The sequence below is a fragment of the Papaver somniferum genome, chromosome 2, assembly GCF_003573695.1.
Source record: "Papaver somniferum cultivar HN1 chromosome 2, ASM357369v1, whole genome shotgun sequence".
NCBI lineage: Eukaryota > Viridiplantae > Streptophyta > Magnoliopsida > Ranunculales > Papaveraceae > Papaver > Papaver somniferum.
In genome coordinates, this window is record NC_039359.1 from 176603352 (window position 1) to 176675440 (window position 72089).

The following is a 72089-nucleotide window of genomic DNA, read 5'->3' on the forward strand; positions in this document are numbered from 1 at the left end:
AGCCAGACCGATACTACTTTCTCGTAGTTCTGTGATTTGATCTTGCCATTTTATATCGTACAAGTTCAATTGAAATAATTTGCTTGAGATTATATCTCCGATAGGGAAAGATAAAAAGTAATCACAAAGATTTTCGTCTCATCGTTTGTGATTCCAAAATATCTTATTTCGCCGCGTCGATTAATATTATTGTGAGGTGATTGATAATACTAGGTTGTTCTTCGGGATTATCCAGGTTATCAATTGGTTCCCGTTCACCTTGATTTATCAAAAGACGGAACAAAACTCATAGGTATATTCGTGGGAAACAGATTTATCTATTACCGTAGACTTTTCTGTGTGATACATATTTGTTTATTAAAGTCTTCGACTTTGGGTCATAGCAACTCTTAGTTGTGGGTGAGATCAGCTAAGGGAATCAAGTGCGTAGTATCCTGCTGGGATCAGAGACGTAGGAGCATAACTATACCTTGGATCAGTGTGAGATTGATTGGGGTTAAACTATAGTCCAGACCGAAGTTAGTTTGGAGTAGGCTAGTGTTTGTAGAGGCTTAATACAGTGTGTGTTCAATGTGGACTAGGTTCCGGGGTTTTTCTGCATTTGCGGTTTCCTCGTTAATAAAATTTTGGTGTGTGTGTGTTATTTCTATTCTGCATTATATTTTGTTATATAATTGAAATATCACAGGTTGTGCGTTGTTCAATCAATTAGAATATCCGACCTTTTGGTTGTTGATTTAAATTGATTGACACTTGGATATTGGTCTTTGGTACCATCCAAGTTATCTCTCTAGTGTTTGATAAATACTCGCATATTTCTATTTGCTTGAGTATATATCAAATCGAGAGATTGAGATATAAACTCTTTGATATACTTTTTATCTAGATTGAGTCTGACTGTCTAGTTGATTCTCTAGAAAGTATATTGGAGTTTTTCCATACAAATTGATAAGCGAAATATTGGGTGTGGTTGTTGTATCCCCGCTTTTTCACATAGATATGTAATACCAAACAGGGACATATCAATATGTATTGTTTCTTACTAAAGCATAAAATATGATGATGTAAATAACTATATAACTACATATCAATATGCATGATGCTTGTTGAAGCATAAAATAGTATAATGTAACTAGCTATTTAACACTACATATCAATATGTAGTTGTGCTTACTCAAGCATAAAACAACATACTCTAGGTATACATATTGATATGTAGTGGTGATTATTCAAGCATAAATCAAGTTTTTTCACATAGTGTATGTTAATATGTTTTAGAATACAATTTCTTAGAAGGGTACCTTTTTTTAGGGGTACGATGGCTTTCTTCCCCTTTGCTGCTGGCGAAGCAGTAATAAATTTCTCATCTTTCTTGTTGTTGGTGAATTAGCTGCTACTGCTTTTTGTTTGTTTTTTGCCGTTGGTGAATTAGAAGTGTAAGTATTTGATAGTGGTGCTTATCCAAACATAAAACAACATAATGATATGTAGTTTATATTATACAACAAAACTATATAAGCACCACTATGTAATGATATGTAGTACATATTGATAGTTGATATGTAAATATTTTAACACTACATACTGGTATGTAGTGGTTCTTATCCAATCATAAAGCATGTTTTCACATAGTGCATGTCAATATGTAGTGTTAGATTATAGACATAATAGTAATAAAAGTATCATGTACTGATGTTTTTTTGGCATAAAAAGCGAGTACAGTTTCATATTCAGTTTACTTTTTTCAGGGGTACATTTGTTTTCTTCCACTTTGTTGGTGAAGGAGTAACAATTTTACTCATGCTTCTTGTTGTTGGTGAACTAGCAACAAGTTTTTCTTTGGTTTTTGTTGTTGGTGAATCATCAAATATTTTTCTTCTGGTTTTTGTTGGTGAAGGACTTTGTTCTACAATTACTTATGTAATTCATCGTTTAGTTCTTCTATTCGTAACCATTTTTTCTCTTCAATTGAATGTAATGAAAAATAGATTTGAAACTGAAATAAATAAGATTTTGATTTTGATTTTGATGATTCTTTATTTGATTTTTCAATTGACACAGACCTAAATTTCCAGACCTAGATTCTGATGATTCTTCGTTTGATGATTTTACAGTTGAAACATACCTAGATTTCCAGAATTTGGAAAACTGTAAATGAAAACAATGAAAACTGATAAAAGAAAAAGAAGAAAACTGAAACCTGCTTCTGTACCTATGACTCTGACACATCTGTCTTGATTATGGGTAGCTTGGAAATTTTATTTTTTTCAAACCTTTTTGGACCAACGGTTGAAACATTTTCCCCACTAGACTAAAGGATAACTGGTATACAGATTTGTGGACCAACTAACAAATTTCTCGATTAGAAACGCGGGTAATATTTACGGTCATCATACCGTTTAATTTAGGGGTACATTAGTTATATACCCATAGTTTTCATACCCTACAAATATTTTCCTACTACATAATAATTATACCCTTCACCTTATCCACTTAAAAATAGATTACATTAATATCCTCTATTATATAATTTTTTTCTTATTTTATCACACAAGCATATTTCTTCATCTAAAAAACAAAATTCCTCGTTTCACCACAAGCACTCTTACCACCTCAACTCCACCACCACCTCCACCGCCACCAGTCCACCACCCCCGCCACTCCAACTCCACCACTACCACCACCATTCTACCACTTCCAGTCCACCACTGCAACCTCAACCTCCACCGCCGCCACCACCAATCTACCACCACTGCCACCAATCCACCACAACCATCGCCACCGCCACCGCCGCCACCGCCACCGCAGCCACCGCCACCACCACCGCCGCCGCCACCAATCCACCACAACCATCTCTACCATTTTAACACCGCCATATCTAACTTCACCGCCACCACAAGCAGCACCGTCGCCGCCACCTCCGCCGCTAGTCCACCACTACCGATGATGTCAACAACCGAAGTTGATCCCAAATCAAAAGTCAGAAAAAAAAAGAAGGGTGTCAACAACCGAAGTTGATCCTCGAAATTAAAAATTCAGAAAATGTTCAGATTATGTATGGTGTCAACAACCAAAGTTGATCAAAAAAAAAGGGGGTCCCAAAAAATGGGGTCAACAACCAAAGTTGATCCCCAAAAAATGGGATGAACAACTAAGGTTGATACAAAAATTAAAAACTCAGGAGATGTTCAAATTATGTATGTGTCAATGAAAAGACGAGGGTACCCAAATACACCACAATATTTTATTTATCCACCAATAAGTCCTCTTACCGAGAGTGATTGTCTATGGAAAAAGTCGAGACAATGCAACAAATCGTTATTCACACTTTGTGTGATTGTCTATGGATACGATATCGAGATAATACAACTACCAAAGTGTGATTACTTGATAATAGGTTCAGAATTAACCAAACTCTATAGGATCACAATCAAGTAACACAGAGTTAACGTTTGTGTAATTTACTTTAAATTGTAATAACAACAATTATAATTGCGAAAAGAAAAGTAAATGACACAACAAGATTTTGTTAACGAGGAACCGCAAATGCAGAAAAACCCCGGGACTAGTCCAGAATTGAATACTCTCATAATTAAGCCGCTATACAAAATCTAAACCAACTTCGTATAGTTGAGACCAAGCAACTAACCCTAGTTCGCTCAGTTTCCCCAGTATCCTTGCGCTTCCGACTTCGATGAGTGCACGCACCGGAACAATTCCTTTGGATCATATTCCAAACAGTAAAGGAACAACAAATATTTTTGGTAACAACTCTAATGATTCTTTGTTCAAAAAAATCTTAAGTCATTGATAAGTGCATAATTCATATGATTTAAGTGTTCATTCCATACCTGCTTTAACTATTATTCTTGCATGTTTTCGTATTATTACTCTTGTTTTCTCTTATTTGTCTTTATTAGGTGATTCATCCAAAAAGGAGATACAAAGTGCTTAAAATATCTATGAAGATAAGTATTCCAAGTATCCAAGTTCCCAAGTCCAAGAGAAGTGGAAGAACTGCGACGAAAAGGAGAAAAACACACATAATCAAGAGAAGGGCCAAATATCGATCTTAACTCATTCAAATTTAAAATTTATCATCATCATCTTGAATATAATTTAAAGATAAAAATAATGCAAAAAGAATGAGGTCATTCCGAGTTCGTATGAAGAAGTTGTGGCCAAAACAAGCTATTATTGAATACCGAAGACAGTAAAGTTCGCGGACGGGTTTCATACTTTAATTCCGAAAATATCTGCTGGAATTTGAAGTTTGCGGACTGGGTTCACAAACTTAGGTAGTAGGAAACGTGTATAAACTCCTTGGAAAGCCTAAGGGCACGTTTGGATTCGTTATTTCGTTATTTCGTTATTTCGAGTCGGGTTCTTGAACCGAACTAAATACTTGGAGACCAAGCAATGTAAACCTATAAAAAGGTATTAGGTTATGTAAAATAATATGAATCGAATCTCATATCACAAGTTCTACATCAAAAACCTAGGGTTTACCCCTTTAGGAGGAAACCACCATTATCATCTTCTTTATAATATGAGTAGCTAAATCCTTTATTGATTAAGGATGAATTCAATGTTCTAAGCGTGCTTTACTAATAATACAAGTCTATTTGAGGTTTTAATCATCATTGTTTGTTTTCGTTATATCTAGGGTTTATGATTGATTCTTAGATTGATTTGGGTGTGCAACCAGATTAGTTTATTTGTCATTCTATTGCTAGTAGTGAGTTGAGCGATACGTAATTGTCGTGCATCTCCTACACAAGTAGAAAACATGAGACCTTGCAGAGGGATTCTGTCAAGCAATCATGTGTGGAAACAACACCAGTAAGTGAACCGAGCGTACTGAGTTTAATTGCTGGAAGCAAACCTAAATTCACAAAACTTAAAGCGTTCGATCGAGTTACACCTTGTAAGCGTACCTCAAGGCGGCTCAGTTGAATAGAATCCGGTGACTAAGTGTACCTGTTATCCGGTGATACAAGAAGTTCTGGGGATATCTAAGCGTACCTGCTATTCTATGGTTGGTGATGAATGGTTCTAACGGAAGATAGATAAGTATTCTAATCCTGTTAACGCTTGGTAACATCGAATGATTCCTTGATCATCTTTCTTTTATTTTTATCTTTCGATCTATCTTACAACAAACCCCCCTTTGTTATTTACTTTATTTTGCTTATCAAATAACCTATCAATTACACAGCTCTCTGTAGGAACGATCTCTTACTACCGCTATATTACCAGTTAATTAGTGGGAAATATATTTATTAATATGTTGAGCTTACGACATCCCATACAAATTTTGGCGTTGTTGCCTGGGAGCATTCGCTAATTGATTTGTTATTTGTTTAGCTTGTTTTTTATTTTTAGATTTTTTTTGTTTTGATTTTCTTGTTCTTGTGAGTCGTCATGTTTCCTTACGGAAATAACATGTACGGAGCACAAGGTCAATCATATAATAGTGGTAATCAATACGGTTTTCAATCTCATTCATATGACAACTGCCAACCATCATATGGGTATAATCAAAACAAATTTTTTGGCTATGATCAATATCCCACAGAACCTTATGGATATTCACATACATGTCAATACTTTTATGACAGGCATGTAAGTGAACAACCACGAGGATGGAAGGATAGTTATGCTTCTGATCAATTGTTTTCTAGTAATGTGCAGATGATAGAGAATTTGGAACTAAAAAGTTATGATACTGAATCAAAACCTATTCCTATTCATCGTGATTTTCCTTCACTCTTTCCAAAAGAGGAGATTGTGCATAATGGTGGGAAGCATGTTAACGTCAGAAAACTATATGCGCGATACAACCAATTGGAATAAGCAGGTGCATCACAAGAGACTCTTGAAGAAATTAAAAAGGCCGTAGACATGAAATTCGAACGTCGTTGGGCTGTTAATGAGTTTGAGGTTGACAGTGATTCTGACGAAGATGAACAACCTCCTGAAAGTCCTTGCAACAATGATACGATTATTTCAACTCCGGATCACAATAAAGATCCTTCACCTATTCAAAAGGAGGATATTGGGTATGACATATCTATTGTTATAAATGGTGTAACATACTCAAACGAAGAAATTATGAGTTGCATCCATGAGCTAGACGCTTTAGGAGAGGATTCTGATTCCTATGACGAGGTTGTTAAAGAGATTGAGAAGAAACCAAATTGATTAAAATCGTGGAAAACCCAATTGAGTTAGATAATAATAGTTCAATAGAGGACCACGATATACTTGAGGTAAATAATTCACTGGATGTAATTAATGAGGATCCGGTACAAGGTTTGTCTAATCCTTTGCTTAATTCTATATCTATTGATCCTTTCCATCCAATTGAAGTAGTTTCTCAAAGAGTTGTTAGCCCAGCTTTTAAGAAAATACCTCACTTAGGGTTGGAGTTGTGTGCTTCTAAAGTTTTAATGGATTATTTTGCTTCTAAGTATACACCACTTGATGTGTTTTAATCGAGTATTGTGCAGGTTCACCAAGCTGAGGAACCTTTTGAAGTTCCCGAATTCTATGTTCTCTATCCACTTCCGAGTGTAGAAAGGACTAAGTGTGGGGGAAGCTTCAATAAAGTGATAGCTTCAATACTTATATTTTGTGCTAATTTTTTTGTGAAGCTGTTATTTGAATTGCAGATTGTTATTTGGAAGGATTACCAAATTTTCAGATTGCTAGTGTGCGGACGATAACAATAACATCGGGCTGACGACGTTAAACCAAGCGCTTAATGGGAGGCAACCCATTGGTTTTGTATCTCTATCCCATTTGTTTTTAATTTCTTAGTTTTTCATATCATATTTTGCATTCCCATCTTAGGTTTTACAAAATCCTATATTTATAATGGAAGTTTTGACGAATTCTCGTCAGAAATTTCTGACTGCGCAGTTGTCACGAAAACAACTCTAGAGACTTCATATGGAGTCCAATTTGAGTGGTTGACCCCAACTTTTAAAGTGGACAGACATATGTTTATTTTAAAAAAAGAAAATCTTAATTTGGAGTCTGTTAAGTTAGAGCGATAGGCCTGGACATTTTAGTTTCGGTATTTTTACAGAACTTTTTCAGATTGCATGTCAGTCAGTACGGAGGCCATCAAAGTCAGACCGTTTATCGAAACACTGTGCATTTTTGACACCTTACATAAAAGATGTAGGCGAACAAATTTATTTTAGATGTTATTCCTAGTTCCCTACCCATTTGTACAGTTTTTGAGTTTTTAAGGGTTGTTATGTCAGAAATCAGAATATTCGGTTTTGAATATTGAGGACAATGTTGAGTTTAAGTGCGGGGGAGTACTTATGCATGTTTGGGTTGCATAAAAACAATAAAAATAACAAACATAATAATACTCTTTGATTTCTTCATTCTTGAGACTTCATATATTGGAGTTAATTATGAGCTATTTTAGGATGACAATCTACACTTCTTAAGGTTGAAACAGTTCTTCAAGCTATAGATTAAATTCCATTTATTTCAATCCTTAAATATATACGTTCATAATTGAATGCGAAACTAAGCTATGGTAGTCGTTTGAAAGAGTCATCCTCGCAATTAATCATTACCGAATCACTTTCTTTTTATTTTTGCAGTTTTATGTTTCTCTAAAGTGATTTGGTGGGATCCTAATTCTGTCGTGGATGTTGTAGCAAGGTAATCATTGGTTGAGTATATAAAAGCCCCATAAGACAATTTTCTTACACTCATAAAGAACGAGCCAAAAAGAAAAATATATATATATATATATATATATATATATATATATATATATAAGGCTCCTCTTCTTTTATCGACATTAATAAATGATAGGTCCGGAATTTCGGACTAATCATAGTCGATGAAAATAAAAACCATATCATCATTATATAGCAAGTCAAAATGACTATTGATGAGGTTCTTGACACTTTGATAGCAGTATGTGTGAAACGTTGTCCCTGTCTCCGTCGCCTAAGCAAGCGTGGAACGCAGGATCCAAGGAAACTATCATGTACTTGACGAAAAGGAACATGCGCTTAGAGTATCTAATCATGTGGTCGAGTTAAATGGGTGCTTCTCTCAACTATTGTGCTATAAATAAAGATCCTTTGACGAAATTCATACAAGTATTGTGGGGAACATCTTTCACTTAAGTCAACATTTGCACACTTCACTATTTTATTGCCATTATTTTATCTATCCATGTGATTTCAGTATGCGAGTGCTGTGGAAAACGTTGCAACAAGTACGATGACTATCTTAGTAAAATTTTGCAATCAGGTTGAATGACATACGTAAGTAATTGATTATGTGAGCGGATTGGAATGTATGTGGGATGTTTGCAGCTAAAGAACATAAGCAAGCTAATTATTTGCTTTTTTTGCTTTGTGTTTATCCTTGGTGGTTCTTCCAAGGAGAGAAATTTGAGTAGGCTTTGTGGGTATACCTCTTGCAAGCCCTCACGAGACTATAACTCGTCCACTAGGGACACCTAGGGGTTTAAAGTCTTGTTATTCATGCTAAGAGTAACTGTATCCTCACGACATGGAGTTATTGTACTTAGGATTAGTTTTATTTAGTTTTCTCGAGGACTAGCAAAATCTAAGTGTGGGGGGATTTAATAAGTGCATAATTCATATGATTTTAGTGTTCATTCTGTACCTGCTTTAGCTATTATTCTTGCATGTTTTCGTATTATTACTCTTGTTTTCTCTTATTTGTCTCTAATAGGTGAATCATCCAAAAAAAGAGTTACAAAGTGCTTAAAAGATCTATATGAACAGAAGTATTCCAAGTATCCAAGTGCCTAAGTCCAAGAGAAGTGGAAGAACTGCGACGAAAAGGAGCAAAACACACGTAATCAAGAAAAGGGCCAAAGACCGATCTTAACTCATTCAAATTTAGGATTTCTCATCATCATCTTGAATATAATTGAAAGATAAAAATAATGCAAAAAGAATGAGGTCATTTCGAGTTCGGATGAAGAAGTTGTGGCCAAAACAAGCTATTATTGAATACCGAAGACAGTAAAGTTCGCGGACGGGTTTCATACTTTAATTCCGAAAATATCTGCTGGAATTTGAAGTTTGCGGACTGGGTTCGCAAACTTAGGTAGTAGGAAACGTGTATAAACTCCTTGGAAAGCCTAAGGGCACGTTTGGATTCGTTATTTCGGGTCGGGTTCTTGAACCGAACTAAATACTTGGAGACCAAGCAATGTAAACCTATAAAAAGGTATTAGGTTATGTAAAATAATATGAATCGAATCTCATATCACAAGTTCTATATCAAAAACCTAAAGTTTACCCCTTTAGGAGGAAACCATCATTATCATCTTCTTTGTAATATGAGTAGCTAAATCCTTTATTGATTAAGGATGAATTCAATGTTCTAAGTGTGAAACTTTGTTAATAATACAAGTCTATTTGAGGTTTTAATCATCATCGTTTGTTTTCATTATATCTAGGGTTTATGATTGATTTGGGTGCACAACCAGATTAGTCTATTTGTCATTCTATTGCTAGTAGTGAGTTGAGCGATCCGTAATTGTCATGCATCTCCTACACAAGTAGAAAAAATGAGACCTTGCAGAGGGATTCTTTGAAGCAATCATGTGTGGAAACAACGCCAGTAAGTGAACCGAGCGTACTGAGTTTAACTGCTGGAATCAAACCTAAATTCACAAACCTTAAAGCGTTCGATCGAGTTACACCTTGTAAGCGTACCTCAAGGCGGCTCAGTTGAATAGAATCTGGTGACTAAAGGTACCTGTTAGCCGGTGATACAAGGATTTTTGGGGATAACTAAGCGTACCTGCTATTCTACGGTTGGTGATGAATGGTTCTAACAGAAGATAGATAAGTATTCTAATCCTGTTAACGATTGGTAACGGTGAATGATTCCTTGATCATCTTTCTTTTATTTTTATCTTTCGATCTATCTTACAACAAACCCCCCTTTGTTATTTACTTTATTATTCTTATCAAATAACCTATCAATTACACAGCTTTTTGTGGGAACGATCTTTTACTACCGCTATATTACCAGTTAATTAGTGGGAAATATATTTATTAATTTGTGGATCTTACGACAGTCCATACATTCATATGCAAAGGCTCTTCTGTTTAATCCAATAAACTCTTTTTCCTGTTTAGATCAATCCAATCTATATCACCAAAGTAATAAGATTCGGATTCGTAACAATCTAAAATAGATCTCAATAGAAATATTATGTGTTACCTATCTCACACAACTAATCAATCGAATAAATCCAATTCTAGTTGGATCCTAGTCGATCAAGGTTCGTGCTTCACAAAGATATGAGAAACCAAATAATAAATCTTCTTCATCTTCAAATCTTCTATGATCTTCAATAATAACCTGCACAACACCACTTGAATCTCTTGTGATCAATCACACACAAAACGGAGTCTGTTTATAGTGGATTATCACAAGATGTCTTTAGAACTACAAATAGTCTAAAGATCCCGTCGACACTTCGATCTAGTTTAAGTAAATCTTATATCAGAAGAGAAGATTCTCAAGAATAAACAAACCAGGTGCAATCAAAGTTCAACAACCATTAGTCAATCAAATCAATCGAAAACTAATAACACTGTAATTATCTAGCTTCCCACCAATGGTACTCGTAGAGCTTCTTGATCCCACAAAAGTCTTTAAACGAGCGGTCGTAAGATATTTCGCCTAATTAGGGTACTTTCCTCTCCGAATAAACGGCTTCACCAGAAACAAGAAGAAGATGAAGTTTTCCTGGCTCTTAGGATGGTTTGCTAGAAATGCAAACTTAGGTATTTTGTAGACCAAGGAAGTTTGGACATCAAGGAATTTTCAAAACCTAAAGTATACTCAAGATGTGCAATAAATTTCCATTCGGTTTTCCTAATTTCAATAACTGTTGTTTCCAATATTTTCGAAATCTCTCAATAGAAAATCTCCAATTAGTAAATGCACGTTACTAATTCTTATTCTCTAGAGATATGCATTTAATTACTGGTAATTAAAGCATATAAAAACTAACAACCTTAATTAAAAGATTCTTAATTTATTTCGAACGGGATCTCCTTGAGTTATTAGGAATATCTTTGAAAAATAAAAGATAAGACTTACTGTACGTGTTCAAAGAATGTTGACATCTTCTCCATGTAAATCCTCTTTCATATTTACACTCTTGGAATCGAGTATACCACACTTCCAAACAAGTTTAGAATTGGTTCATCTGTATTCCAAGACTAGTATGTGATTGATCAAACTTATCAAAACACATTCATGGGTTCAATCGCTTCTACCAAACACAAGGATCAGTTATACCTTACTTATAGAAATACTTGTGATTACTCACACAAGTTACCAAGACCGGTTACGTTAGTTACCAGGATCAGTTACATCAATTACCAGGATCGGGTACCATATTCTATGGTATTGCTTGTGATTGGTCACACTAGTTACCAGTATCGGTTATACCAATTACCAGGACCGGTTACCACCAATTACAAGGATCGATTACAAAGCTCTATGGGATTAGTCATACCAATTACCAGGATCGGTTACATTAATTACAAATATCGATCATACCATCTCATGGTGATTATTTAGGATCGGTTACACTAATTGATGAAAACTAGTCATACCAAATCATAAGTCAGGCATTTTGATTAGTTGTACCAAGATACATAACAAATTTACGACCGGTGCTACCATCTCACACATATTGGTAATCCAAAGATATGCAATGAATAACAGAACCAATAAGCCTAGCATTTTCCCTTTCGATTTATAAAACAAGTTCATGAATGTACTTCCTTTAAACGAATGTAAAAAATTGTTTCATAGGATGAAATCTTCACCATAACTCATACACATAATTATAACAGCACTATAAGATTATGTCGATGTCATATATACGAAGTTCAAAATATAAGCATTATACTTCGTAATCTATCTTCTTAATACTATGATCACACGATCATGTCTCACTACTAGAGTAAATGTTTCATACACAACTTCGCAGTTATGTTTTCAATATAGCACGACTTGAAAGATACGTTAGGAATGAAACAGTTCAAGTCAATATTACTAATCTCAAGAGGAAGGATGATGTTGTCATTGTATTGTGTTACTCCTCACGTTCTTCAGGTCTTCGAGTAATACTTGTATGTCTAAACATTCCTAGACTTTCTAGTCTAACCTAAATGAAGTTGTTCTCTAGTACATAATCAAGCGACTCTTATATGAGTTTTGAATCACTAAAATATGACAACCAAACTTGACATACCAACGCCTGGAGGGTTCAACCGAGCTATGCTCTAACAGTCAACAACCAAAGTTGACCCCCAAAATCTAGTGTCAACAACAAAGTTATCCCCTAAATTAAAAATTCAGAAAATATTCATGTTATATATGGTGTGAACAACCAAAATTGATCTCAAAATATGGTGTCAACAACCAAAGGTGATCCCAAAATCTAGTGTCAACAACCAAAGTTGATCCCAAAATTGAAATATACTATAATGAGTGAACCAGACGTGAATCGAAAACGCATCTTCTGACGTTGAGTCAGTGTGCTACCATTGCACCACAAATTTGTTTTAACAAAATCGACCACAACAACTAATTTATGTAACAAAAAAGACAACACCAAAATAATAGTACCCATGCACTAGTCAACCAAAAAAATGTTCTATTAACATGACATTACCCATTAAGAGTCCATTTACTTCACTTTTATATGTATTTCATAATAAAAAGAATAACCAACATGCATGAAGATACACAAATGCAGACAATAAATGCTCCACGAAAGAGTATACCTGAAGGAATGTAGAAAATAAGCATCCCAAGAAAGTAGCAGCATCCTAGAGAAATAGACTAGTGTTCAAATTACAGCATGCATCAAATACTGCAAAATAAAAATACAAAAGTAGCACTAAGAATTTTAGGTCCATAACACCTGCCCCAATGAATGAGAGAATGTCCATGGATGATCCCAATTTGGTCAAAGATCAGAACTCATTGATGTTAACCAGCGTGCTATTAATTAGTTGAGTCAATTTTTGCACCACAAGTTCAAGTTTGCCTAACCTATATAGTCCAACAATAGAAAGCATGCATTAAGGCTTTAAATTAAAAGGAAGGTACATGGTAATCCATTTGAAATCCTTTAGCAACAAAATAAGAACAATAAAAAAAAATTCCAGAAAAAAGTCAATTAATATATATAGCGACAATACAAGTTGAGTTATATTCTATCCAATATAATAACAAATTTTGTTAATTTATCTTATAAAGATGAGCGAGTTTGTACAGTGAATCTGTGCATTGTTTTGAACACAAAGAAACAAGACTAGGTACCAGTATAAGAAATGTGTAAATAACAAAATAAAACAAAACAAAACAAAAAAAGTGATGCACATCTCACCAGCAACTAGGTTGATATGAGCAATCCATCCTAAATGCTTCTCATTTCAATGTATGGATGTCGATAAATGATAGACGCATTTATGTGTCTATTTTGTTCTCAATATTCTGTATAGTTAGACTCGATTAAGTATTTATTGTGTTATTTTGTGATTTTGTAGATGTTTTTAGAGAAATAAGCCCTTGCGGCGAAATGGGCTCAAAAAGTGGTGTTTTACACCCCGGAGAAAAGTATGCCGGAAGCGCCCCAGAAATACCCCGGAGGAACCCCGAAAAAAAATGCGGAAAAAGTCCTGGAAAATTACTAAAGGCACCCAAGTTTTGGATGTTTCCACCCCAATAATTTTATTTCAGTCCCAATTGCTATTGGCACCCCATCAGAGGATAGGGGGAAACCATCTTCAAAATTCAAATCATGCAAATTGGCGGGAAAAATTGCACACAGCGAACAGATTTTTGACTTGAATTCTTGGGTTGTTTTAACGAGATTAAATAGCTGGAAACCATTGGGTTAGTCTTGAATGGAGTTAACAGGCCTGGTACGTCTGTTTTGATCGATGAACTTGGGCTAGAATAGCCGGACTGAGCTAAACAGAGAGACGGGAATATGGGTTCTGTTTTGGAAGTTACGTATGATAAAAGGAAAGATATGGGAGAAGATAACACTAGGTTTTGGTAGATATTCTCTCAGGATACTATACGACCATGTTGGGATAGTGTCGACATCTACAGACGCGTGCAAGGGAAGAAAATCGAAATAAAATACTCGAGAATATTTTCTTTCACTGCCGAGTGATGACAGGATTTTTGGAGTTATTGCGCATGATTTATTCGCCCTGTTGAGTATAAATAGGTTTCCCTGGTTGCTAAGAAGAGGTGTCGATAGTTGGGAGGAGAAGAGAGGAAGCTGCAGAGGAAGAATCACGAATTCTCTCTGCTGCTGCTGCTGTTCGTGATGAAGATGAAGAACATGAAGAACGGACCAGCAGAAGCAGTCGTTTATAAACAGTGAAACGACTCGCGAACGTGGGTCGTAGGTGTGGGTCTTAGAGATACCGCAACAATAGCACTTCTTCTGTGTCGTTCATTTTGGACGCTTTCTGTGGGTCGCACATCCACTGTTTTATTATTTCATCTCCATTTTCATCCTTGTAAAAACCCTTTGAGCAATAAATAAATACTTTGAGCGTGTTTTTATCATGATGAGCTAAACCCAACACTGGGACGACGGAGGAGGTCGAGTTTCATCCATGTGGTAATTTCATTAATTCTTTTATTTACTTTTTGTACTAATTTTAATTGAATTAAGATTTTAAATTAATTACTTGTGATTTCATTTGATGGAGTATGCTTAGTCCTAGGGATTTTTGATATGCCATGCTTAAGAAATACAAGTAATATTTTATAAAATCTATCTTGGCAATAAACTAGAGTTAATATTTGTTTTGTTTTGAACTATAATCGCATAGAATTAAATTCTGAACCACTTGAAAATGAAAAATGACCGAATCTTTAGTCCCAGTACTCTTGCCCATATTGTTAATATTTTTTGTATATATTTTTATTTTTAAATCTTTACAAGTCCGAGCAACGAACCTTTACTACCACTTTCAAAATTACAACAAAATGAAATACCCCCAAACTTATTATTTGCTAGTCCTCGAGCAAAACTAAAAAATAAAACCGAGTTAATCTCGGGTGGGTTTAACAGAGGTGTACCCACAAAAACCATGACTTCTAATTGGTCACAAGTATCCAAAGAGCTATGAGGACATACATATTCTCAACCTATCTCCAAGTAACTAGAATGCCAGAGAAATTAAAGGTGTCACCTCTAAAGCTGACTGAAAAAAAGGGGAGACACATCCGCACGACTGCTAGATAAAGAGATATCCGCTACACAGCTAGATAAACATTGTAAGATGCGTCCGCTGCTTTACAGCTGGATAAGATTAGGAGAGAGATAAAGATGAGAGGGACATCTGCTACACAGCTGGACTAATTACGTGTGATGAGTTAAACCAGTGCTAGAAAGATCTTGTGCCAGATTGAAAGCAGACTAACAAAGCAACCAAAATGCATCTTTCTTCGACTCTCTCACAGTGCTCAGTAGAAATAACGTCTTCTTCGGTCTTCAACTGTTGATGATAAACTCTCGAACCTCATAGAACCTTGACAATTAACTATTCTCTTCGATTTCTTGCTTGACTTATAAATTTCTTCTTCCCTATGGCCTTATTGAACAAAAAGAACGTAATGATGTTTTTTTTTTTTCTTTTTTTTTTTTACAAGACAAATTTTTACATGGCCATGAGAGAAGGACTTTAGAACTTGGATCTTCACAACTTGTGATGTCTTGGTATCATGAACTTCAACAACTTATATCATTTTCTCTTGTAACTAAGTCTTCAACTTTGATTTTTGAATTATTCTTTTCTATTGTTGCTTCTAAACCTTAAACTTCTTCAACTTTTTCATAAATTTTAATGTCACTCCGCTTGTTGATGATAAGTTTCTACTGAGAGAGAGTCGTAATCCAGTAACTAAGACTACATTGTGAGGTTGCTCTGTCTTTCTGGCATTTCCTTCTGACCTACTTGCCTTTCCATCATGGATGGTTAGGTCCATCACAGTTACCCTCTAAAAGGAACAAGTTCTCTCCTGAATTTCAAGGATCTCAATGTATTTTTCTCTAATGTCTCAATAGGTTGTTATCTCTAGCATTCCAATTTCTATCTTTTCGATGAGAAACAGTATGTAAACTTAGCTAACCGGATGCCATGTGACGCTAGAAGTTTCAAAAGTGCAACTAAAAAGTTCTTCCCCACCCCCAAACTTAAATCTAACATTGTCCTCAATGTTCTAAAGATGAAACTAAAAGCATGAACAAGGAGAAACTGTTACCATTTGAAGCAAAAAGAATTAAGGAAGGATATTACCGTGTTGCATGAGATTGGGTTACCTCCCAAGAAGTGCTAAGTTTAAAGTCTTCAGCCAGACTTAGGAAAGGATTAGTCAACTCGAACCATAAAGTAACAGTCGAAATAATTGTGGGTCTTCAAAACGAAATAGAGCTGACCAAAGGAAACTACAATAACCCAAGAAAGTGAACAAGGATAGCATGCCCTTATCTAGTTTCCTGATTAAGATATTTATATCTAATTGTGGTTCAGGTTCAGGTTCTATGAAAGGGTCTAAATAAAATATTTTCCTCGGATGCATTTCCTCATAGGTTGGATCCAAATTATTAGGTTCTAAAGTCTGGAAAAACTCAAATAAGAACTTAGAATCACAAAATAATAATAACCTAAATAACTGAGGATCCTCTAAGTCAATCAGGTTTGACTTACATAATTGACCACAGTGAGAGTAGTGGTCATTCTTAAGCAAATGTGTCGATTCTAATTTCCTAAGGCATTTAGGTCTAGTCTCACAACTTAATATTCGACACATGTGGAATATAAACGTTCCCACAGTTGGAAGAAAACTATTTAGTGGGAAAACAAAGTCAATCTGGGGATCATAGCCTGGGCAAACCACATCAACCAGAGGATGGGTTTCTAACGACTGAACTCCTTTATGGACATCATTAGGCTCGGGAAAACGAGTATGAAGGTAATCTTGTAAAAGGGTCGAGGCACAGATATCAAGTCCTAAGTGTAGGGACTTTCTGAGAGTTAAAGGTAAGGTACTAGGGAAGTGATAATCACCCCCAAACTTAGAGTTTTCAGTGTCTCTAGATAGACCTCTAATTATTTCTTGAATTTCCGTATCTTCAGAGTCCTTAAAATATTCAAGAGATTCTTCTAAGTTATTATCAGGTAGTGCATCTTTACTCATCTCTACGGGTCTATCTTCTTCTTCCAGGACTATTGTTTCTAAGTCGTTAGACTCTAAAACAGTATTTTCGAAATGAACCCGTTCCTCTAAACCACAATCGGCTTCGTAATCAAAAGGAAAATCTACAAAACGGTGGTATCCCTAATCAAATCCTCGTCCTTTTGAATAGGTGAATAATCATAAAAATTATTTGGATTTGAACTAGAAATAATATAATCACTATACAGCTCAATTGGATTACTAGACTCCTGATCACTATGCCTACATATTTCAGATTCTTCATTACTGCTATCCTCATCATCATAGTACGAAGATGATTGAACCTTATCTAAATAAGTAGTGTCTTTTAGTCTAACCTCGTCCTCTAAATTAGGCAAATATTCACTATTTACATCAAGGGTAAAATTGGAAACACTATTTTGGAAATTTAGATCTTTTAGAGAAGTTCTATTCTGGGTCTCTAACAAAAGATTTTGGGCCGACTCACATGAATTCCTTATGGTATCGTGTATAGAAGGTTCACTCATGGGTGCATTTTGTTTATTCATTTCTAAAACAAACCTATTTGTATTCTCAGTTAATTGTTTGAGAGACTCTTCTAGAGGAAGAACAGGTTCAGAAGGATCATAATAGGGACTAGTTTTCAATAGTTTGATTGTATCCTCTGGAGACGAAGAACTAGTACTATAATCTTCTTGCTCGTAAGACTGATGCATGTGTGGATAGTAATTGAGCTCACCAGGGTATGACCCATATCCTTCCAAAGGATGGCGTTGCCAACCACTATTCTCAACATGGTCATAAAAAGGATGATGTCCATATTCAAATTCAGATCGATAATCATTGTATTGGCTTCTATCATACCAGTTCGACATTCTTAATTGCAAGGGAATTCTACACAACCACAAACAAGGCCGACTCGACTCCACCAAAACAAACCTAAAGATTTCTAGCAAACAAAAAGCATGATGGCTCCACTTAGATTGTTTCTAGACCAGCTTCTATCTTTCGAAAGGGAATTCGTTGCAATTTGAGCAAACCCCTCTGGAATCAATCCGAGTCAAGGTAAGTTGAACTGAGGCGAGGGAAGCTCAGTGGAGCTTTGATACCCAAGGCCTCACCGCTATCACAAGGCGGCGCAGTCACGCATTCAACTCACAGAAACCATCATGAACTTTGGAGTGTGCTTAAAGAGCAACCAATGTTTTTCGAACGAGTTTCCTATTAAGCTCGTTACCCTATCGGTCTCGTTCTATTCCAAATTTTAAGCTTGGGTTCGCGTTAGGTTTCGTTTTCCTAAGGCGGGCAAGAAGGGAGCGGTGATGAAATCCGAACCCTTATCTTGTATTGGCCAGGCCTTTCCCTTTACTAGGAATTTAAAAACATTCCAAATTCGTCCTCAATCAATGAATCACCTTAAGGAATACAATAACTCGCTTACAGGAGATTCGCGAGTGTTTCGATGGACTTACCTCCCGTACCAGATGGGGGATGAACCGTTGAAGTCGACTCGGGCCACGACTCATATGTCATGTACGAACCCGAGGGGCCGAGACGATATAGTAATCGTCGTCCTTCCCTGCACACAGTTTATATAAATTTTTTTTTTTTTTTAATAATACCCTTCCGTAGGGTTAAAAAAAATAAAATAAAGTCCAATTGTTTAAAGTCCAAATTCCAAAATAAATAAATAAAAAAATATTAAAATTACAGTTTTCCTCACACACTCTAAAAAAATTAAAAATTAAATCCTAATATTGTCCTTTTTCTTCTCTTTTCGCTTTTTGCTTTAAGATTTTTCCTCTCCAAGTCCTTAGTGCTCCACTTCGAACCTGTAAATCAAAGAAAAAAAAAGACAAAGTAAAAAGGAACAAATAATAAAAAAAAATAAACCTAAAAAAATAAAAATAAATCTATATACAAGTCCCCGGCAGCGGCGCCATTTTGTTGTAATTTTGAAAGTGGTAGTAAAGGTTCGTTGCTCGGACTTGTAAAGATTTAAAAATAAAAATATATACAAAAAATATTAACAATATGGGAAAGAGTACTGGGACTAAAGATTCGGCCATTTTTCATTTTCAAGTGGTTCAGAATTTAATTCTAGGCGATTATAGTTCAAAACAAAACAAATATTAACTCTAGTTTATTGCCAAGATAGATTTTATAAAATATTACTTGTATTTCTTAAGCATGGCATATCAAAAATCCCTAGGACTAAGCATACTCCATCAAATGAAATCACAAGTAATTAATTTAAAATCTTAATTCAATTAAAATTAGTGCAAAAAGTAAATAAAAGAATTAATGAAATTACCACATGGATGAAACTCGACCTCCTCCGTCGTCCCAGTGTTGGGTTTAGCTCATCATGATAAAAACACGCTCAAAGTATTTATTAATTGCTCAAAGGGTTTTTACAAGGATGAAAATGGAGATAAAATAATAAAACAGTGGATGTGCGACCCACAGAAAGCATCCACAATGAACGACACAGAAGAAGTGCTATTGTTGCTGTATCTCTAAGACCCACACCTATGACCTACGTTCGCGAGTCGTTTCACTGTTTATAAACGACTGCTTCTGCTGGTCCGTTCTTCATGTTCTTCATCTTCATCACGAACAGCAGCAGCAGCAGAGAGAATTCGTGATTCTTCCTCTGCAGCTTCCTCTCTTCTCCTCCCAACTTTCGACACCTCTTCTTAGCAACCAGGGAAACCTATTTATACTCAACAGGGCGAATAAATCATGCGCAATAACTCCAAAAATCCTGTCATCACTCGGCAGTGAAAGAAAATATTCTCGAGTATTTTATTTCGATTTTCTTCCCTTGCACGCGTCTGTAGATGTCGACACTATCCCAACATGGTCGTATAGTATCCTGAGAGAATATCTACCAAAACCTAGTGTTATCTTCTCCCATATCTTTCCTTTTATCATACGTAACTTCCAAAACAGAACCCATATTCCCGTCTCTCTGTTTAGCTCAGTCCGGCTATTCTATCCCAAGTTCATCGATCAAAACAGACGTACCAGGCCTGTTAACTCCATTCAAGACTAACCCAATGGTTTCCAGCTATTTAATCTCGTTAAAACAACCCAAGAATTCAAGTCAAAAATCTGTTCGCTGTGTGCAATTTTTCCCGCCAATTTGCATGATCTGAATTTTGAAGATGGTTTCCCCCTATCCTCTGATGGGGTGCCAATAGCAATTGGGGCTGAAATAAAATTATTGGGGTGGAAACATCCAAAACTTAGGTGCCTTTAGTAATTTTTCCAGGACTTTTTCCGCATTTTTTTTCGGGGTTCCTCCGAGGTATTTCTGGGGCGCTTCCGGCATACTTTTCTCCGGGGTGTAAAACACCACTTTTTGAGCCCATTTCGCCGCAAGGGCTTATTTCTCTAAAAACATCTACAAAATCACAAAATAACACAATAAGTACTTAATCGAGTCTAACAATACAGAATATTGAGAACAAAATAAACACATAAATGCGTTTATCAATAAAGTTTAACAAGAAATAATTATCTGACAGCCACAAATGAACAGGTGCATTGTGTTACAAATACCACAAAAATGACAGTACAAGTATTTAGCCGAACCAAGCATCTGAAACTGGTAACTGGTATTATCAAACTACTACATTTATACATTGAAAACCTTTATCTCTTCAGTTTCTACACCCATGTAAACTACCATTATAAGTTGATATTTATTGAACCTAGGGTTGATCAACATACCCACCACAAATTATGAGCTTCCAATTTATTTCATTTTTTTTTCTTGAAGCATGCAATTTATTAAAGAAGTTTAGGTTACAATTTGACGTGGTATGTGGTACCCACGGAGTCATGAAACATAATTTGACCAATAAAATCCGGAATTGCCTGGTCCCACATTTTGGTTGAAATATTTACCATTTGACTTCCTTATGCCGCATGATTGGTCAGGCCATCCGCTGCTTTATTTCCTTCTATGTAGTTGTGTTGTATAGCAGCGTGCGGGATCTGTCGTAGTCTATTCTTTATTTCCTCAATCATCCCCGAGATGTGCTAAGGAGGGGGGGTGGATGTGATAAAGCGCAGAAGGTTCTCTGAATCCGTCTCGAAGAGACCTTTTGGCCATTGCCTTTTTTTGTTGTTGTTGTTCTTGATGCCAAAAGCAGAGCCCAAGTTTTTGCAGTTAAGGAAGTCGTAATTCCTAAAGGTTGAGCTAAAGATATTATACTTCGTGCATCAGAATCCCTGCAAATGAAACCTTAACCTGCGAAACATGGGTGACCTCTGGGCGTCCCATCTGTGTTAATCTTAATCCAGTTCATATTCGGGGGGACCATCCTAACGAGATTGTAGAGATCCTTTTGGTTCTTCTTGAGTGGTTATATGTCGGTGAATCTCCTGGTAGCACTGGGGTAAAGATTCTTGTGCCGCATAATATTCTTGATGTTGTTTTTGAGCCCATGCTAGGATTTCTTCTGATGTTGTTTGCTTTTGGAGGTATATTAGTTCATTTCTACCCAACCATAAGGTCCAGAATAGAAAACATAAAGAGGAGATGACAGATTTGGTGCTGAATGTTGTAAGAGATGGGAAATGGTTGTCTGAGGTGTTAAAACAAATGTGGGGCTATTATTGGCGTTTAGTGTGGTTGAAGGCTGAGTGAGCAATGGGTTCCAAGATGTAGTCGCAATTGGGCAGTGAATTAGCATATGAGTCGTTGATTCCGGATCAGTGTTACATTTGGGACAAATGTCGGAGTTGGCTAGGTGGATGTGATGTAGAAGAGAGAGGGTTGGTAGACCTTCATTGATTGCTTTCCATAAGAAAAGCTGAATTTTTGGTGGACACAGTAAAGTCCACAGGAATTTGGTTGGTGGGAGAGGGGATTGGGTAGGTTAACCATGGGTTAGACATTTGTATCTTGATGATGTAGTGTATTTTACAGATTTTGAGTGTGTCCAGATAATTTTGTCCTCAGGGGCATCCTTGGGAAGGTGGATGATAGGTGCCAAATATTGCATTATTTCTTATCATTTTATTGGCACTTATCCCATTTTGCATACCATTAATTAGCCTTTTACAATGAATTCTCTATTTTACTCTCCTCAAGGATAAATACTTAATATTTCTTAATTTTGCATTTTTAGGTACCAAATAAAGGCTAGATGAGTTGCGGGCCAAAAGAGCAAAGACACGGGAAAAAGCCGGCATAAACTCTAGCGGAAAAGAAGTGCATAATGTGGTATGGAAGACTCAAGGATAGAAGTGGGCTTAAAAAGGAAGAAATTGTTCTTAAAGAAGAAGTGGGCTCAAGATTTTCTAAGCCCAAACCCATTTCCTAAAGCCTAAAATCCAAACCCAAACCCGTTTTTCCCTTCAGCCGTCAGATTGGATCCACTCCATCATCCAACGGTCGCTTCATCAGAGTGCATCGAGCTTTGATGTTCCTGTCTAACATCATAGCACCTAACTCCATCTTGGACCGTCAATTTTGATGTATCTCACATCCAACGGTCGCTCCACACCCATTTCTATCGCGCCGTTGGATCACTCCATCACCTTTTCATCCTACGGATTCCCCTCACCAATCATCAAAACTTGATGTCCCGTATAACACCTAAGCACCTAATACCTATACCCCCAAACAAACAACCCCTAGCCAAACCTAATAGAGTTCTTCTTCCACCTTTTCCCCTCTCCAATGCTACACCCATGTCCGCCACCAACTCCGTCGCTGCCACCACCATAACTCCCACCAAAAGCCATCATGGCTTCCAACAACCAAAACCCATCACCCATATCACGTTCTATATCTTTCTCAACGACTAATTTCGCTTATTTTCACGCCACTGAACCCTAGGAGTGAAGTTGGTGAAATTGGTTGATGAGATAGACAAATTGGAGGCATGGGTAACATCAGGAGAAGAAATAGAGGCATGGGTCGAAGCTCTCAAGTGTTTTCAGAGATTAGGTATGAATTAATTTCAATTTTTATGAAACCCTAAATTCACTGTTTTGGGGATTTTTGGGGGAAACTCATGTAAACTATAAATAAATGCTTTGGGTGTTTGTATTGGGAAGGTTTGGACGAGACAAGTACCAAATACTTGAGTTCTCAGTAAAAATTTCATCTTATTTTCTTGTCCTGTTTTTGGAGAATTCTCCATGTTGTTCACAACTGCTAGTAACATGCTAGGAGTTGTGTTCATGTTCTAAGCTTCATAGCTAGGGTTTAGATGAAACCCTTAACCTTAATTCTAGGTTGTTTATGTTAATTGCTTTTGTTCCTGCTATGCTTTACTGTCTAGGACAGATTTAACCTAGTGTTCAACATATTACTTTCACCTTGAATGTCAAGCATCCTAGGTAGTTAGAATCATTCTATGTTGTACTTCACTTGTATTCAATTGAATGTTATTGATCTTTGATTAGTTGTTCTTTAAGCAGACAATTAATGCTATGACTTAATATATTAGTTGATGTTAATTTGTTCATCTAAGGAGATAGAATAGTTGCAATAGCTAAACATTCTAGTATAGGTTAAGTGGTGAATTCAAAAACCCTAGTTCCCTTTTATCAAGTCTTTATACCCTCAGTTCAACCATCTTTATTGTTGTTTCAACCCAAAACACTCTTCTGTCACTGTTTAGAGTCATACTTTAGTAGATAACAAAGAAATAACATATTTTGCATCCTCCAAGTCCCTGTGGACTTCCCCTTACTTGCACACTAGCTTCTCTTGGCCTTGTGCACTTGCAAGTATCATTTGAACATAGTTTATGATCTCTTTCTATACCTATCAGTGGATGTTTATGATTTTTTGTGCTACAAGATTGGGGAGGGTGTTTAATTTTTCCCGAATCCAGTTATGAGAGATTGGATCAATGATATTAGCTACCTTGCGGATAGGATAACATTATGCTGGATCTAGATTTGGGGAGTTTGGAATCCAGTTGGCTTCCATTGGTGTTGATAGCCTATTCCCAATTTGATGAAATATCAATTGTTGCATGGAAGGAATGATTGATGCTAATTGTCTCCATTGAGTGCTTGAGTAAGATGATGGTATGGTATCAATGCCTTGTAGAATTGGTTGATGATGAAGATATTTTTCGGTAAACAGACTTCCACAGATGGAGTTAGTTTGTTCATCCAAGCTCCAAATTCTTTTCATTAGAAGAGCCTTGTTATGATCACTGCTCTTTCTTATGCCTAGCCCGCCTTCGGAAATCGGTTTTGTTACTTTATCCCAACTAATAGGATGAAGCTTTTTAACTGTCGAATCATGCCCCCAGAAAATTTTTCTGGTGATACGATCTATTTGTTTGTGGATATTGATGGGTAGATTTTGTGTTTGCATAAGGTGGTTTGAGATGGGGGTTAGGGAGGTTTTTATGAGTATTCTTCTTCCCTCTTGATTTAGGCATTTTGTCATCCAAACTTTTGCTTTTCGTGCTAGCCTTTGAAGAAGAGGTGCAAAGGTGTGATTAGATGCTCTTCCTTGCTTGAATTAGACCCCTAGATAGGTAGGGGCAATTGATGTGGCCGACATATCGAAGAATTGTTTTAGGTTACTTACCTTGCTCGGGTCCAATCTCGGATGATGGATAATAACGGATTTGGAATTATTAATTACCTGGCCCGCCGACATACCATAAGAATGAAGTAGGTTCTTGAGTTGAAGGTTACTTTGGTAGAAGGATTTGAAGGTAGATCATCAGCATACATTAAATGAATTATGGTGGAGAGTTTTTTTGATATGCTAAGCCCTCGAACAAGGTTTTGGTTTTGAAGGTTTCCCAGATTTGTAGAAAGGATTTTTGCACATATTATGAAAATATAGAAAGAAAGCGAGTCTCCTTGTCTAATACCTCTTGTTGGGTTGATATAACCATGAGGTGTACCATTTATGTTGATCGAATATGTAACAGTTGTGACACATAACATAATATAATCTACAAAGGTTGGTGGAAATCCAAGCTTGGTGAATGCGGTTTTGATGAATCCCCAATCTAAGTTGTTATAGGCTTTCTGTATATCTAGTTTGAGAGTTATTTTTAGTTCCTTGGTGAGGCTTGAGGTTATGATATGGTGGAAAATCTCTCCAGCAATCGCTATGTTATCATGGATTGATCTTTGTGGTACAAAGGCACTTTGATAGGGGCTTATTAAGAAAGGGAGAAGGGGTCTGATTCCATTGACTAGAATCTTCGCTATGATTTTATATGTGACGTTACATAGCCCTATGGGTCTGAATTGTGAAGGATTTGATGGGTGATCCACTTTGGGTATTAGTGTTAGGTTTGTGTGATTCATGAGTGGGTGCAAAATAAGATTACTGAAAAAACTTTGAACCATAGCTATCAGTTGGGAATGAGTTGTTTCCCATAAAACTTTGAAGAACTTACTTGTGTACCCATCTGGGCCAGGAGCACTTTTAGAATTTATGGAGAAAAGGGCTTGTTTGATTTCCGCTGCAGTTACCTCCTTTGTGAGTAGGTCTGACTCTCTGGGGGTTAATCTTGAATTGATATTTGTAAAAAGATCCTCGTCTATCAGTGCAGGTGGGGCTGTTGTGTATTGTTGAGTGTAAATGAGTTGAACTATGTCCTCCTTCTTATTAACCTAACTTTACAAATGAACCCATTGTAAATTACTGCAAATGAAACATTATAAATATGAGATAAAAAGTAAGCTCTAATCATAACAATCGTGAAAAGCCAACATAATGTGTTTTTTTTATCATCCTAATTAAATTTCACATACAAATGCTACAAGAAGATTACAAAATCAGTTGCAGAATTAGAATTAAAAACTAGTATTTTACCTGAATAGTCAGAAACAATCTCATCAAAAAATATACACAATCCCCATATCATAACATCAATTTAGTTCACCACCACCACCACAACACCACAATCACCATTAGCATTAGTTATTTCTCGATCAAATTAGTTATTAAACTTCAATAAATTAAAAATATAAATTTAAACAAAAACTTACCAAAAATTAAAATCTAAAATTAGATTTTTCCATCTCTTAAATCAAAATTAATATTGAAAAAATCAATAACAAACAAATTTCAATTTAGAAGAAGAGCATTTAATTTCTACATATGATGAAGATTTACCGAAAATCTATTTGTTGTTTTCTATGAGAGGAGAAAGATTTGATGAATTGTCATGGTAGTGAGATTTGAGAATTCACAGAGAACAAATCTCTTTAACTCTTACACGTCTGGATTAAAATTTCTCTCGATCCTGCGACGGAGGTGGTCACGGCAGAGGCATGGTGCTAGTGACAAAGGTGGTGGTGGTGATGCCGAACGAGGAGGAAAGAGAATCGAGATTCTTTTTTCAGATTTGAAATTAAAAACAGATGATAAGTAATACAAAGAAGGTATATATGAGAATCTGATTAAAATTAGTTCACTTTCAAAATATGGAGGGTATAATTATTGTGAAAAAAGATATTTATGAAGACCCTTGGATAATAGGGGTATTTATTTAGTGAGGTAGGATCCATGGACACTCTTAGATGGATAAGGTCAGACAAAATTTGCGCCATTTTCTCTGCAAAACTCAAACGACAATGAATTTAAGTGTAATATTTGGATGATATGTTCCTCTTATAATATTCTACATTCCTACAAAAAATGAAAACAATTCGAGATGTATAAAACGACCATCTACCCCTTTGAATATCAGACATTCAAAGTTAACGGCTGAAATTGAGATTTGTAGATGGTGAGGTTTGCTATCTCGAATTGCGTTCATTTTTTTTGGTAGGAATGTAGAGTCTTATAAGAGGAACATAGCATCAAAATATTATACTTCATTTCATTGTCGTTTGGGTTTTGCGGAGAAAATGACGCAAATCTTGTCTGACCTTGTCCATTTAAGAGTGTCCATGGATCCTCCTCTTATTTTTTTTTTTGATAGAAGAAAATTTTGTTGATTAGGTAGGAAGAAAATTACAATCTCTTGCCAGGAGAGTACAAATCTCTTCTGTGAAATTACTGCGAAGATGAACATTAGTGGTTGTTTCTCTAACTGATTTAGAGATTGAATCAGCAACCTTATTATCTTCCCTACTAACATAAGAAAAATGACATTGTTCAAAACTTAAAGATAAATGTTTTATTTCCTTAAAAAGATTTTTGTTTTCCCACTGAATGAGGAGAATATTATCTAAAATAGATTGGATGACCAGTTTCGTATCAGCTTCTATATGGATTTTGTGAAGTGTTCCTCCCTTGCCCACGTCAAAGCTTCTCGAATCACCATGCATTCTCCCATCTCTGGATTTAATGTTCCATCTGCATAAGACCCTTTAATTCCTTCGCAGTTGCCTGAATGAGAAGGTAAAACAATACCAGTTCCAATTGTATTAGTATTGTCGTACGCTGCAAAGGTGGTTTCCATTGTGAGATACTAGGATCCTCCTCTTATTTAATTTCCACTTAATTTAGAGCAACTGCAGTGGTGCGAGTATAACCAAAGACCAAAGAGGAAAAAAAAGACCAAATTTTGGGTTTAATCTGGTGTGTGACTCTACGGTGGAAAAACTAAATTTGGTCAGACGGACATTATACCAACGCTTGGTGTGGGACGTAGAATATACCAACGCCTGGTGTGGGGCGGGGAGTATACGTTCGCCCGGTGTAGAAAAAAAAAGAAAAAAAGTGGGGCGGAGGTATTATGCCCGCCCCATGCATTTGAAGTTTGTAAAGAGTGGGGCGGAGGTATTAAGCCCGCCCCACACAAAAGATTAAAAAAAAAAAAGACGGGCGTGCATTATACTTTCGCCTGGTGTGGGGCGTGTACTATACGTCCGCCTGGGGTGGGACGTGGACTATACGTCCGCCTGGTTATGGGGCGTGGACTATATAAACGCCCGATTATATTTGGGTTTGGTCTTGGTCGCAGACCAAATTTGATCTGGATTTTAGTCTTTGATCAAATTTTGATCGATGGTCCGTCCCACTACGCCTATCAACTGGACACTATATTTGGGTTTAGTCGTCCATTGCGGACGCTCTTAGACGTCTCAAAACGTGGATGTACTTTGATACCCTTGCTACTACTATAATCCATCAATGAGAGAGAGAGTGGTAATTAAAATTCATGTACACCTTTAGCGGGAAATCTATATCACATATCAAGATTCCTCTTTTCTCTTCTTCGTTTTTTTAGGATTCAGGAATCCAAATCCTCCTCTTCCCAGAAGGAAATTTAGAGAGAGAGATTTAGTAATATGGAAGATGAAGGAGAAGTATACGATGGAGTTAGGGCACAATTTCCATTATCATTCGGAAAGATTACGAAATCTCAAATACCTCTTGAAATTATACACAATACAACTCGTAGGAGTCTAGAACAGTCCTCAACTAGTAATGAACTACCTTCAGTTTCTTCTACTTCTAAAAACTGGTTAACTGATCTCAGAAGAAACCCTAAACCTAGTTCTCGTCAATCCATTGGTCCCCCTAATCCTGCGCATCAAAACGAAACATCTGATGGGAGTATGAGAGGTTCGAATCTGGAGGAGGAAGATGATGATGATATAATTGGACCACCACCACCACCCCCTGGTTTAAATGATGATGAGGAGGAGGAGGGTGGTGATATGGTTGGACCTCCTCGACCACCACCGTCAAATATGGAGGAGGAAGACGAAGATGGGGAACCAGATGATTTGTATCGAATTCCACTTAGTAATGAAATTGTTCTAAAAGGGCATTCTAAGGTACTTCCTTTTAATTCAATTCAATCTCAGTTACATCATGTTATTGCTATGATTCTTTGCAATCATCTGCTTGAACTAAGAATGGTTTTGTATGTTATTGACAGGTTGTTGCAGCACTAGCTGTTGACCATACGGGTTCAAGGGTACTCTCTGGTAGTTATGACTATACAGTTAAGATGTATGACTTCCAAGGAATGAATTCTCGGTTGGCATCTTTTAGACAAATTGAGCCTTCTGAAGGACACCAAGTTCGTAGTTTAAGTTGGAGTCCATCTGCTGATAGGTTTTTGTGTGTTACTGGATCAGCTACGGCTAAGGTTATTCCTCACTTTTTTTTTTTACTTTCTTTCTATGGTGTATGCTAAGTAGTGGTTTTGTCATGCATTGGGTTACTAATGTTTGGTATCGTCTATGTTGCAGATTTATGACCGAGATGGACTTACATTGGGTGAGTTTGTAAAGGGGGATATGTATATTCGTGATTTGAAGAACACAAAGGGGCATATATCTGGATTGACTTGTGGAGAGTGGCATCCTAGAGCGAAAGAGACAATCTTAACATCGTCTGAAGATGGATCCCTGCGTATATGGGACGTATCTGACTTCAAGACTCAGAAGCAGGTATATTTCTCCGCTTAGTAGCTACATCTGTATATATGAAAACTGCACTCTACTGACATATCTCCTAGTCACTGAATTTTGTGAGGCAAGATGTTGTCTCTCAAAGTTATGTAGCGACTGTTCTTTGTCCAACAATAAAACCTCCAAATATGAACTATTTTGGAAACTTCTTGTGGAAGTTAATGTTGAAGGATTTCATGGTACTTGTTCCTTTTCTGGTCTGTCCAGTGTCCATACTTGTTATGTCTCTGTTACAACGATACGCCTAAAAAAAATCAGCCGTATCGATACGTATTTACACGGATACGCGTACTAATACTCCAATACTTCAAGACACAACTCAGTTAGAAAACTTTGACTAAATATTAGATATCAACAGCTGTCAAGATAAATCTCAATACCTTAATATTAGAAAATTAAGATATTTTACTAGATTCTATGAGAAGTTTTAACTATAGTTACAAAATATTAGTTCCAAATCTCTCCACTGATTTTGCTCTAGACTTTCTTCCTTCTTATCCAGACTTTTTCTCTCCAGTAAGGTTAATCGTACATATTATATGCATATATCTTGCAAATTCACTACTTATATATCTATGCTAAGCTGATATTTATATTGTGTGTGCCGTATCCACGTATTTTAGTTTTTTAAGTTGCCGTATCGAAGTAGCGTATTGGATACAAGATACCGATACCGTGTCCGTATCGTCGTAACATAGATCCAGTGCGTTGTCCATTTTTCAAGAAACTGTAGAATATTTTTAGTTTACAAGCATCAAGGATCCATATATAGATTGAAGTTTTAGCTCACCGAGTTAGAGGAATTGGAGAATATAAACTAATTGCAGTGATCATTCCATGGACAGGTCATCAAACCTAAACTTGCGAGGCCTGGAAGAGTTCCCGTCACAACATGTACTTGGGATCGCGAGGGCAAAAGCATTGCTGGCGGTGTTGGAGATGGTTCCATACAGGTTCTTTTTCTGTTGCTTCGTACATTCTTCTGCTGTTAACTAGCTGTGATGCTGTATATGTGATTAGTTTTTGTTTGGTGGACCGGTGCAGTTTTCTGTGATTCCCTTCAGATGTCTTTGAAAAACTTGTGTGCACTAAGCTGCTTTATTTTCGCAGATCTGGAACCTTAAGCCTGGGTGGGGAAGCAGGCCAGATGTACACATTCAGAAAGGACATGAGGACGAGATTACCGGGCTTACGTTTTCTAATGATGGGAGAACTCTACTGTCTAGAAGTACCGACTGTTCGATGAAGGTAAGTCTTTATTCCCTGTTCTATGGCACAATACTGATGATTAGACCTTGTCCACTTCTTAATGCTGTGAATTTATGTTAGGTTTGGGATTTACGTCAAACAAAAGAGCCTCTTAAAGTTTTCGCGGACCTACCTAATAATTATGCACAGACAAATGTTGCATTTAGCCCCGATGAGCAATTAATTTTCACTGGAACTTCAATTGAAAAAGAGAGCTCATGTGGAGGAATGCTGTACTTCTATGATAAGAACAAACTCGAGCTTGTTTCTAGAGTTGGTATATCTCCCACATGCAGTGTGGTGCGTTGCACTTGGCACCCAAAGCTGAATCAGGTAATACAATTCCTCATCATTTTTGATAGATTATGCTATTGCCTTTAAATTTGTTTATATGTGCTTAGTGTAGATTGATGCACTAACCTAAAAGCTGATAGGTGTAAACAAAATGCATGATTAAGGGTTGTTGCTAAGTAAAAATATATGAGTGTTAAATCATTTTTTTTCTTTAGGTCTTCGCCACCATGGGGGATAAAAGCCAGGGAGGAACTCACGTACTTTATGATCCATCTATGAGTGAAAGAGGAGCACTTGCATGTGTTGCACGTGCACCAAGAAAGAAGTCCATTTATGATTTCTTGGCAAAGCCTGTTATTCACAATCCTCATGCACTACCATTATTCAGAGATCAGCCTAGTCGCAAGCGTGAAAGGGAGAAGGCACTGAAGGACCCGGTGAAGTCTCATAAACCTGAACTTCCCATGTCAGGACCAGGTTTTGGAGGAAGAGTTGGTAAAACTAAAGGGACCATGTTGACCCAGTATCTCCTTAAGGTAAATGTGGTTATTGGCTTGTATATTCTTATAAAGTATATGGAGATCTGAAGATGCTTATGTTGTGACTTTCTTTTTTGCAGCAAGGGGGTATGATCAAGGAGACGTGGATGGATGAGGACCCTCGAGAAGCTATCTTGAAATATGCTGATGTGGCTAAAAAAGATCCCAAGTTCATTGCACCAGCATATGCAGAAACACAACCTGAACCAGTTTTTGCAAAGTCTGACTCCGAAGAGGAAAAATAAGTGACCTGGAATAATGGCACCCCTTGTTAAATACTTACATTGTTGCAGAGCTGTAGTCATTTGTTATCCTTGGCATCTGTGTATCAGTAAATCCCAGTTCGAGAGGGTGCCCGTCGGTATATGCAATTTATAGAGCTATTTGATTCTGATGATAATAAAATCCTAGTCATTAAGACATTATGCCACTTGATATTGGATCCATGGTTTCTAGGGGTAATTTCATAAGTGTAACAAATTCCCATAATGTATTGTTTCATTTCAGTGTTAGAATGTGCCTGTTCTCATAACATCTTATGAAGCTATTTAATTGCACATTTAAAATAAGGGCACTTTTTGTTGTTAGCTCATGGCAATCGTAAGAGAAAGCTGGAATTGTAATCAGCTAATGTTCGGAACTGCTAGAATTACATGATATATACTAACATCAATTGCAAGCACAATCATAAGTATCTTTTTTTGGGACTAGCAGCAACTGCTTAATCCATGTTTATTGGGGTTACAAATTTACAATTATATGGTGGGTCGTAACTTGTAAGGCAGCTTGAGAGGCAAGGAAAAGAAGAAAAAAAATCACATCCTGAAAAGGAGTGTGTGAAGATCTATGGTTAATGAGAGCCTACAACTTCGCAGCTGTCATCTCTCTGGAGTTAATAGCTTTGCTGAAGGCGAGATTGGTATAGATGGACAATCACTGAAGTTGCCTATTTTCCTTAATCACGATGCCTACGATCTTGCCGATGAGGCCTTTCTTTTGAAACTTGTTATCGTTCATTATCTCTTATTTTCAAAACATTCAGCTTGCTGATATTCAAAAGCTCTGAAGTGGTATGCAGAAACCTAAAGAATTTTGCTTCCAAACCTACTACTCATGGTCATGCTCAAAACAGGTGAGTCGAGAATCTGATAAAACAGAGAACTGCTGGGTGTCCACAAATAGCTGCAAACAGCAAAATGGACTGTCAGCAAAGAAACTGCTCAGGTTAAAACTACTACTCCAAAGCGCCATGCTTACATGATCAATAAAGTAGATCAGAGGAATAATACCTAAAAAAAACTGCTTATGATAATAAGTGATAAAACTATGTCAGAAAAGTGCAAGCTGTAATAAATTATGGAATGTAAGTTACCTTGATAAAGGGGCGGTCCCTACTAGGAAAGGAGTCAATAAAACTCTCTTTGAGAAGCAGGGAAACCTGAAAAGGCTAAAGCATTTAGCAACACATGAAATAGCAGAGAGTATAGTTTAACCAACATCCATAGAAACAATTAAAGATGTGACTGATAACTGAATTTAGTATCATTCATTAATCTAGGAAAGTCTAATTTTGCAATAAAAGTGACAGCTTAAGACTTAAGAGTCTAACCCTATCATTGTTCGACTGTACACTTGTTATTGTATGAAAGAGGAAATCTGCACAAAGAGACTCCAAGTAACGCCTCATGACAGTCAAAAATTGCCCAGCAGCTTCAGCCTAAGACATTGATCCACGTTGAAAGATTATAGCCAAAAGAAACAAATGGATGATGAAAAAAATCTAGGACATGACTGAGGAAATATAACACGTCACAGATATCATTTCCAATAGTACTCTAGAATCAGGAACCAACCATGCTTCAAAAAAAAAAAAGGATGCCAATTTGTAAGAAACTGGTGCTCAAAAATGAATGTCCGAAAGACCGTGATAAAGACATACAAGGACGGTAAGCTATCAATATAACAGGATGGGACCAGCAAAAAACATGGACTCACAAAGAATATTAAAGTAGTGAATCCTATCGGAAGCATACTTCGGGTATTTTTGACCATTAGTTGCGATAACTGTTTTGTATGACCATAATGCAACTACTTATAGCATATTGAACAAACATAGAGTAAAAATCTAAAAATCTGTCAGCACCTGCACTTCATTACACCTATATACGGGATGCCTTTCAGCTATAGAGTTATGACATGACAGTCTAGCATGGATCGGGCCCAGCTCAGCAATAAGCTCCCTATGTCGAGGAAGTGGCGGCATGTAACACATTTTCTTCACCTGCAAGGTCCACATGAGTAAATAAATGATTTCTACTAAGCTTTTACAGCATTTAACATTTTTACCAATGCAGTCACCCATGGGCCAGGACCTACTGATGCAGAATGAAAGTTGAGATTATACCCAAAATGTTGGAAAAATCTATTTGACGAGGCAAATAGATTTCTTCTGTGCTAAAAATAGGGTTTGGGAGACTCTTTTACAGAACCTTAGAAAACTGTTGTGTCGGGTTAATCAAGTTAGCAGGACAAATACAATAATACAATTTACACAACCAGATCACCGACAAAAAGAAAAAAGAAAAGAAAGAAAGAAAACTACAAACCTGGTCCTTGTACACATTCACATTGATATGGTCGGATGTTTTCATCTTCAGGTCAGCTGGTTTGTGTTGTATGCCAACCTATAAAATTCAATAAGAAGAAATGAGAATCACAACAGGAAAGATGCTTCAAGTAAAAATAGATCACCTATGTAAGCATACTGGAAGCCAGTTGACGGCCAAGTGACTGGATGGAAGAGGCCTCACACCTAAGTCAGCAGTCAATGATAGAATTGTTCTTGTTATGGATGGAAATTATTCTAATTGACGCAGTTAACCCCTTTCATTTCAGAAAAAAAAAAGAACCTTTCAGCTAGAATTTGCTTTGCTTGTTTACCAACTCTTGCCATTGTTTCACCAGAATCAATTTTTGATTCACACTGTAATATAAAATAATGTATATCCACCACTGCTGTTTTTGAATTACCAGCTTCGGCTCAGATATAATGTCACCTCCAGTGTTTGTTGGTCATGTACTTATGTACCATACCCCTACAATTACACCCTGAACTTTTTTGTGGCCCGTATCTGTGAACCCAAAAGCATAAGGAAGACTGATTCATGAGGTGAATAATTTGATTGCCTAGTTTGATGCTATGATATGGTCTACATGTGCATAGTCTGTTTCCACATTATTTTTGACTAAGGGAGATTTGGATCCCTACCTCAGTCCAGAAACATCCATTTTCTCTTTGAGCTTACTTTGTCTTTTACTATTAACTAATTTGTATTTTATTTTGCTTTGGATTTCTGATTTAGGATTTCAGTTTTGGAAGAAGAGATTTTGTTAAAAATGGGTTAGTGGGACTGTATATTTAAGAGGATGAGAAGCCCCTGGGTTATGCTTGCAACTGCTTTTATTTTTCTTCTGATTTTTCCTTATATAGGGTCCTGCAAGATACCTTATTTCCAATGATGAAATCAGAAACTTAAAGAACCAGTGATACAAAATGCTATCACTCCTTTTACACTAATGTTGAGAAAATTTGTGCAGCAAATTGAGATAAAAAAAGGAATCACAATAAATGAAAAACTCACAATGAACGGGACTGGTGCATCGATAAAATCAAGCATGTTCTTAGGCAGAACCTGAAAAAGATAAAGTGAAACTTGGTGAGATTCTTCTAGATTTCCAGCAAATAGATGACATGGACAAACCAGTAACATGGTCAAGGCACAATCAATCAGAAACAATATACCAACTTCTAAAAAATGGTGTAGACTGTAGAGGGCTTTCCGATGATAACTTCAAACAGAAAGCATCAGAATTAAAACAACTAAATTAATCACGGATATATTGGATCCAAAACTTAATTAAAAAATATAACAGGTTCACATTAGCTTCATAATATCAGACTTACTGGAAGCATTAAACTTTGCCATTCAAAAGGACGAATCATCGGAATAAGTGACAAGACAACAGCTGACAGCACACCCTGCACATGATGGCGGAGTAAGTCAGAAGACGGTTACACAGCATATATATAATATTTTGAGATACATTGACAAGAAGAACAAACTAAATCTCTGCAGAATGAAATACAATTCACCTACTTGAAAAAATAAATGGCTTATCTATCAAGAAAGAATGTTCAAAATCTACATCATCTCAAGCTAATAAATTAGAACTACCAAATGACAAAATTCACTTACCAAATTTGGACATACCACCACTACTTGTTTTTCCAGCAATACTCCAGTAAATAATGCCAGAACCTGAAAGATGAATATCTAATTCAGCACCCATGCAAGCAATGGCAAGCAAATTTCTTAGAATTATGAATTATCAGTATCACATTACATATTTCAGTACTTCTATCTAGTGGTTCATCTGCTTTGTGCTTTAGTGGAGACTTCTAGCCTTCTGCGGTACTAGCTAGATATCATAGTTTAAACCAATAAGACAGGGCCTCGTAACCTTTTAACTTGCTAAGTTCTATTAGAACTTGGATTGAAAAAACCTAGATGACAGGAGCAGTTATGGAAGGCACAAATTTTTACTAGGTGACCCTGATGTGAGATTAGAACATACAGTAAAAAAGAAAGACAAAACCATGACTCATTCATCTTACTGAGTCACCTCTCCTCCTTCGGGAGATGCTACGAAAGGTGAGTTTTAGCAACAATAAAATCCATCAAGAATAGAAAGCTGAAGTTATGTAAGCAAGTCTCCGAAGAACCATAACTGAAAGCTGAAAATGCAAATGCAAATGGCATTACACTTTCAAGTGAAAGAACGCGGCAAACAGTTGCTGTAGTCCATATAGATAACCCATAAGCTTCCTCAGCAGCAGCTAGCTTTACATTGACCTTTTAAGAAATTCACAAACCATCAGCAGTTCGGCAAATAAAACTAGAAGACTAGGGCCTGATATCATGCCTGAAATAATATCATACCTCACCACCTAATATTTCCTGAAGTTTTATATCAGGGCAATCTTCGCAAACCCCTAGTTCAGAAATTGCTGGCCGTCTATACTTGATAGCCTGTAGATGTTCTAGTGGCTGAAAAGTTGTTTCACTTCCTCGAGGTGGAAGAGGCAGGGAATGATACCCACAAATAATCTGCAACAAGTCGTTCCGGTGTTCCTAAAATGGAGTCAAAGAGGTTACTGTAAAAAATCATGACAGATGTTTCAGTTATAATTCAAGTGACCCATGGCTCAGGACGACACTTACCCTGGCCCAATTCATTACCACATCATCCCCTCCATTCCTATCATTCTCAGAGTCAACATCCTCATATTCATCCTCAGATCCCATGCTTCTTACTGAACTGGCAAAATACAATACAATGTTTTTCAATTTGAAACAACAAGAGAAAAGCCACTGGACATACATTTGTCACTATAAAAACAGCTTTAAGAAAAGGTTGAAGACAGCTTCAAAGTTCTAAACTAGAGGTATTATGTAGAAAATCATGCAAATAATTTGCCAGTGCCCACCATGTAAATAATGCATTAATAGAGCACCAAACCATTTACTACCTGTATAAAGATTCAGAGCTTGCAGCACGATCCATTGTACAGCTCCTAGGGAGAAAAAAAGACCCAACCTCTGGTGAAGTCTGGCCACTTACATAATTTCCGTTCACTCTCTCGTGTTCACCACACCGGGTTTCTGAAGTCTCGGATTCAAAACCATCAAAGTCCTGCAGGTTTTTTTCGTTGGCAGCATCTACTTCTCTTTTCTGACGGATATCCAAAGCCTCAGTAGCAGAAACACTTTCAGGAGTTTCAGAAAAACTGACTGAAAAGGTTGGAACATCCTCATCAGATATAATCCCCGCTGCAGCTGCAGTAAGGGCGACTGCACTGTCGAGAGGTATAGCAGAAGCCTTCCAATCAGCATTAGAATCACTATCACGAGACACATTGTTCTCATTTATTTTGTTATGAGATTTCAGGACTGACGCAGTATGATCTGTGAGAGCAACTTCACTAACAAACTCTGTTATCCTATTCAGGCGTTCCTGTGTAATGATACTGCACCAATGAAACAATAAAGAAGTAAATAAACAGAAACATTGAAAATCAATCATAAGAAATCACCAATAGAAGTACGATTAACAAACCTGTTCAACATCTCATAGTGTAAATCAAAAAACGGAACTCTAGTCAGTAGGCAATAACACCGAGGAGCGGAAACCAAAAACTGGCATAGCCGCCCAGATGATAGAGAAGGTGGAGTGGCAACACCAACGGGTGGCCTCTGAACAATTTCTTGTACGTGTAAGCAAACACCAAAAACGGTTGCATTATCTGCTACCTGATCAGGGTAACAAAACACTTCAATAGTTACTGTAGACCTACCAATTATATGGATAGACCAAAATAATCCCAATTTCAGAACAAAATGTATATAAAACAAATTAGCAAGATTACGTTCCACCGAAGTGTTTCAGCTACCTAGAGAAGTGAAACAATGTCATAAAGAAAGATGTTGAGACTTGAGACATTCCGTGACAATTTTTTGCTTTACTCTAAAGACTAATGCATCAAAGTTTTAAATAAACCATCATACCGCCAATAAGAACTTATCTTTAGATCACTATAAAGATTCTAAACATCAGGCTGACCACAATATGCAAGTTGAGGGTGGACATAGAGTAACTTGGTGATAATGACTATGCCTACATTATCCACAACATAAAATATAGGAACTACCTTGACGGAGAAAATAAACGACATATCATCTCTCCCAAGATGCTCCTGCAAGATAAATATAGATAAATAGAAGTAGAGAAGACGTTGGTGAGGGGAAAAAATAAAGGATAAGTGAAGCTAGAAAACGATCATTAACACTGTCGGTGGCCCACAACAAAATACAAATATAAACTTTCAAGGACTCAAGTAATAGTGCTCTGTCCAAGAGCGAAACTAAAATACATGACACGCGAGGGCAACCTAGTCAATCAAAAGTACTAGTTGCAAGGATTGAAGACAAAACTCATCGAATCAACGTCAAAGGCTCTAATATAAAGCATAAAAGTACTAAAAAATTTCAGTCCAATAAATAGCTTGGAAGAAAGAATGTTCAGCAATTGAAATCAATTTCAACTAAAGAAGCAAGTAAAGAGGAATACTAGAGCAGATGATGTGAATATTATTGATGCTGCAACCTACTTAAATGACAAATCATAAATGGATAAAGTCAATCAAGATTGTGTCAGTACTAGTTTAATATACCTGTCCATACACGACGCTGTTTAAATCACTCAATGATGGGGTCCTCTCCATTAAGCGAGCCTGCATCATTGTTGAGACAAGCTAATTAATGAGAACGTACATTTGTGAAGGTATATGCAAGGGGATACGAAGTAAGCAAAGGTAGCATCCTCATGAACAGATAAAAGAATTTCAAGTCATGAACACAACCCTCCAATAACTTATAGTATATATAAAGAAAAGGAGAAGATCTAGCAAGCATCAAGCTACATGAATAAAAGATACAATCACAACATAAATTTGAAAAGAATGGATTGTTGAGTACTAATGTACTACATCAAATGCTTCGCAGAAAGGGACAATAGCAGACCTTAACACCTTCAGGAAAACAGAAAGCAGTCAAATCCTTTGGACGCACGGCTAACCTCTTCCTAGGAGGATACTTAAACAGGAGCTGCAAAATAGCAAGAAAAACAACAACAACAACACGAACATCAGGCGTTTGCGCAAAAGCAACACGATAGATTGTGTATCCAAATTAAGAAACATGGGATAACATTTTAAAGTGTAATGTTCGATTTCGAGGAATCTGTGGATACCCAAAGAAAGATATCCGTATTGCAAGCGTCCTATGGTTTTTACAATGCAGTTTTGGGCAATCTAACGATCTTCTAAGAGAAGAACAAAAACCAGAGTATCACGTCATCTGGGTGAAAATGCAACTTCAATGATGAGTGAATCATATAAAAATGTTATTGATTTGACCTCGGGTTCCAAAGTTGGAATTGAAGGACCTCGATGTTGAAGCATTTTGTAGTCCAGCCTCTCAGACCTCTGCATCTCTAACTCCTTTGTGCTTCTTTTGGCAAAAGATTCCTCCACTGCGTCAAGGTTAGAACCTGAATGAAGACCCACCACAATGAAGTGCTCGAATAGCAAGGTGGGCTCGGTATATTTGGGGCTCTGCAGCATAATCTTGAGTAAGTCACTTGACAAAAGAATTAATGTTAGCAACTTTTAGCTAAATGTAATAGCCAAAACAGCATAGAAGAAAGCGAACGTAACATACAGCCATTCTCGAGTGAAGCTTATACCACTGCCGCTTTTGGTTAGCCAAGACCTCGGGATTAAAAAACCAGGGCCCTCGATTTCCCTCCTGACTGCCACCCCATTGCCAAGTCTTTTGTATCTGAGTCTTCAATTTTTGAAAACTATTACTGCGTCTATGCCCGGGTGTTACTGCTTCACTTTTAACACGCCGGTGCCCTGGTGGGGCAATAGGTGGCATGTTTGAACTCCCTGTATAAACAGTACTAATGGTTTCTTGTGGTGAAGTCACGTCAACGTTTTCCTCAGAAATTTGATGTGAAACCTTGGATGGTAATGGTGGCCCATCATGTAACACCTTCGGTGGAGATTGTTGCCGGCCATCACTGAGTTGCTCTTGCTGCAAATCTTTAGAGGGTGAAGATGGTGGCTCGTCATCATTAGTCTTGGAAATTTGATTCAACACCTTAGTCGGTGACGTCGATGATCCGTCGACATTCTCCACCAAATTCTGAATTCCAACATGCGAGGACGATTTTGATCCATCACGATTCACCTCAAAACCCTGTTCAAAATGTGCCGTCAAGTGATCAGCATTCACCACAAAAATCTGCTTTGAGTTGCTAGATGGTGAAGTCAGGCGATCATCATTCGTCTCAGAAACCAGTTGTAATTCCTTTAATGGCGAAATCCTTTCATCATTTAGCTCAAAAACGACTTCTAATTCCTTAGATGGTGAATCTAAGGAATTCGAGCGATGGTGAATTAGTTCAAAATTCTTAGGTGGCGATGTTGCCATATCATCGTCATTCACCTCAGAACTCAATTCCAAATCCTTAGATGGTGAAGTCGGATAATCAGCATTCACCTCAGAAGTCATATCCAAACCTTTAAATGTTGAAGTATCATTGGCATGACTCGCATGAGGCATATGTTCCAAGCCCTCAGAAGCTGACAACAGGCAATCATCCTTTACCTCAGATATCTGTTCTAAATCCTTGGGAGGTGATGCTTCTTTATCATCAACCTCGGGACTCATTTTCAAATTCACAGATGGCAACAACAGGCAATCATCATTCCCCTCAGAAATCTGCTTTAAATCCCTAGACAACCCATCAACATTTTCCTGATGATGTATAACCTTAGATGGTGATGGTATCCCATCATCGTCGGCCACCACATCTTCATTCCTCTCCATTTTCTTTAACCTTTTCAACTCATTGAAACGAATCAAAAACTTTCCACATACACATCAAAATCCCTTCTTCTTCCTCTAATAATAATAAGCTTAATTATATTTTACATATAATAAATTTAGGGCTTCATAAATACTACGTTATTAAAATTCTAAATTGCAAAAATAATGAATTATTGAAACTAATTCGAAATCAGAAACGTAAGAGTTGTGCTATGTCTTCTCAAGATGAAGAAGTTACTTGTAAATGTATAATCATCATTAATTACGACCAATGATATTATAAATAAATAAAAGGAATTAATCAAATTGATAATTACCTAATCTGCATTTTTAGGGTTTCATTGCGATTTCTAGAGAAGAAACACAAAATTTGTTTGCGTCTTCGCGTACAAGGTAAGAGTATTCGGTTTCAGAGGAAAACCCACGTGTCCCCTAATAAATGGATCCAAGTAAAACACAATCACCTGGGACCCGCGAATGGAATTTCTAACCGTTTCATACACCGGAATCCCAAAGATGCACACAATTGCCACAGTTGGTGCTAGGGCGTCATCGGCGGGAATGGGGAGATGGAAGGGTTCGAGGCTGACTTGGGAAACATTCACGCATTCTAGACATGTCCAACGTTAGTGTTAAACAGTAGCCTAGGGCAACCTACGTCTTATGCTTAAAAAGTCTCGGACAATCCTATCCTTGTAAGTGGGTTTTTGAAGTTAGGTAGGTCCGAGGATTTCTAACATGATATGAGCCAGACTCCTCTCGACACTATTTGTGCGTTCGTGATTTTCGTATCACTCCGCTTGTGTCTTTTGTGTCACTCCGTCTGTATAGCCCTAATCGTTGGTGTTAGTGTTAAATAGTCTCACATCGCCTAGGGAAACCTAGGTTGTGTGCTTAATAAGCCTCGGGCAAGCCGGTTCTCGAGGTTAGTTAGGCCCGAGGATTTCTAACATCCAATAAGTTTTAACAGTTTTCTTGGAGCCTCTCTTATTCAGATAAATTAATCTCCAACAAATTGCATGAGAATCATGCCTTCCGCAAAAATTAAATTTTAAATTCAACACCTTTGTGCTAGGGCTAAACATGCCTTATCAAACCACTCAAATAGTTGGTGGTGGTCTTTTGTTTTCCTCTTCTTGTATCTCCAGTTTTTGTGTTGCTGGGAGTTTGAGGTCTTAGCTTTTTCTTATTCTGTTGCTTAGGGGTATCCATGTATGATGAGGTGCATGCGCACATAAAATAAAAGGAACTTTAACAAAATACTACACTTTGATTTTCCGGTTTAATAAAGTACCGCCGTTTTTATTTTTCCAGAATTTATAAAATGTCGTTGTCGCTATCAATTTCATCAAGGCCTACATGATTGGTCATTTTTATGGCTGACCTGGTCAATTTTTCACCATATAATTACTTAACTATCCTCACTATTACTAGTTTATTCTCATGATTCTACTTCTTCTTCTTCTCCCCGCTCTCCGGTTCTGGCAATTATGTGAAGAGATTTTGTGGTTGTGAAATCGAAGAAACTGAGGGGAAACATTATAGTTTGATTGTTGGTGTTGGTGATGATATTGGTTGGACAAGAAAAATAGAAGAGATGATAAACTGAAGAGAATTAAAAGTTAGGGTTCTAGTCTGATTTGAGGACAAATAAAAATTGAGAAACCAGAGGTGAATTAAAGGGTTTTTGCTGGAATTAAAGATAGGGTTTGTGAGAATTAGGTATGAATCTGAAGAGAGATTGAAGATTTGAATAATCAGTTAATTAGGATTTCGCGAAAGACTCAAAGGAGTTTTAAATCGATCCCCCTTTTTTAAACACGGTTAAGGGTAGAAGTACAACTGTTTTGGTTTTTTAACCCACCACCTGCACTTCTGGTCTCCCACGATCTATTACAACTCCACCCATCTTCATAGCTTTCAGGGTAATCATTCCTCTCAACTTCTTTTCTCCGTCGTTCAGTCCCAAATAAAAACCATATTTTATCTATATTCACTGCTCGATCTGATTTCTTTTACTTATGGAGTTTGAATCTGAATTTCCAATCAGTCGGTCAATGTTTTTGTTTCTCAGTTTTTCTCTCAATCAGAATTATATGGTTTAGGAATTGGTCATTGAAATTATATGGTACCCTAAAGATAAGCATTGCTAGAGTGTGAGAGATCCATCCATACTATCTTTACGTGAAATTGGTAAGTTAGTTTATTTCCTGGCATCATATTTTGTGTTGATACCTATTTTAAGGATGAATTGGCTTTCGGTGTTGCTTTGTGTATTGAGACTCGTGATATCTTAAATCATAGTCTGCTTTGAAATGTCCTTGGTAATCAATACTGGTACCACTTGGTGAGTCTCTATACCAGAGAGAATCACATCCCCTGTCTTGTAATATGCTTGGGAATGCTGATCAATGTGATCGAGTATGCTATATATGGAAGTGATGTTGTAACCGAGAGAATAAGAGTAGAAATTGGTGGTGGCCAAATTTGGGCACTGGCAGTTATTTGTGGGGGTCCAATGGAGGTGTTGTTTACCGGAATTAAGAAGTTCAGGGTACATAGTTGAACTAGTTTAACTGGTGGAGGTGTTTAGAGGTCGTGGACTGAATTTGAAATGAGCTGAAATGGTCAGGGACTTGATTATTTCTTGTTGGTGATGAGATTCAAAAGGTCCGACAGTTGGCTAAATTTGGCTATGCTGCGAATGTGCTTGGTTGAACTGGTTGAGGAGCTATGGTCTGTTACTAAGCGGAGCTGGTAGTCCAAGTTTATGCTTGAGTTTGGGTTGATTTGAGTTGAACCTTGGTTGTAGAGACAGTTGAGAAAAGACGAGTTGCGTTGTTTCGGGAGGACAAAAACTAAGGAGCAATTGCTGAAACCCAGAAGATTTTGGAGGAATTTGGGCATGTTATTCTCTGATTTGAGTGAGTTTTCAAGATGCAGGACAGTGAAGGGTGATTGCTTGTGTAAATGGCTAGTCAGGACTCGTGGCTCAATCTAAAATAAGTTGTCGTGGTGTTTTTGGTCCGGTGAAAGTGGTGTTGTGGTAGAAGTGAGGAAAGAGCTTGGAAGAATTTATATAAGTTGGTATTGTATTTCTTGTGTAAATGGATATCTCGGTAATGACTCACTACAATGAGTCGATTTAACAGTCGATTTAACTCAGTTATATGAAAACGATTTGAGGGCTTATATGTCTTTTACAGGGCTGAATAATTGTCACATATGCCCTAATGGATGTTAACTATTTTAAAGAAAAAAACAGGATGGAAAAGGTCAGATGTGTGGCATTAAATAAATTCTGGAAAAAAACGGCGGCATTTTCTTAAATATGAAAATTAAAGTGTGGCATTTTCTTAAATATGAAAATTAAAGTGTGGCATTTTTTTAAAATCTCCTAAAATAAACTAACATAAGCACGGTTACTTTAAAGTAGAGGTAATGATCGCTGTCGTATGCGTCAAAAATAAATTACACTTTCTTACTATTCGAAATATATAATATAGCAAGGGCAAGAAATGATCGTTCCCACATAGAGGACTAAGGTTGTCAAATTGTTTCGATTTCCTATAAATACCAATGGGGGGTTTTCTGATTTTTATGTACTAAAATAAAATAAAAGCAAACAAAGAAATAAACACGCAAATCAAGGATATAAAGATATTGGTTAAGGATTTCGTTTTTTTTCACTAACATGCTTTCTAACAATAACAAGAATTGATATTTAATCTCTCTTTTATCAAAGGCCCTAAGATACCTTGATCGCAAGTATATCCCGCAAATCTCCTATTTTCATCCACAAACAAATTAAAAGATGCGAGTATGAATTCTACCTTAGAGAACAACGTAACGTGTAAAAGCACTAATCAAGTTTAAGTCCCTAGATGCATTAAGTTCTATGAAATCAGGTCAATCAAAGCAATCGAACGTGTAAAAGCACTAATCCGATTTAACAAAGGTTATGACTCACTTGTGACTACTAGGATGTATCACTACAAACAATAATCACAATTATGCTACTTGTATTCAAGGTGTATCACGTTTACGTATAATAAACCCTAAACTAGCAATAAATATGATTACGAGTTCTACCAATTTGCAACTTGACAAAACTAACAATCAATCATACATGGTGATATTTCTAGTGAATCATAATCGATAAAAATGAGACAAAACTAATTTATTGAACAAGAAACATGCTTTGTAAAATCCAACTAATCCATAACCAAAAATAAGATTAACTACTCATGTTCATGGAGTTCATAACAAGAAGGAATAGAATAGCCATCATGTTCTAAACCCTAGGCAAAAAATAGTAGAAGAAGATATGATTTTTTTATGTAAAGAGATATCCCTTGTATATACTCTTTTTTCTTTCCCCCGCCAATTCTATGTTCAGGTCACGCATAAATTATGGCAAGCTCGCCAAAGACCAAGCCTGTCTAGCCCATACAATATCGGCCCAAGTCCATCTGAGTAAGCTACCCGGATCGGTGAGTCAACTCGACATACTCCGATTCTGGCCGAGTCCAGTCCGATTCTGAGATATTTCTGTCCTGTTTCAGGCTCAATTATAGCTCCTACCCTGCATTCTCCTCAGTTCATCAATGACCCTTATAATTCCTCTTCCCATTCTTCTCAGCTTCTCACAACCACCATGTATCGACTCCATTTCTTCCTGCAATTCCAGATCACCTGCACATCTTAAGAACCATTCAATTACATTACCAGTTCCACCAGCAGAACTTCTTTTAGCCATTTCAATTTAGCTCAATCACCGACTCTGCTGTAAACAACAGTTCAATGGCAAGCATCACAAGACAACCATAACTTCAGTCCTAACCAACCCATTACTTCCCTGAGTTTATCCTTGGCACCTTAGCAACATCATCAATTCTTCTTCCATGTCAGTTCCCATCTCAACTCAACTCCTATCTTCACTCTCTCAGCTGCACTTCATAACCACCACCTCAATGAAACCACGACTTTCGATTCCTGTATCAATAGCAACGGCTTAACCTGCAGCTGCAAACCCCATCGGCCAACTCTAACCCATTCTCTTGTGTTCAGACCTTCCTTGCAACTCAGGTGCAACACTATCCATACCTGCTTGCACCTTCCATACTCAGCATCAGTCCATTAACTCAAATATCAGCAACAACAATCTTCTACAAATCTCAGATTAATAGAATCAACTTCCATTTGTTGCCATCACCGATTCATCTCCATTGCGGCTCATACTCTATTTCTTTACTGCTTGCTCATTTAGTTGCAATTTCAGTTTCAAGACTCACTCTAACACAACCATCACTGCTATCCCTTGTTTTGCACTACCACTGCAACCACCACCTATTTTCTTCCTGACAACAGTCCATAATTCAATCACCACCAGCAAGAACCCATTTACCAAACCATCATGGACTGCAGCTTTCCTTCAATTTCAGAGACGAATCGAAACCTTAATCATCCACAGACCCTTCAGCTTGAATTCTTCAGTCAATCCTTCTGAATTCAACAGAAACAATAGCATCTTCATCTCTCACAGGTTGAACCCAAATTCAGAGATCGAACCCAATCTTCTCATTTCTAATTTCTCAGCAAAACCTTAACCAATTCTCAATCTGATTCAAACCCATAATCATCACATCATCCACTAACCACTTCCTTCAATTGAATTTCGACCTTTGTACTTCAGTTCCAGACAAACCCTAAACCCAAATCGAATCCAACTTCTTCTGTAATTTCTTCTCAAACCCTGAATCACTTACAACAACACTACCGCCATTGTGAATCAACTTCAACACGACCATCATGAACAACTCAAATTTCTTCTCTCGGTTCTTAATCCTTACCTCGATCTATCTGAGACAACAAGCGCAGCCGCTGTTTTATTTCTTTTCTTCTTCTTGGTTTCAGGTGAAACTAATGAATGAGAGAAATGAGTGAGCCTCTCCATTTTAGGGCATGTGTAATATGATGGATTGAGACAACCCATAGTCTCAGATAAGGGTCACCCAAGTTGACATCCCCTTAACCTCAGCTATAATGTGCTTAATACTCCTCCAAATAGAGTTGTCCTTTAACCTTGACTGGGCTCCAGATATTGTTCGCCCATGAGATAACAATTTCGCCCTTTTTTCTCAAATTTCGTGATTTCTTCTTCTTTCTTCCGCATGACTCCAAAGTAGCTATAAAACTCAAAACAAGCGTAAAATACATAATTTACAAGAAAAAATAGTAAAGAAAGCATTAACTCTAGATAGTAAATACAGTGTATTCTACACCTATGAAATTCCCCCATACTTAGACTTTGCTAGTCCTCGAGCAAATCAAACAAAACAATTGTAAAACATACATACAACTCCGTCTCGTTGAGGCTACGGTCACTTTTAGCATAAATAACAAGCCTTTGAACCCCTAGGTGTCCCTAGTGGACGAGTTATAGTCTCGTGAAGGTTTACAAGAGGTATACCTACAAAACCTATATTTTCAACTCCATCTACCTGTGACAAATCTCTGAACGAATCCAAAATGGCTATTAGAGGAGGTACCCTGATGTGAATCTAAATTAATATATATGTGAATTAAGCTCTACTCAGAAAGTTGAACAAACCACAATACTCGGAATCTGACTAACCACAATCACACATGAAAAGATTAAGAAAATGGATATAGAAGTAGATATTTGCGAATGTTGACTAAGTGAACGATGTTTCCCATATCTGTCTGAAGGTCACCGCCAAGATGAACCTATGAATCCTATTGGATTGAGATACTGGTCTGAATTCTAATATCAACAGCTGGCATATACAAGGGAACCAGCGGTCGACAATCTTAATTCTATATCAACTCAACTGGCATATACAAGGGAACCAGTGATCGATTTTATTCAACACAATAATAATAATTTTTTTTTTCAAATCGACAGCATGATTGTTTTTTTTTTTTTTTAGAATCCAAGCGCATGATTCTTGTCAGCAGATTACATGGTAATTCCCTTGGATCCTGCACTCCACGCTTGATTAGGTGACGGAGACAGGGAGAACACACACATATTGCTATCCAAGTGTCAATCTTATTCTGTTTGGCCAATTGGTCGGTTTTTTTTTTTTGTAGTAACTCAATCACACTATTTCATCCTAGCAGCAATAACAATTCGATGTTAGTGACCCACAAAATCACATAAATATAACATAAAGTTTGCAAAAATAAAAACAGAAAGTGATATGGTGATATTCCGAGATATGGTAACAACTTTCATATTAGTTCTAACACTTGAATAATTATGTCCCTTGTAGTTAATGGGTTCTTCAACTCCCGCAGCCAAGATGGTTCCATCCATTTAGATTGATAGTGTCATCCTAAAGGCACATATTTCTATGTTTCGGAGTGTATAAAGCAAAAAAAAATTTATCATAAAAGGGAAAAACTAACAAGGCTAAAAACTCTATATGCGAAAACACTCCCCCACACTTAAACTTTACATTGTCCTAAATGTAAACTAAGTCATCCAAAGTAAAATTTAAGATAGGAAATTCATAACATGATATATATACACAATAAGAAAATAAAATGCATGATAAAAAACTGATATTCCAACTCATAGTTATTTCTGAAAAATAGAGGATAAACACTAAACAATCTATTTAGTTGGCATCTAATCCCAACTCAGCCAATATATATACCTTATCGTCAAGAAAAAATTCCATCTACTTAGAAAGGCTAGTGTTTATTCTAAATTGTTCAAAAATCTCTAAAAGTTGGAGTTTTGATATGCAAATATCCAAAATAAGAAAATAAAGATAAAAGACTTAAAAAATAAAAAGATAGAGATAGATACACAAAACCAGTGGGTTGCCTCCCATTTAGCGCTTGGTTTAAAGTCGTCAGCCCGACTTGCAAGACAAATTCTCCATACACCAATAATCGGAAAAGTTGAGGATCCTTCCATAGAACCTGCTTTGCAAACACTAGCTTCACACAAATATTAGTAATATAAAACAGAAATGAAGCTACTAACCGATAAAAGTTTCCCCCACACTTATTCTTGTCCACACTTGGAAGTGTATAAAGAATATAAAAGTCAGGGACTACCATGGTTTGTTGTTCCATAACCTGCATAGTATGAGAATCAAATATTTCTAATGGTGGATACCGAGAAACAAAACCATTTAACAATGTTTCCGAAGCACATAAATTCAAACCAATAAGAGGTAAAGGAGAAGAAACAATATGCAAAGGATTAGACAAACCTCGCACAATCTCTTGTAGTACGGAATCCTCTTCATCCTTTAAAAACTCAAGTGAATTATTCACCTCTTTTATATCATGGTCCTATATCAAAATTTGCAACTATTCTTCGTCCGTTTCTGCCTTAACCAAAGTCTTATCATCAACATCTTCATTACAATCATTTGCAAGCTCAATTGGGTCTTCCACAATATTGGTCATATCGGTTTCATTCTCAACGTACTCTTCTTTGTTGTAAGGCACATATGCTACTGCGGATTCAAGTCTCTCCATAAGGAACTTTTTAAGAACACGCATTGTATCATCCTCAAGCTCTACCTTTTGAATATGTTCTTGATCATTATTAAGATCAATGCTTGAGTAAGCTACGCTAGTGTCATCATATTCCTCTTCGTATTCGTCTTGATCCCAAAAAGATTCTGATGTACACCTTTGGTAAATGTCACCATGAGTTAGTTCAAGCGATGTAGCTTCATAATCATCATCACTTTCATAGTTAACATAATATTGGTTCTCGCTGAAATTAGTGTTGCTAATCTCAAAATCATCCTTTGAATAGGTGAATGATCATTATTAAGATCAAGAGTTGAGGTATCTACACAATTATCAACGAAAGACCCCAAAGGTTGGCCCTTTTCAACATTATTGTCCATTTCCTATTTGTATTCATCAATGCCCTTTCTTATGTCGGAAACACCTCTTTGAAGCTCTTGGAGTGATACATCCAAATTATGAATATAGTGTTCCATTTGGTTGTAAAGCTCGTTCGAAAAGGCAAAAGTAGAATCACTTACCTCAGTATTGCTAGGCCAATTATCTTCCCTTTGAATGGGTGAATGATCATAACTACGGTCAGAAATTGGGCCAAACATACTATGAGCACATTCGGTCGATGAAACTGGTTCCATGCTTTGTTGTCTACAAACTAACTCCATTCCCACCATAAATTGTTGCATTTCATCTACCAAACTAGAATAAATATGAATAGGAGCACAACTATTCTCCCCTCCTTGTGGTTGCTCACTTGCATACCTACCGTAAGAAGGTTGGTATGTATGAGAATAACTCAAAGGATACGTGGAATATTGACCATAACCAAAGGATTGGTTTTGATTGTATTCCCCGCAAGGGTGATAGTTGTCATAATGTTGTTGAGGTTGATAACCGTACCCATTGTTCCAATATGCTCCGTCCATAGATATTGGTACCTGAAACAAGAGTTCTCAAAACTATGTTAAGGACCATAAAATAAAATAAAAAACTAAACAAAAATAAGAAATAAGACTAAAAACAAAAAATAAGAAACCAAAAAAAAAGTGACAACCGCTGCCTCCCCTGCAACGGCGCCAAAATTTGATCGCTGTCATATGCGTCAAAAATAAATTACACTTTCTTACTACTCGAAATATATAATATAGAAAATGCAAGAAATGATCGTTCCCACATAGAGGACTAAGATTGTCAAATTGTTTCGGTTTCCTATAAATACCAATGGGGGGTTTTCTGATTTTTATGTACTAAAATAAAATAAAAGCAAACAAAGAAATAAACACGCAAATCAAGGATATAAAGATATTGGTTAAGGATTTCGTTTTCTTTCACTAACATGCTTTCTAACAATAACTAGAATTGATATTTAATCTCTCTTTTATCAAAGGCCCTAAGATACCTTGATCGCAAGTATATCCCGCAAATCTCCTACTTTCATCAACAAACACATTAAAAGATGCGAGTATGAATTTTACCTTAGAGAACAACCTAACGTGTAAAAGCACTAATCAAGTTTAATTCCCTAGATGCATTAAGTTATATGAAATCAGGACAATCAAAGCAATCGAACGTGTAAAAGCACTAATCCGATTTAACAAAGGTTATGACTCACTTGTGACTACTAGGATGTATCACTACAAGCAATAATCACAATTATGCTACTTGTATTCAAGGTGTATCACGTTTACGTATAATAAACCCTAAACTAGCAATAGATATGATTATGAGTTCTACCAATTTGCAACTTGACAAAACTAAAAATCAATCATACATGGTGATATTTCTAGTGAATCATAATCGATAAAATTGAGACAAAACTAATTTATTGAACAAGAAACATGCTTTGTAAAATCCAACTAATCCATAACCAAAAATAAGATTAACTACTCATGTTCATGGAGTTCATAAACCCTAGGAAAAAAGTAGTAGTAGAAGATATGATTTTTTTATGTAAAGAGATATCCCTTTTATATACTCTTTTTCTTTCCCCCACCAATTCTCTGTTCAGGTCACGCATAAATTATGGCAAGCTCGCCAGAGACCAAGCCTGTCTAGCCCATACAATATCGGCCCAAATACATCTGAGTAACCAACCCAGATCGGTGAGTCTACTCGACATACTCCGATTCCGGCCGAGTTCAGTCCGATTCTGATATATTTCTGGCATGTTTTAGGCTCAATTATAGCTCCTACCCTGCATTCTTCTCAGTTCATCAATGGCCCTTGTAATTCCTCTTCCCATTCTTCTCAGATTCTCACAGCCACCATATACCGACTCCATTTCTTCCTGCAATTCCATATCACCTGCACATCTTAAGAACCATTCAATTACATTACCAGTTCCACCAGCAGAACTTCCTTTAGCCATTTCAATTTAGCCCAATCACCGACTCTGCTGTAAACAACAGTTCAATGGCAAGCATAACAAGACAACCATAACTTCAGTCCTAACCAACCCATTACTTCCCTGAGTTTATCCTTGGCAGCTTAGCAACATCAACAATTCTTCTTCCAGGTTAGTTCCCATCTCAACTCAACTCTTATCTTCACTCTCTCAGCTGCACTTCATAACCACCACCTCAATGAAACCACGACTTTCGATTCCTGTATCAATAGCAACGGCTTAAACTGCAGCTGCAAACCCCATCGTCCAACTCTAACCCATTCTCTTGTGTTCAGACCTTCCTTGCAACTCAGGTGCAACACCATCCATACCTGCTTGCACCTGCCATACTCAGCATCAGTTCATTATATCAAATATCAGCAACAACAATCTTATACAAATCTCATATTAACAAAATCAGCTTCCATCTGTTGCCATCACCGATTCATCTCCAATTGCAGCTCATACTCTAGTTCTTTACTGCTTGCTCATTTACTTCCAATTTCAGTTGCAAGACTCACTCTAACACAGCCATCACTGCTATCCCTTGTTCTGCACTACCACTGCAACCACCACCTATTTTCTTCCTAGCAACAGTCCATAATTCAATCACCACCAGCAAAAACCCATTTACCAGACCATCATGGACTGCAACTTTCCTTAAATTTCAGAGACGAATCGAAACCTTAATCATCCACAGACCCTTAATCTTGAATTCTTCAATCAATCCTTCTCAACTCAACTCAACAAAAACAATAACATCTTCATCTCTCACAAGTTGAACCCAAATTCAGAGATCGAACCCAATCTTCTCATTTCTAATTTCTCAGCAAAACCCTAACCAATTATTAATATGATTCGAACCCATAATCATCACAGCATCCACTAACCACTTCCTTCAATTGAATTTCGACCTCTGTACTTCAGTTCCAGACAAACCTTAAACCCAAATCGAATCCAATTTCTTCTCAAACCCTGAATCATTTTCAACAGAACCACCGCCATTGTGAATCAACTTCAACACGACCATCATGAACAACTCCAATTTCTTCTCTCGGTTCTTAATCCTTACCTCGATCTATCTGAGACAACAAGCGCAACCGCTGTTTTATTTCTTTTTTTCTTCTTGGTTTCAGGTGAAACTAATGAATGAGAGGAATGAGTGAGCCGCTCCATTTTAGGGCATGTGTAATAGGATGGATTGTGGATTGAGACAACCCACAGTCTCAGATAAGTGTCACCCAAGTTGACATCCCCTTAACCTCAGCTATAATGTGCTTAATACTCCTCCAAATAGAGTTGTCCCTTAACCTTGACTGGGTTCCAGATATTGTTCGCCCATGAGATAACAATTTCTCCCTTTTTGCTCAAATTGGGTGATTTCTTCTTCTTTCATCCGCATGACTCCAAAGTAGCTATCAAACTCAAAACAAGCGTAAAATACATAATTTACAAGAAAAAATAGCAAAGAAAGCATTAACTCTAGATAGTAAATACAGTGTATTCTACACCTATCAGGTAACACAATTTTGCTAGCCAGTATTTGTTTCCTATAGGGGGAACATCTTATTTGGTGAAATTCTAATGTTCTTAGTAACAAAATGAACATGAGCATTGTCGTGAGAACGTGTCGTTGGCCTAAAGAAATTATTTTTTTTAGCCAATTAGACGATGAATATGAATCTTAGCAACTAAAAGATTACCATGCGTCCAACAACAACCAATGACGGTGCACGAGTAGTATTGGTTTGAGAAAGTTTTACTCCCTCAAGACTTTCAATAATATGTTGTTACATGTAATTTATTTAAATTAATCGCTGGAATATGTTTGTAACAATTAGTTGTGCTGATAGAAACATGTTCCAGCTACATCCAAATTTGGATATATTAGTTTCTTTTATAATACAACAAACAAATCGACAGGATTAGAGGAATAAACGATACAACATATACCGGGGAACGTCAAATGTGGTTTACGATGTTGTACTTTTCCAGCGTGTTGTGTTGTACTTTTCTTAGCAAAACTTGGTACAAAATGACACAGAACATGTTACATGAGTGATCATATTATACTGAGTTGTGTCGTGCCTCCATATATTAACACTTATTTTATGTTTTTAAAATTTAATATTTTCTCGCATTTTGTACTAGATGTAGTTTAAAGGATTTCTGAGATACAAGCTCTTGCCATAATAATTGAACCTTTTGACATATAATGGCATATATTGAAAAATGTTGCAAGATTAGATTACTTAAAATAAGCTTATGATTAATATTACATTATCATATATTATTTTACTTTAAAGTAAGCATAACAAACCACATTTTAACAACTTCGATTCTATTTATCAAGAGGTTCGTTTATCGCCAATTAAGTCTAGGTAAATATGTGTTGTTTATAAAAATTTGCTACCATAACAATAATAAAATGGTCAATGATATGATACCATAAATGATTGAGAAATATGTATGAAACGCGGAGTATTTTACATGCGATATGTCATGTGTTGTTTAGTTGTGATTCTTAGCGTAGAGCATTATGTTGTGCGCGTGCCCACAAATAATGTGTGTTGTATTAGATCAAAGGTATTGATTAGCTTCGTACAAGACGGCATATGAAGTTAGTGTGGCATGTTGTGTTATTTTTTTCCAGATCATGGTGTGATGTGTGTCCACATTTTAATGTGATATATCGGTACAACTCACTTTGCAACTCTAGGTAGGATGATATTTTCCTCTTTTTTCCTTTTTTTTTTTTTGATAAAAAGAAACTTTTATTGCCTCCAATGAGGTGAAATTTGATGATCTATGGCCAAAAGGCCTTCAATCACTGAACCAAAATTGTCATACGCTTCAACATTTGATGATTTCTCTCGGACTGACTTAGCAATATTGTCAGCCACCTGATTATCATCTCTACCAACAAAAAAAAGTTTACAAAAAGAAAAAGTAGAGACTAAATGTTTAATCTCTTTTATTAGGTTATTGTTTTCCCACTGGACTAAAAGAGTGCTGCCAGTAATGGATTGAATTACCAATTTAGCATTTGCTTCAATGTGGATTCTTGATAATTCCTTTTCCTTTGCCTAAGATAAAGCTTCTCTACTGCCATGCACTCTCCTTCTTATGGACTCATAATTCCATTTGAGTAGATCCCTTAATCCCATGACATTCACCTGTGTGATCACGCAAAACAACACCGGTGCCAAGTTGTTTAGTACAGTGGTCAAAAGATGCATCGACATTAAATTTTAAAGTATCATCTGAAGGTGGCTGCCAACAAGATATAGAATGTGGTAATTGAATTATTGTCCCTACTTTTGATGGGCTATACAAATATCCTTATCACATAATAATTATTTCCCTCTTTATCTTTAAGTCCATCAAAGGCCTATCAACAATTTAGGGACTTCTAAATATACCCCTAGTATATATTCTAGTATCTAAATCAAATTTCAGTTATTAAACGAAAATAAAAACTGAAAGAGAGAGAGAGAGATTTCAGCTGCAGAGAGCTGAGATCGTGAATTTTTTATTTAAATTTTTTACAAATAATCTACGGTTTATGATCGTGAAATATTCTTCAATCCTTCTTCTTCATCGTCTTAATCAACAGAATCGTTGATGTTAGCAACATTTTTCAATTCTTATTAATCAACAGAATCGGCTAGATTTGTTAATCTGAAACAAATGTGTAATGTTGATGCTTTTTTGAAGATTGATAGAGTTGTTTTTGATGATTGCATGTTCGATTCATCTATTTTATGTTCAACATTTGATTTTAGTTTTTTTATTTTTTTTTATTTTTGTTGTTGCATAGATCTTGATTTTTGTGGGAAGCTTGATTTCGTGATTATTCTGTTACATTAAATGGTTGATCTTGATATAATTTGATCTCGAGATCGTGATTCATTAATTAAACAGGTACGTTTCAAATTTTTGAATTTTTTTTATGTTTTTTTAGATCTGCTTATCAATAAAAATACAGGTTTTGTGTTTTTCTTTTGATGAATATAGAACATATGATAATGGTGAATGTTGAATTTGACGAACTACTGATATCAATTATGTTTTTGTTTGTGATGAAATCTAGACATTCTTTTTGGATCAAATTTGATTGTTGATACAAAAAATTGGGATGATTTTTAGATTATTTGTGCCAACTGTTGTTGTTGATCCAAATTTTTGAACACAATATGTTTTTATTTTGTGTTTTTATGGTAGATTGCAGGTAATCATTATGTATGAATTCATTTTTTTTTTTGACAATGTAGCTTTTATTTTAGGTTTCTCACATTCTACATTGAATTTAACTTTCGCGAGGGGGCGTAGCCCCCGAGTGAGGTGCGACGTAATACTATATGCAACTTTGGGTAATTTAAACTGCTTTCCTTTTGGTTTGCATTGAAATTCATGCTTTAACTACCTCTTATTGGATCAACTGTGATTTTTTACACAGATTTATTGGATCAACTATGATTGTTAACTCAAAAAAACTATGATTGCTTACACAAATTTATTGGATCAACTGTGATTGTTGATCCAAATTTCTGAACACCACTATATGTTATGGTTGTTGACTCAAAAAACTATGATGATTTACATATATTTATTGGATCAACTGTGATTGTTTACACAGATTTATTGGATCAACTTTGATTGTTTACACATATTTATTGGATCAACTGTGATTATTTATCCAAATTTCTGAACACCACTATATGTTATGGTTGTTGCAGGCCAAAGATGGTAGTTGCAGAGTTCAAATTTTGCAATCAGACCGTCTGGCATCCTGTTTCAGGATCAACTATATTATGTACCTAGGTTGCCTTGAGCATTATCTAGAGTGCCTTCGAGTCATTGGTTCCTTTCTGTAAGAAGTAAACAGGCTGATGTTGCCATGTGTTTATCTCAGGGTGGTCGATATTAGGGTATCTAATTATTGGTACTTAAGTTGTAATAGAGAGAGAGTGTTGTAAGCTTAATGAATGAACTTCTAGTTTTCTCAAGGATGTGTTCACCTGAACCAGATCCTTCCTTCTTTTCTAAATTCGTCTCTCTCAATCTCTAATTATTCGTCTAATCATTCCATGTTCATCTTTGATTCATATCTAATTCCCGGATTTGATACAATTTGTACTAAGAACAGTACATTTGGCATCAGATTCGTTCCTTCCTTCAAATAATGGGTACCAACAATTATACAATCAAAGAGCTATCTGATTTCCATAGACAAAATTTAGTGAGATTCACTGATCTAGACGCTAAAGTAACGAAGTTGAGTCAGCAATTCGATGAACAACCAATAGATTCAAAAGATTTTCAAGAGAAGACGAATAACAGTTTTGAACTGCTAACCAGTCAAATGGCTGAGCTACTTCACGCTTCTAGACGCAACAATGGCGATCCAGGAATTTTGGGTACACCTGGATTTACACCACTGATGTGATTTGTAGATAGTGGTAAAAGTGGTTCGATTCTCAGACTTGTGAAGAATATTAATTAGACTTAAATTCTAATATTAAAATAGAAAACTCACTAAAAATTATAGCAAACTCAATCAAAGTTGATATCAATATTAAAAGAACACTAAGGCTAAGATTCCACTATTTTCCAAATTCAAAGTGATTTAACCCAATATTTATATTCATGCAATTTTTTTCATTCAATTTGATTCTAAACTATTGCAACAAGTAGATTCTCAAAATAACAAGTGTAAATCCGAAGCATAGAACATCAAAAACCTAGGTACAAGCATGCTCTATCAAAAGAAATAACAATTGCTTAACAAGAATCATTCAAACAATTTTCACTCAAGGCAAAACAATCATAAAAATAATTGCGATAAATAAATAAATAAGAATATACCACTTTTTATTGGAAAAATAGCTTCCTATATCGCCTCAGCAATGGGGTTTAGCTCCTCATATTAATCACTTGCTCAAAATACATGTTTGTTGCTCAAAAGTTGATTAAAGGAGTGAAAGGTGTAAAGCAGCTGATTTGCAACATCGTAAAAGTGTTACAGATCTCTGGTACAAAGAGGAACAATGATTACTGTTGTATATAAATTTTACTTATCTTCTGTTGTTGAACAACGACACTGTTCTGCGACTGTTTCTCGTGCGTCAATGTTCTTCGCGTTCTTGAGCTGTGCAGCAGCAGCAGCAACAGAAACAGAGTTTGATAAAACTCTGATTTCTTCTTCTCTGGCTCTCCTCAGGTCCCCAAACTCTCGACACCCCTTATATATGACCCAAACCATCTATTTATATCAAAAATACCGATTAAATATCTCCCAAATCTTCCAAAATCTCTTCTTCTCTCTTCACGGCAAAGTTGCGGCAATTTCTTGTTTTAGAATTTCTACGCGTTTCTGATCTTTCCTTTTTATTCTAAACTCTTACTTAGATAGATACAAATCTTTGGGAAGGTTTACAACACTTTAATCTCTCTAAAATTCCCTAACACAGGTCACACACGTGATTTTCCATATATTTCTGTTGTGATAAAAAATCCGTCGATTGAGCCCAGTCTAATCGATTTCAACACCCATATCAGATTCCTAGACCCATAAGGAGTCTATCCTATGAAAATCAGATGTTTAATCGACCTCAAACTCCTTCAAATCAAGAACCCTAAATCTGCCAGAAACTGCACCTACTTTCCCGCCATTTTAAATTTCAAACGGAGAAGATGGTGGTCACCCCCTATCTAGAGCGGGGGTGCGAATAACAGCTGCATTGGGGGTGTGCTGGGGGTGCCCCTTATCCACACCGGGGGTCCGAATAGCAAGTGTCCTCCGGGTGCTTTCCGACAACTTTTCGAGCCAATTTTTTCCAAAAATGTTTATTGGCCAAAAATACCTACAAATAAATAAAACACCATAATAAGTACAAAAATGAGCCCTAACAATATATAGAATCGAGACAAATCGGACACAAAAATATGTCTATCAAATACCCCCAAACTTATTATTTGCTAGTCCTCGAGAAAAAATAAAATAGAAATAAAATCCTAACTCACTATCGCAGGCATCGTCGATTGCATTTAGTGTGTGCAATAAGCCTTTAAACCCCTAGGTGTCCCTAGTGGCGGAGTGTTGTCTCCGGAGGGCTTACCAGAGGTATACCCACAAAACCTTTATACTCCAGACCCTATCTATCTACACAGAACCTTGGAAGGAACTAAAGAATCTCCTTGGTTGGCATACTTATTGACTACAGGAGGAAGTACCCTGATGCGAAATTCCAATTGTTGTACACGAGTTGGCACTCAAGCATACTAAAATTCATATGAAGTGACAGAGCTCTATTCAGATAGTCGCACTATGGACATCAATATCCGGAGTCATAACTAATCACATGGATAGATCAAGAAGATGGATATAGAAAAACATAGATGGTTTTGATGTTTACTAGGTGAACGGTGTTTCTCATATCTGTCGGAAGGCCTCCGCTAAAATGAACCTATCCTAATGGACTGAGATACTAGACTGACTAATATCAACACACTGGCATATACAAGGGAACCAATGATTGATAATCCTAACTCTAGGTCAACACAACTGGCATATACAAGGGTTCCAGTGGTCGACTTTATTGAATTTATTCCAGTTGGTATGATGGTCTGGTCTCAGTTCCTTTTTTTTTTTTTTTTTTTTGTATCTCAATCACTCTAATTCACCCTAGCATTGGTAACAACTTGAATCGTGAGCCCCACCTAATCACTTAGAGAAACATAGTTTAAAAACAAAACAAAATAAAAACAGAAGTGAAAAGGACTCAACGAGATATCGTGAAACTATCATGTTATTTCTAACACCTGAGCTTTGTTCTTTTATGAATAGACTCTTTAGATGTTGCTATCTAGTCAGATTGGTTCCTCAACTCCTAAAACCAAAATGCTTCCATCCGCTTAGATTGGTTAGTGCCATCCTTAATAGGGATAAATTTCTAGGCTCTGGAGTTTATTTATTGCAACGAAAAGGTAACAAAAAGTTCTACCCCACCCCCAAACTTAAATCTAACATTGTCCTTAATGTTTCTAATTAAAGAACAGTACAAAAAATATAAGTAACATGAGGAAATAGTAAAGAGAGAAGTCGGAAAGATAGCACCTGGGTGAAGTGTAACCAAAAACCTATAAAAATATTATACAACCTACAAAATCGCCTCGATGGTCAATCAAGGTAAACAGGGTCCTCCAGAGGGACCTCCTCAACATCACCTGTAAGAAAAGGCTCTAAAAAGGGCGTCAATCGCTGACCGTTAACCTTCGAAGAACTACTACCATCTGGTGTCTCAATCTCAACAACGCCATGAGGAAAAACAGTACGGACCACAAAAGGACCGGTCCACCGAGAGCGCAACTTCCCGGGGAATAGATGAAAACGAGTGTCATACAGAAGAACTTTTTGACCTGGAGAAAATGACTTTCGTAAAATATTCCTATCATGCACAAGTTTCATTTTGTTCTTATACTCCTTAGCACTATCGTATGCATCTCTACGAATCTCATCCAACTCATTGAGCTGGAGCTTCCTTTGAGCTCCTGCCTTGTCAAGTGAAAAGTTTAAGTTCTTAATAGCCCAATAGGCTCGATGCTCTAACTCAACAGGCAGGTGACATGCCTTTTCAAACACTAAACGATAAGGTGACATTCCAATGGGTGTCTTAAACGCATTACGGTAAGCCCATAAGGCATAAGTAAGCCTCGACGACCAGTCTTTCCTATTTGGATTAACTGTTTTCTCTAGAATACGTTTAATTTCCCTATTGGAGACCTCTACCTGACCACTAGTCTGAGGGTGATATGGGGTTGCTACTTTATGGGTAATACCGTATTGTTTCATTAAAAGAGCAAACGGTATATTACAAAAGTGTGAACCTCCATCACTAATTATAGCTCGCGGCTTACCAAAACGTGTAAGTATATTCTCTTTCAAAAACTGGACTATGACCCTGTGGTTATTCATTTTACACGGAACCGATTCAATCCACTTAGACACATAGTCTACAACGATAAGTATGTAAAGATAACCAAACGAAATAGGAAATGGACCCATAAAATCAATGCCCCACACATCAAAGACCTAAATCACTAAAATAGGGTTCAAAGGCATCATATTTCTAAGGGAAATTGTTCCTAACTTCTGACAACTCTCACAAGAAACACAATGACTATGAGAATCTTTAAATAACGAAGGCCAGTAAAATCCACACTGCAAAATCTTAGCAGCAGTCTTCTTAGCACTAAAATGACCCCCACATGCATTTTCATGACAAAAGGAGATAATACTAGACTGGTCACTCTCAGATACACATCTCCTAATAATCTGGTCCGGACAATACTTAAACAGATAAGGATCGTCCCAAAAGAAATGCTTAACCTCGGCTAAAAACCTAGAACGATCTTGCTTACCCCAATGTTGAGGCATTCGACCAGTAACAAGATAATTCACTGTATTTGCATACCAAGGTGATTGGGAAACAGAGAACAATTGTTCATCAGGAAAACTGTCCCTTATAGGAAGGGAATTATTAGGGGAATTAAAAACTAGCCTAGACAAGTGGTCTGCTACTACATTCTCTGCACCCCTTTTGTCTCTAATGTCTGGACAAAATTCTTGTAACAAAAGGATCCATCTAATCAATATAGGTTTGGTATCCTTCTTAGACAAAAGGTATTTCAAAGCAGCATGATCAGTATATATTACGATCTTAGAACCTAATAAATAGGATCTAAACTTATCCAAGGCAAACACGATGGCTAGCAATTACTTCTCGGTAGTTGTGTAGTTCATTTGGGAATCATTCAGAGTTTTGCTAGCATAATAAATCACATGAAGTAATTTGTTTTCTGGGTGACCTAGCACAACGCCTATAGCGTAATCTGAAGCATCACACATAATTTCAAAGGGTAGGTTCCAGTTAGGTGCCTGGACTATCGGGGAAGTAGTGAGTAAAGTTTTAAGCTTCTCAAAAGCCTCTAAACAAGCATCATCAAAGACAAACTTAACATCTTTAGCAAGCAAATTACAAAGAGGTCTAGAAATCAAGCTAAAATCCTTAATGAATCGACGGTAAAAACCTGCATGCCCTAGGAATGACCTAATATATTTTACATTTTTTGGGACCTGTAAAGTCTTAATAAGGTCAACTTTGGATTTGTCTACCTCTATACCCTTTGAAGAGACGATGTGCCCTAAGACAATTCCTGATTCAACCATGAAATGACATTTTTCCCAATTAAGCACTAAATTCTTTTCCTTACACCTAGTCAACACTAATGTCAAATGATGCAAGCACTCATCGAAAGATAAACCAAACACTGAAAAATCATCCATAAAGACCTCTAAGAACCGTTCTACCGTATCAGAAAATATGCTCATCATACAACTCTGGAAAGTTGCAGGGGCATTACATAGCCCGAAAGGCATGCGTCTATACGCAAAGGTACCAAAGGGACAGGTAAAAGTGGTTTTCTCTTGGTCTTTTAGGGCAATAACAATCTGATTATAACCGGAGTAGCCATCTAAGAAGCAATAGTGACTATGTCCAGCTAATCTCTCTAGCATTTGGTCGATAAAAAGAAGGGGAAAGTGGTCCTTCCTTGTGACCTTGTTCAATTTCCTATAGTCAATACACACACGCCATCCCGTGGTCACTCGGGTTGGGATTAATTCATTATTATCATTCTGGACTACAGTGATACCTGATTTCTTGGGGACAACCTGAACATGGCTGTCTGAAATTGGGTAAATAATACCCGCGTCTAACAACTTAAGCACCTCTTTTCGAACTACCTCTTTCATGTTAGGTCTCAATCGACGTTGTATCTCCCTAGAAGGTTTGGAGTCTTCCTCTAAATGAATCTGATGCATAAACACAGTAGGACTTATACCCTAAATGTCTGCTATAGTCCACCCTAAAGCTTCCTTATTATCTTGAAGTACATTTACTAGCCTACTTTCCTGATCACTATCCAAATCGGAAGCTACAATCACATGTAAAGTCTCAGATGGGCCTAAAAACACATACTTTAGAGTATCGGGTAGTGGTTTAAGGTCCAACTTTGGGGGCTCTTCTAAAGAAGGATTTAGGGTAGTCTCAGAAACTGGTAACGGTTCTAACCTAGCTTTCCATCTATCAGTGTCTAACACAGGGGTAGAATCTAATAGAGCATTCACCTGTTCAATAGTGCTATCGTCGTCAAAATCTAAACCAAAATTGGATAGACAACTTTCTAATGGGTCTTCAGACAAAATGTTTGGTAATGACTCCTGAACTAAGGCTTCTATCATGTTCACCTCTTCAACACATGTGTCATATAGATCATGAGGTTGCTTACTGACATTAAAAATGTTCATCTCCATAGTCATATTACCAAAAGATAAATTCATCACACCATTTCGACAGTTAATGATCACATTAGACGTAGCTAAAAATGGGCGACCTAAAATCACTGGTATCTGGTTCTATGGGTCAGAGACAGGTTGGGTATCTAGGACCACGAAATCCACTGGATAAATAAACTTGTCGACCTCAATAAGAACATCCTTGATAACACCTTGAGGGATTTTAACATACCTATCAGCTAATTGCAGTGTCATCTGAGTAGGTTTCATTTCACTAAGTCCTAGCTGTAAGTACACATGGTACGGAAGTAGGTGCACACTGGCTCCTAAGTCAAGTAAAGCTTTTTCTACCCGGCGTTTACCTATTGTACAAGCAATGGTAGGGGAACCTGGGTATTTGTACTTTGGAGTTGTAGTGTTTTAAATAATTGAACTTACGTGACTAGCTAAAAAGGCTTTCTTATGGATGCTAAATTTTCGCTTTCGCGTACACATATCCTTAAGGAACTTGGCATAAGCAGGAATTTGCCTAATTGCATCTAATAAAGGAAATTTTATGGTAACTTGCTTAAAAACCTCCAATATATCATTAAAGTTCGATTCCTTCTTTGTTGGTACTAATAGCTGAGGAAATGGGGCTCTAGGCACAGAATCAGACCTCTCAGGGACTGAGTTGGCATCACCAGAAATTTTATCAGTTTTCTTAGCTAGTGGTCCTGAGGGGTGAACTACAGTATGTTCACTATCGGGCATGGTTACCTTATTGTCTACAACTCTACCACTCCTAAGGGTTCTAACAACATTCAATTGATTCGATGGTTTTGCACCTAATTCATGAACTCCTCTAGGGTTGGGTTGTGTTTGACTAGGAAACTTACCTTTTTCTCTCAAAGAATCACTTATCAGACCAACCTGGGTTTTTAACTCGGAAATAGCCTGACTATTTTCTTGTCCTATCCTGTTACTAGCTTGTAGACTCTGTTCTACGGATAACTGAAATTTTGCAGTTTGCTGAGTTAACATGGCGAGAGATTCCTCTATACTTAGGATTTTCTTATCTGACTGATTCTGAAATTGAGCTAGTCCTGAAGGATTCTTAGTATAGCCAAAACCTGGGGGAGCATTAGAATTACTAAACTGACCTTGACTTTGGCCCTTAGACCACGAAAGGTTCGGATGGTTTCTCCAACCAGGATTATAGGTTTCTGAATATGGGTCAATATTTTGACGGTTACCAAATCTAGTGTTATTATAAAGAGCATTGGCTTTCTCTTCAATATTCTGGTCTTCCCAAAAAGGATCCACTCTACCACTAGTCTGGCCCACTTCTAAAGCTTCTAACCTTTTTGTTATAGCAGCAATTTTGGCATCTGATTCATAGCCTCCTTCTACCCTATTAACGTTTCCTCTACTTAAAAGAATTATTTTCTAGCATGCCCTACTATTTTCCCATTGCTTGGTTTTTTTGGCGATTTCATTAAAAAATTCCATCGCCGCATCAACAGTTTGGTTTTCAAATCCACCAGTGCATAGAGACTCAACCATGGTCGTTGTGGAATAATCTAAACCCTCATAAAGGATCTGAACTAGCCTAACCTTTTCTAAACCATGATAAGGACACTGGGATAATAAATCATTGAACCTTTCCAAATACCTATATAAAGATTCTCCCTCTTGTTGTGAAAATGTGCATATTTGCGTCCTAATAGACGATGTTTTGTGCCTAGGGAAAAACTTATTGAAAAAGGAAGATGTAAGTTGTTCATATGTCTCAATTGACTCAGAGTCCAAACTATATAGCCACGACTTGGCCTTATCTTTCAGGGAAAATGAGAATAACCTAAGTTTCAAAGCATCATCATCTAAGTCTCTAATTCTTAGAGTATTACAAATTTCCTCAAAATCCCTAACATGGTAATAAGGGTTTTCATTTTCTTTCCCTAAAAAGATTGGGAGGATCTGTAAGGTCCCAGGTTTCAGTTCATAGGGTGCCTCCGTTTCAGCTAACTTAATACACGGAGGACGAGTAGTCCTAGTTGGATTCAACAAATCTTTCAAAGTTGCCATTTCTGGCGCTATCTGATGTGATTTTAATTATTGTAGAAAAAGTGGTAATAAGATTCGTTCAACTCGGATTCGATAAGATTGGGTTCTAGACTTAAAATAAAAATAGATAATATATATACAAAAGGTTTGTCACAATGTCGAGAGAGACTGAGACTCAGGATTCCACCAAATTCCATTCATGCGACTCAAATAATAATTCCAATCAATTATAGTTCAAATAATAAAAATATGGACTCTTGTTCTTTGCCAAAAATATATTTTTGAAAAGCAATGACTGTAAATCAAAAGCATGATGTATCAAAAATACATAGACCAAGCATACACCATCAAACGAAATCACACCCATTCAATAAAAATCATAAATCGATTAAAAATCAATGCAAATAGTCATAAAAGAATTTTTAGAATTACCCCATGCGTGAAATAGGGCTTCCTCCGTCATCCTAGTGTTTGGGTTTAGCTTCTCATATCAAAAACAGGCTCAAAAGAATAAATCATGGCTCAAAAGTTGTTTTTATTGAAGAGATGATATGATTCAGTGAATATGCAACGACGTACTGGCGTTACAGAGTTCACTGTTACAGAAGGTGTGGCTAACTGAAGATAAATGTGGTTGTTCAGCTGTTACACAGAGAATATTGTAGCACTGTTGCGAATTTGAGACGTTGTTCTTCGTTGAAACGCTTGTTCTTCAGCAGCAGCAGCAGCAGCAGAGACAGGCTTCCTGTAATCTCCGATTCTCTCCTCCTGAGCTCTCCTCTCGACCCCAAAATCTCGACACACCTCTATTCTGATTTATGGGACTCAAACCATCCTTTTATATCACTCAGAAACCTCCCGAATTGAATTAAATTCCTTTTTTTGTTTCTTGGCAGTCACGGAAATAATCTCTTCTAAAAATTGTTTCACGCGTTTCTGGGATTCCAAACTTATCTCAAACACTTCCTTAGATAGATACCAATCTTTGGGAAGTTTTGTAGCACTTTAATCTCCCTAGAATTCCAAAAATAGCTCCAAACAGGGACCCGTGTGTAACTTAACCTTGATTTCCTTTTTCCGGCTATTCTAGCCAAATTCAGCCCATGAAATCACCCATATTAGCATTGTATATCCATATCACGTCCATCCCATGAAAATAGGCCATTGAATCTCATTAAAACACGTCCAATAATCCAACCCTAAATCTGCCAGAACTGTTGTAACTTTTTCCCGCCATTTTTTGCATTTGAATTTTGAAGAAGGTGACCTCCCCCTATCCAGTTCTGGTGTCCCTTTAGCACATGCCCGAAATGGGTTACCCCTTATCCAAAGTGAGAGTCCGTATAGTAATTTTCTCCCACGAGCACAAAAACCGCTTTTCGAGCCAATTTCGCCGCAAAAGCTTATTTCTCCAAAATACCTATAAAGACATAAAATAACCAAAATAAGTACAAAATCGAGCACTAAAAATATATACAATTGAGATCATATTAGACACAAAAATGTGTTTATCAAATACCCCCAAACTTATTATTTGCTAGTTCTCGAGCAAAAATAAAATAAAAATAAAATCCTAACTCACTAACGCAGGCACCGTCGATTGCATTTAGCGTATGCAACAAGCCTTTAAACCCCTAGGTGGCCCTAGTGGCCGAGTTATAGTATCGGGAGGGCTTACAAGAGATATACCCACAAAACCTTTATACTCCAGACCCTAGCTATCTATACAGAACCTTGGAAGGCACTAAAGAATCTCCTTGGTTGGCATACTTATTGAATACAAGAGGAAGTACCCTGATGCGAAATTCCAATTGATGTACACGAGTTTGCACTCAAGCATACTAAAATTCATAATAAGTGACAGAGCTCTACTCAGATAGTCGCACTATGGACATCAATATCCGGAGTCAAAACTAATCACATGGATAGATTAAGAGATGGATATAGAAAAACGTAGATGGTTTTGATGTTTACTAAGTGAACGGCGTTTCCCATATCTGTCTGAAGGCCTCCGACAAAATGAACCTATCCTAATGGATTGAGATACTAGTCTGACTAATATCAACACACTGGCATATACAAGGGAACCAGTGGTCGATAACCTAACTCTAGGTCAACACAACTGGCATATACAAGGGTACCAGTGGTCGACTTTATTGAATTTATTCCTTTTGGTCAAATGGTCTGGTCTCAATTTTTTTTTTCAACTTTTTGGTAACTACCATTTTTTTTATCTCTTTTTCAACTTTTTTTTCTTCATGGTATCTCAATCCCTCTAATTCACCCTAGCATTGGTAACAACTTGAATCGTGAGCCCCACCTAATCACTTAGAGTATATAGTTTAAAAACAAAATAAAATAAAAATAGAAGTGAAAAGGACTCAACGAGATATGGTGAAACTATCATGTTATTTCTAACACCTGAGCTCTGTGCTTTTATGAATAGACTCTTCTAGATGTTGCCATCTAATCAGATTGGTTCCTCAACTCCTACAACCAAAATGCTTCCATCCACTTAGATTGGTTAGTGCAATCCTAAATAGGCATAAATTTCTAAGCTCTGGAGTTTATTTATTCATACTGCAACTAAAAAGTTTCTCCCATACCCCCAAACTTAAATCTAACATTGTCCTCAATGTTCTAAAGATGAAATTAAAAGCATGAACAAGGAAAAACTGTTACCATTTGAAGCAAAAGAGATAAGGAAATATATTACTGTGTCGGATGAATATTGGGTTACCTCCCAAGAAGTGCTAAGTTTAAAGTCTTCAGCCAGACTAAGCAAGGATTAGTCACCACGTAGAATCATATAGTAGTAGCCGGAATAACTGTGGGTCATCTGGATCAAAAAGTATTACCCACAAGAAGAGGAATCTGCAACAGACCAAGAAGATACCGAACATACCCTTGCTTAAGACAACTACATCTAGTTGTGGTTCAGGTTCAGGCTCTATAAAAGGGTCTAAATAAAAGGTTTTCATCGGTTGGATTTCCTCAAAGCTAAGATCCGGTTCAGGTATTAGAGTCTGGAAAAACTCAACTAAGAACTTAGAAGCACATAACAACCTGAATTATTGGGGATCCTCTAAGTCAATTAGATTTGACTCACAAAGTTGACCATAATAATGGTCATTCTTAAGAAAATGTGTCGACCCTAATATCCTAAAGTAATTAGGTTTAGTCTCAAAACTTAATATCCGACACATCTGAAAATCATATGTTCCCACAATTGGAAGAAAAGTTTTTGGTGGGAAAACAAAGTCAATCTTGGTATCATAGCCTGGGTTAACCACATCAATCAGATGATGGGTTTATAACAACTGAGCTTCTCTATGAACATCATTAGGTTCGGGAAAACATGTTTGAAGATAATCTTGTAATATGGTTGAGGCATAAATGTCAAGTCCTACACGAGGGAACTTTCTAAGAGTTAAAGCACATGGAGAATGATAATCACCCCCAAACTTAGAGTTTTCTGTGTCTCTAGAAATACTAGTCACAACTTCCCTAATTTCTAGGTCATCAGATTCCTGGAAATGGTCAATTGATTCTTCTAAGTCAGGTTCATCCTCACTCATCTCTACGAGTTCATCTTCTTCGTCTAAGACTATTGTTTCTAAATCGCTAGACTCTAAAACATTATTCTCAGAATAAACTCGTTCCTCTAAATCATTATCGGCTTTGTAAACAGGAAATACTACATCGTCTAAAACGAGGGTACCTCTAGTCAAATCCTCGTCCTTTTGAATAGGTGAATAATTATTAAAATTATCGGGATCTGAACCAGAAATAACACTATCATCATAAAGTTCATTTGGAGCAACAAATTCCTGATCACTATGCCTACATATTTCAAATTCTTCATCAACACTATCCTCGTCATAATCATCATAATAGCATGAAAATGGTTGAACCTCATTTAAACAAGTAGTGTTACCAATTTTATCCTCGTCATCTTGATTATGCAAATAACTATCCTCATTTTCAAGGGTACTATTGGAATCACTGTATTGGAAAGTAAGATTATTTCGAGCAAGTCTTTCGTTCGTCTCAGCCATCAGCTTGAGGGATTCCTCTATAGAAAGTTCACTCATTATTGTAGTTCTTTTGTCTATAATTACATTATTCATCTCAGATAACTTACGCGTCGACTCAGCTAACTCCCTGAGGGACTCTTCTAAAGGAGGAATAGGAACAGAGGGATCATAATAAGGACTACTTTTCAATAGTTTGATTGTATCCTCTAGAGACGAAGAACTAGTACTATAATATTCTTGCTCGTAAGACTGATGTATGTGTGGATAGTAATTGGGATCACCAGGGTATGACCCATATCCTTCCAAAGGATGGCGTTCCCAACCACTATTCCCAACATGGTCATAAAAAGGATGATGTCCATATTCAAATTCAGGTCGATAATCATTGTATTGGCTTCTATCATACCAGTTCGACATTCTTAATTGCAAGGGAATTCTACACAATCACAAACAAGGCTAACTCGACCAAAACAAACCTAAATTTCTAGCAAACAAAAAGCATGATGGCTCCACTTAGATTGTCACTAGACCAACTTCTATTCTTTCGAAAAGGAACTCGTTACAATCTGAGCAAACCCCTCTGGAATCAATCCGAGTCAAAGTAAGTTGAATCAAGGCAAGGGAAGCTCAGTGGAGCTTTGATACCCAAGGCCTCACCGGTTACAAGGCGGCGCAGTCTCGCATTCAACTCAAAGAAACTGTCAAGAACTTCGAAGTATGCTCAAAAGAGTAACCAATATTCTTCGAACGACTTTCCTATTAAGCTCGTTACCCTATAGGTCTCGTTCTAGTCAAAATTTTAGGCTTAGGTTCGCGTTTGGTTTCGTGTTCCTAAGGCGGGCAAGAAGAGAACGGTGATGAAATCCGAACCCTTATCTTGTATGGCCAGTCCTTTCCCTTTACCAGGAATTAAAAGCAACCGTATTCAAGTCCTCAGCATATATTCACCTTAAGGAATACAGTAAACCCGCTGACAGGGGATTCGCGGGTGTTTCGAAAAACTTACCTCCCGTACCAGACGGGCAAAGAACCGCTGAAGGAGACTCGGGCCACAACTCCTATGTTATGTACGAACCCGAGAGGCCGAGGTGATATCGTAATCACCGTACTTCCCTGCACACAGTTTATATTTAAACCAACCCTTCCTTAGGGTTTAAAAATAATAATGTCCAAAGTCCAATGTCCAAGTGTCCAAAAATAAAAGAAAAAATTACAAAAATAGCAAACCCTAATACAGTTTTCTCTCTCTCTCTTTTTTTTAATAAAGAAAAAAAAAACAAACCCTAAAAAAAATAAAATATCTAAAAAGAAATTGTCTTCTTTTCCATTCTTTTCGCTTTAATCTTTTGCCCCAAGCCTTTATGCTTTAAGTTCCAGTCTTTACGAAATCACCAAACTCCTTGGCTCAATTCGCTTTATGATCCAAAACCTGTAGACAAAAGACAAATGCCCAAAAACGTAAAAAAGAACAAAAATAATAAAAACCTAAAAAAAAAAATAATAAAAAATATAAAAGAAAACTAAGTCTAAAAACCCTAAAAGCAAATGCGCGTCGGCGGCGCCAAAAATTGATGTGATTTTAATTGTTGTAGAAAAAGTGGTAATAAGATTTGTTCAACTCGGAATCGATAAGATTGGGTTCTAGACTTAAAATAAAAATAGATAATATATATACAAAAGGTTTGTCACAATGTCGAGAGAGACTGAGACTCAAGATTCCACCAAATTTCATTCATGCGACTCAAATAATAATTCCAATCAATTATAGTTCGAATAATAAAAATATGGACTCTTGTTCTTTGCCAAAAATAGATTTTTGAAAAGCAATGACTGTAAATCAAAAGCATGATGTATCAAAAATACATAGACCAAGCATACACCATCAAACGAAATCACACCCATTCAATAAAAATCATAAATCGATTAAAAATCAATGCAAATAGTCATAAAAGAATTATTAGAATTACCACATGCGTGAAATAGGGCTTCCTCCGTCATCCCAGTGTTTGGGTTTAGCTTCTCATATCAAAAACAGGCTCAAAAGAATAAATCATGGCTCAAAAGTTGTTTTTATTGAAGAGATGATATGATTCAGTGAATATGCAACGACGTACTGGCGTTACAGAGTTCACTGTTACAGGAGGTGTGGATAACTGAAGATAAATGTGGCTGTTCAGATGTTACAGAGAGAATACTGTAGCACTGTTGCGAATTTGAGACGATGTTCTTCGTTGCAACGCTTGTTCTTCAGCAGCAGCAGCAGCAGAGACAGTCTTCATGTAATCTCCGATTCTCTCCTCCTGAGCTCTCCTCTCGACCCCAAACTCTCGACACACCTCTATTCTGATTTATGGGACTCGATCCATCCTTTTATATCACTCAGAAACCTCCCGAATTGAATTAAATTCCTTTTTTTGTTTCTTGGCAGTCATGAAAATAATCTCTTCTAAAAATTGTTTCACGCGTTTCTGGGAT

At 36.8% G+C, this 72089-nt stretch overlaps 2 protein-coding genes across 5 annotated transcripts; one reads left to right on the forward strand and one right to left on the reverse strand.

The window, feature by feature from the left end:
* The first annotated feature begins 28378 nt into the window (after window positions 1-28378).
* Window positions 28379-32323, forward strand: LOC113349853 (WD repeat-containing protein 70-like). Its single transcript, XM_026593896.1, has 8 exons — window positions 28379-29031; window positions 29136-29348; window positions 29452-29652; window positions 30519-30626; window positions 30784-30921; window positions 31003-31254; window positions 31431-31751; window positions 31835-32323. The coding sequence occupies exons 1-8, from the start codon at window positions 28540-28542 to the stop codon at window positions 31997-31999; spliced, it is 1890 nt and encodes a 629-aa protein (XP_026449681.1). The 5' UTR covers window positions 28379-28539; the 3' UTR covers window positions 32000-32323.
* Window positions 32324-32385: 62 nt separating this feature from the next.
* Window positions 32386-41688, reverse strand: LOC113349852. 4 transcript variants are annotated; one of them, XM_026593893.1, is made up of 18 exons: window positions 40094-41685; window positions 39790-39987; window positions 39395-39478; window positions 39046-39105; window positions 38524-38568; window positions 37932-38125; window positions 37345-37842; window positions 37037-37133; window positions 36755-36946; window positions 36578-36667; window positions 36011-36073; window positions 35719-35793; window positions 35396-35446; window positions 34361-34438; window positions 33898-34035; window positions 33364-33471; window positions 33127-33192; window positions 32386-32936 (listed from the first exon to the last, which is right to left on the reverse strand). In XM_026593893.1, exons 1-18 carry the CDS (start codon window positions 41267-41269, stop codon window positions 32862-32864), a joined length of 3288 nt encoding a protein of 1095 aa, XP_026449678.1. In that variant the 5' UTR covers window positions 41270-41685; the 3' UTR covers window positions 32386-32861. The 4 variants fall into 4 exon arrangements, 3 of the variants coding, with proteins under 3 accessions (XP_026449678.1, XP_026449679.1, XP_026449680.1); XM_026593894.1 differs by lacking the exon at window positions 38524-38568; XM_026593895.1 differs by lacking the exon at window positions 33364-33471.
* Window positions 41689-72089: the final 30401 nt, after the last annotated feature.

What these genes read in the sequence shown, in the direction of transcription:
- LOC113349853 (XM_026593896.1), top strand. Translation starts at nt 28,540, where the DNA reads ATGGAAGATGAAGGAGAAGTATACGATGGAGTTAGGGCACAATTTCCA. An exon ending in ACTTCAAGACTCAGAAGCAG is followed by an intron (nt 29,653 to 30,518) that starts GTATATTTCTCC and finishes TTCCATGGACAG; the next exon opens with GTCATCAAACCTAAACTTGC. An exon ending in TGACCCAGTATCTCCTTAAG is followed by an intron (nt 31,752 to 31,834) that starts GTAAATGTGGTT and finishes TCTTTTTTGCAG; the next exon opens with CAAGGGGGTATGATCAAGGA.
- LOC113349852 (XM_026593893.1), bottom strand. Translation starts at nt 41,269, where the DNA reads ATGGAGAGGAATGAAGATGTGGTGGCCGACGATGATGGGATACCATCA. An exon ending in TGGTGGTATGTCCAAATTTG is followed by an intron (nt 35,794 to 36,010) that starts GTAAGTGAATTT and finishes CATCATGTGCAG; the next exon opens with GGTGTGCTGTCAGCTGTTGT. An exon ending in GGGACCGCCCCTTTATCAAG is followed by an intron (nt 32,937 to 33,126) that starts GTAACTTACATT and finishes TGCTGTTTGCAG; the next exon opens with CTATTTGTGGACACCCAGCA.